Source organism: Lepidochelys kempii, chromosome 5 (genome assembly GCF_965140285.1).
Source record: "Lepidochelys kempii isolate rLepKem1 chromosome 5, rLepKem1.hap1, whole genome shotgun sequence".
Taxonomy (NCBI): domain Eukaryota; kingdom Metazoa; phylum Chordata; order Testudines; family Cheloniidae; genus Lepidochelys; species Lepidochelys kempii.
The window spans coordinates 15,206,742-15,272,072 of NC_136384.1; the positions used below are offsets into that span (position 1 = coordinate 15,206,742).

Here is a 65,331-nt window from a genome sequence, read left to right on the forward strand (position 1 = left end):
CCAACCCCATTCCTGGCAGAAGCCCCCAGGTGGAGGAAAGCCCACCCAACGACCAACCCCGTCCCTCCTGGCAGAAGCCATGGGATGGGGGAAAGCCCCCATGACCCCCCAGCAGCCACCGACCTCATCCCGGCAGAGGAAGCCCCCAGTGGCCCCACCCTGTCCCTGGCAGAGGCTGCGGGGTCGCAGGGGAAGCCCTCGCGCCCGACCCCACTCTCCGGCAGAAGCACCAGAGGAGCCCCAGCACCCCGAAGCGCGGAGGATGGCGGGGGAAGCCCCAACACCCAGACCCCCACTGCAGCTCTGGGAGACTGGAGGAGCACTCCCCATTGTGGCCCCAAGGCCGTGGTGTGGAGACAGCTTCTCCAGTCTTGGGGGCCGCAGATGGCGGGGGGGGGGCAAAAAGGAGCAAAGGGGTTGAGGGGTGGGTGGAATGGTGGGGACCCTGGGTGGGTGGGACCTCGGGGAAGGGGTAGAAAGGGGTGGGGCTATGAGCAGGGCTGAAGGCAGAATGGGCATAAGAGGGCGGGACCTCAGGGGTGGGGAGGGACCCCCCCCCACTTGCTCTGGCCCAGGGCCCCAGGAAACCTTAATCTGCCTCTGAGTCTACAACACAGCCTCAGCCTGGCCCTGTAACATAGGCCCCTGAGCTGTCCCGTCCCTTCCTCAAGCAGATCTGCTGCTGCTGTCCCTGCTCCTTGTACTGACTGAATGCTCTTTGCACTCCCTCCTTGCCTTAAGTTCACACCCCTATGACTGTCCTGCAGGTTAGACCCGCCCTTCCTCTATATTTGTATAGCTCATACTAGGGAGCGAACAGGTCAGACGATAGGATTTCCTTCCCTAGTTGAAGGTCTGATTCAATCAGTTCCCTTAGGGGGTGTTTTTTTAACCCCTTAGGTGTATTTTTTTCCACACACATTCCAGGCTGTAAAGGAAGTGAGAACATTCTCCCCCAGTCAAGCAAATCATCTGCTAAGAAATGAGAGGAATGAGGCGAAAGGCATGACACAGAAGAGCTATTTGCACCACAGCCCTGGTAGCAGGCTCAGCGGAGAGTCAGGCTTCTGTAATCTTTCAAAGAAATAAAAAAAAGACAACAAAAAACTGATGCCACTAACCACACTGTGGTAACCTCTAAATGCCTAATCTTGGTGCGTAAACTGCGACTGAGCTTGCACCACTGAAATCTGGGCGGCTCTGAGAGAAACTGGTTTGTTGGAATAAACTTGGGCCACATTTATTTTAAATGATGCCAACTATTATTCATTGGTGTTATGAGGGTGTATTTGTTAAGACCTGACAATGTGATCAGTGCTATCGATACAAGGCACAAAAGGCAGTTACCCCACGCCCCAAAAAGCTAGGGCACTGGGCTGGAAATCAGGAGGCCCTGGATATTATTCCCGGCTCAGCCACTGAACAACCACGTGCTCTTGGGCAAGTCAAATTTTTTTTCTATTCTACATAGAGTCTTATACTACGCGCATTACTGTGGTAGCTGAGGGCCTCGCAGTCGTGCACTGAGCACAGTGGCTCCACATCTGTCACGTGTTGTTTGGGCTCCCTTCCCCTTCGCAGGGGGAGATGCGTGTGCAGTGGAGTGGCTTGTGGGTGGTAGGGTGTGGTGGGGTTTTTTTGGTTCATTTTTAAATGTAAGAATACCGGTGGCTATGTGTTTATGTAAGAGGAGACAAGGTCAAAGAAACACACCTTGCACCTGGAGCAGAAAATGGTGAGGTGTGTGATGGTCCTTAGTGCCTGGGGGAGTTCATTGCACAGTCTCAGACCGCCCCTGGAGACGGTTCGGTCTCCCCCACGGACAAGCTTTACTATTACAGTTGCTTTCCATTGTTCCAAAGGAGCATAGTTATTGAACATGAGCATCATTTCAGCGATTAGGTGGTCTTTTCGATACCATGGCCTCAGGCCAGGGAGCGCTTTGAAGATAAGGAGTGAGACCTTGACCGTGATAGGAAGCCGGTGGAGGACAGCATGGGCGGTGGGTATAATAGGCCAGGGGAGGCACTGCCTCCCCAGGCACTGCCGCTGCCACCAGACCCACCGGTTGTGGAGTTTTGGGGGACGTTTTTGTTTTATTATGCCTCATGCAGGTTCCGGGGTGGCTGAGGATATGGTATGTGCTATTCAGCTTCCTGGGTTCATCAGGGACTCCAGGGAGATTACTGATGAACCCAGGAAGCTGTGTAGCAAATACTGCCTCCTCAGCTGCCCCAGAACCTGCATGGGACATAGCAAAAGTGTCTTCGGACAAGAGTGAGAGGCTTTTCCCCGCAGCAGCTTAGGGTCTGGGGAGGGGCTGCATGGCTGCGGATGGCCCAGGCTCCTATGGGCAGGTGGGAGGGAGAGGGTTCAGGGCACCTCCTGGCAGGTGCGGGGTGGGCCTCAGGGCACATCCGGGTAGTTGCGGGGGGAGGTTCAGGGCTTCGGCCAGCCCAGGGCTCCTTCGGCTGTGGGGAGGGAGGTGCTCGGGGTTCCTCTGGCCATAGGGGAGGGGCAGGGTGTGTCGGGTTTGTCAGTTGCTGGGGTTGGGGCGGAAGAGGCAGAGCTGGGGGCTAGCCTCCCCTAAGTAGGGGACAGATATGATACATTTACAGTAGCCTGTGTTGTTGAGGAGCATAGTCTGAACCTCTAGCATTTCCTACGTGCTGAAGATTTCATGCCCAGGTAGAACACATTGTTGTAATGCAGGTGAGCTGCCAAGTCTTCATCCCCAGGAAGGGATGGAGTCTCCTAGCCAAGCAGACATGATAAAGTGTTACTTGTGAATTCTGCTACGTGCGCATTCAGCGTCAGCGAGGAATTGAAGAGTGTGCCTAGCCGTAGCCTGATTGTGGATGTGTATCTTCAGCCAATGGCCCCTGCCCCTGGGCTGCAAGCTTGTCAGACTATTTTCCTCTGCTCACCAGCATCACCTCTTTCTTGCTGGGGTTCAACTTCAGCCAGTTGTTCTTCATCCACGAGCTGACCTCATCCAAGCACTTCCCTGCTCTGTGATGCTGTTTCCCCATCCCTCCCTTGCTCTGTCTTTCCCTCAGTAGACAGTAAGAGGCAGTCCCTACCCTGATGAGCTTACAATGTGTATAAACAGCCCCGAGCACAACTGGGGCCCGATCATGGTTGGGGCCTCCAGGCACTACCATACTATAAATAAATAGTGATACTAATACATTTTCTGAAGTGACTAGTAATTTTAGGTACCCTTCCTGAGACACCTTACAGGCCCCTGGTTTTCAGAGGTTGTTTGCTCAGCACTTTCTGATCATCACGAGTCACTTTCAAAAAGGTAGGCTGGCAATCTAAGCAAGATAGAGATGGAGTAGTCATGGATGCACTGAGAAGCCCAGCGCAGTAATGCCGACTCATTTCTTGTGGGCTTCACAGACGTAGGGAGACTGCAGGAAAAGGAATCAGAAAAGGGTAGTGCTGTGGTGGGCTGGACCTGAATGGGCGTTGCATGTGGAAATAAGCACAGAGGTGGTTGTGGGAGAAATGGACAAAAAGGGTGGTCCACCACCAGTGAAGAAGAGGTGATGATGTGGTAAGAGACTATGCTGGAAGTGTAGGCCAGGGAGGAGTTAGGTGAGGCCTCCAAGGGAGAGACACACATATCTGTCAGTCAATCTGCCCTGACCTGGCATGAGGAACTGACCTGCTTCTTGGCCTGCAAAGAAGGTTGCACTCTATAGGACCCTGATCTTGTAAATGCTCAGCACAGGTAGACCCTTATGCCCATGCAGAATCTCACTGAAATCAGTGGGGGTTCCATGTGGGGTACAGGGGCCTGCCCACCCTGAGTACCATTGGCTAGGCAGTGTGAGGAGACCCGCAAGCAGCATGGCCAAAAGCAGCAGCAGCAGGTTTGTGCCAGGCTATTCTGAAATAATTAGAATAGGTGGCAAATCGCTTCTCAGATGCCGTGGATGCTTTCACTTCTGCACCACAGGATGGGCCGATCTAGAACTTGCCAGCAGGTATCCGGCTTGAGAATCAGCTTTGACTTCCAGCCATTGCGCTGTGTTATGTAACATGATGCCATCCAGGCAGAAGCATAGTCTAAATCAGGAAATGGGGTGGATTATGCACAGTTTGGAGGTAATTTAGTCTGACGTGCTCTTGGATGACATCTGGACCCTATTAAAGCCTGATCCAGCCAGCCTTGCTCAGGTAACACTCCATTTGGCTTCAGAGGGAGATTTGCCTGGGTTAGCCGGGCCCTCTCCAGAATTCTGGACTCAGTGTGCCCTTCAGATCACTGCCTGCCTCAAGGAGTCTGCTGTATACTGGCACATTTGAGATCAGAGATAAGCCCCTGTCAGATGTCTGTATCCATGTGGCCCTTGTCTTATACCTCAATTGTAAGGTCTTTGGGGCTTTTTGTTATATTTGTCTACATCACTTAGCACAATGGGACCCTGATTTCTGTTGTGTTCAGTGATAACACAATGGGCACGCATAACAACAACATGGCCTTTTACTGCAGTGCCCAGCCCAGACTCTATCTGGAAAGCTCAGCCCTTAAAGCAGGGGTGGGCAAACTACAGCCCGCGGGCCAGATCCTGCCCATGAGCCGTTTTAAGCCAGCCCACAAGCCGCACCACACGGCTTGGCCCTGCTCCGGCTCTCCGGCAGGGGTGCTGGGTCAGGGCCACACCACATGTCTCGCCCCGCTCCAGCACTCCAGCTAGGGAGCTGGGTCGGGGCTGCACCACGCAGCTTGGTCCTGCTCCGTCCAGGGCGCTGGGTCGGGGGGGGGCCTCACCACACGGCTACTAGAAGCCGTGGCATGGTCCCACTCCTGCTCCTACGCACTCCAGTGGGAGCTGCAGGGGTGGCACCTGCAGATGAAGCAGCGTGGAGAGCTGTCTGGCAGCGCCTCCGCATAGGAGCCAGAGAAGGGACATGTCACTGGTTCCGGGAGCCACTTGAGGTAAGCACCGCTTGGAGCCTGCACCCCCTGAGCCTCTCCCCATGCCCCAACCCTCTACCCCAGCCCCGGTCCTCTTTCTGCTCTCCAAACCCCTCAATCCCAGCCCAGAGCACCCTCTTGCACCTCAAACCTCTCATCCCCAGCCCTATCGCAGAGCCTGCACCCCCAGGTGGAACCCACATCTCTTCCTGCACCCCTTCCCCAGCCCTGATCCCCATCCTGCTCTCTGAACCCCTCAGTCTCAGCCCAGAGAACCCTCCTACACCCCAAACTCCTCATCCCCACCCCAGAGCCCGCACCCTCTCCCACACCCCAACCCCAATTTTGTGAGCATTCATGGCCCGCCATACAATTTCTATTCGCTGATGTGCCCCTCTGGCAAAAAGTTTGTCCATCCCTGCCTTAAAGTCTCAGTCTCCAATACCACAATCCCTGGCTGGTCCCTCTAGCCGCTACTGCAGTACGAATAAATACATATAATAAATTGGCGTAGTTGCGTTGATTTCATTGGCACTATCCTGATTTACAACTTATACTAAACTGCAAGAAACCACTCGTAAACTGAGATCAGTGTGTCTACACAGGGCTTTGCACTGATTTAACTAAATTGGTTTTAAAATTGATTTAAATTAAACTGGTGGAAATTTATTGTGTAGTTAAGCCATTAGCAAACAATTAATCATGTAAAGCAATTATTATTCTTTATTGTTTGTATTACCGTAGCGCTTAGGAGTGCTAGTCATGCAACAAGATCCCACCTTACGAGGTGCTGTACAAACAGTGCGCAATGCCTGCCCCAATGAGCATACAATGAAAGTACAGGGCAAGAGAGAATAGGTGAAGACAGATAGACCAGCTCCAGAAACAATAAGACAATATTGAATGTTGATTCATATAGGGTCTGGATTCACTATTTCTCTGCACTTTTTGGCATCATTTACTCCAGAGCACAATGAGTTTTAAATGTTTCCATGCCAAGCTGGTAGTCTTCTGCACTCACTTATGAACCAGGGTCAATATTGTCATTAAGGAGCTGTCTGATGGCCACACATAATTAGAGCTGTGGACAGAGCTTTGATAGTTAACCACGAGTAGTTAGGGCCTTAGTTTCATGTCTCACAGACTTTAAGGCCAGAAGGGGAACCATCATGATCATCTAGTCTGACCTTCACATTGCAGGCCACAGAACCTCACCCAACAACTCCTCTAATAGACCCCCTAACCTCTGGCTGAATTACTGAAGTCCTCAGTGTGACGTTGCACTCTCTATGATTTTATGAAAATATGCTAATGAGTGTATATACAATATAACTGCCATATGCTTCATGCAAAAGGTCTCTTGTAAGGTAGCATTACAAACCTTATAATCTACTGAGTGTGGTCATCCTGTTTGTATGTATGTATCATTCTTTTGTCTGAAACTAGAAATATGAAATATAACTCTGAGGGCCTACTGTAATTATGCAAAGTGTGGGCCATTAATGGCGGTTTGGAATCTTGATGGCTCCCATTGACCAGGACAACTGACTGTGGATGGCTCTGTTTGCAGGCAGGCCTTCCTGTGAGTCAGGCTGGGAGGAATGAGGGCTTGGGGGGTCTCACAGGACATGTGACCATGTCACCTGGTACTGAAAGCCATCTTAAACCTGGTGTTTTTCCATTTAGAAGGAGGGGTGGGGACCCAGAAAGACAAAAGATTCCCGCCTTCTGCCAAAGCTATATAAGGGGGCGGAACAGAACAAAGGGGGGCTACCATCATGAGAAATCCCCTAGCTACCACCTGAGCTGGAACCAGGGCTGTACCAGGGGAAAGGATTGTGCCCAGACTAGGAAGGCATCCAGTCTGTGATAGAAGCTTATTGAAACATCTGAGGGTGAGGTTTTATCTGTATTCAGTTTTCTTACTGTATTAGGCGTAGACTTGCGTGTTTTATTTTGTTTTGCTTGGTAATTCACTTTTTTCTGCCTGTTATTACTCGGAACCACTTAAATCCTTCCTTTTGTATTCAATAAGCTCACTTTTTACTTATTCATTAACCCAGAGTATGTATTAATACCTGAGGGGGCAAACAGCTGTGCATATCTCTCTATCAGTGTCATAGAGGGCAAACAATTTATGAGTTTACCCTATATAATCTTCATACAGGGTAAAACGGATTTATTTGGGGTTTAGACCCCATTGGGAGCTGGACATCTGAGTGTTGGAGACAGGAACACTTCTTAAGCTGTTTTCAGTTAAGCCTGCAGCTTGTAGGGGGAAGTAGTTCAGACCTGGGTCTGTGGTTGTAGCTGGCAAGCATGTCTGGCACAACCGGGCAGGGCACTGAAGTCCCAAGCTGGCAGGGAAAACGGGCTTAGAGGTAGTCCCAGCACATCAGGTGGCAGTTCACAAGGGGTTTTCCAACCCGTCACACTCTGATCATGATTTAAAGACTTCAAGTTACTGAGAATTCACCATTTACACTAATTTAAACCTGCAAGTGCCTCGTGCCCCATGCAGCAGAGGACGCAAAATTCGCCCAGGGTCTCTGCCAATCTGACCCCAGAGGGAAATTCCTTCCTGATCCAAATATGGCTATCAGTTAGACCCTGAGCATGTTGGCAAGGAGGCTGAAAGGAGGCTCCTTGAGTGCACAATACCCCTTAGTTCTGTGGTGGACCATAAATTCGGTATTTGGCTCAGAAGAAGACACCGCCTAATGAACCACCGCCACCACTTCCTGCAGCTTCTGGCAGGAATATGGCAGACTCCCATCCCGTACCCAAACCTATTTAGCCTGAGGGAATCTGCTGGGAATTCAGCACTGGGCTTAAAACAAAGTTAAATAACAAACACTTTTTCTTCAGCCTAGCGCTACTCCTTGTGGTACATGAAACATTATTGACCCTATTCTAGTCTCAGCAGCTTGACGATGCAAGCATTTTTCACATGTGATTGGTCAGCAAAAAGTTTGATGGTTTGTACCTACTTTATTGCGCTCTGTAATTACTGTCAGCACGCCTGAGATCTAATGTTGACTCTGACACGGAAGCCATCTGCGGCCTTGAGCGAGTTGCTTAACTTCTCTGTTTCATTTCCCCCATCTATAAAAATGGAACAGGTATCATCTACCCCACAGGCTTGTTGTGAGGCTGATTTAGTTAAAGTTCATAAAGTTTCTATAATTCTTTGCACACCTCATCCAAGGTGCTCAGGCTGCTGTACAAACATGAATAAATCAACCCGTAGCAGTGGGCGGCTTTGGTAATCCTCATTTTGCAGAAGGGAAAACTGAGGTACAGATTTTTTTTTTTAAAAAGTAGCTTGTCCAAGGTCCCACAGAGCGAGAGAGTGCGTCCTCTGCTTTAATCACTGGAAGAAGCGGCTTCTCTTTTTAAAAATAAAAGTATCACATAAGTGCTAAATATTCACACTGGTTGGAAATTTTCTGCTCAGCTCTGCTTCGTAGCTTTCCAGTCTCATTCAGCCTCTCCCATTGACGCTGATCCACTATGTATAAATGAAATATTCATTGGGCCAGAGACAGCATCAGAAAGACTCCATCGCCCAGTGGTTAGGACAGTCAAGTGGGAGACATGAGATCAAATATGATGCTGTGGCCAAAAGAGCTAATGTGCTCCTCCGCAGCACAGACGGGGGACTCTCAAGTAGGAGTAGAGAGGCTATTTTGGCTGTATTTGGCACTGGTGCAACTGCTGCTGGAATATGGTGTCCAGTTCGGGTGCCCACAATTCAAGCAGGATGTTGATACTCTGGAGGGGTACAGAGCTGCACCGCAAGAATGCGTAAAGGATAGAAAACATGTCTTATAATGATAGCCTCATGGTGCTCAGTCTATGTAGCTTAACAAAGAGAAGGTTAAGGGGTGATTTGATTACAGTCTATAAGTAGCTACATGATTGTAGAGCAATGTATAAAGTGATGCCAGGGCTGGAAGTTGAAGCTTGACAAATTCAGTGGAAATAAAGCATAAAATGTTAATTGGGAGAAGTAATTAATCCTTGGAACAATTTACCAAGGTTTCGTGGTGGATTCACCATCACTGACGATTTTAAAATCAAGATTGCATGTTTTGCCAAAAGATCTGCCCTAGGAATTATTTTGAGGCAGTTCTGTGGCCTGTGTATACAGGTCAGCCTTGATGAGCACAGGTGTCCCCTCTGCCCTTGGAATCCGTGAATATATGAATCACTGCTCCATGTCAGGCAGGGAGAGGATTTAGACATGGGTCGCCCACATCCTGTCTGTTTGCTCTGTGTGTGTGTGTGTTGCTCACCTCCTTCTGCAGCAGTGGTTTGTGTGAGGCTCGTTCTTTTAGCAAGACAGGTGAACACCAAGCTTGACACGTAGGCCATGGGCGCACTGCGACGACTTTCAGTTGCACGGCAAAGGCTAAATCTACACTACTGCTTATATCGGCACATGTTGTGTCACTCAGGGGTGTAACTAAGGCCCCTCCCCCGCACCGAGTGACGTAAGTTACACCAAACGAAACACTGGTGTGGACAGTGCTATGTTGGTGGGAGAGCGTCTCCCGCTGACATCGCTACCGCCGCTCGCAATTGAGTCGCCGGGCGAGCCCGCGGCACTAACAATGCTACAGCGGAGGCTCTGCGTGGGTAGAGTGGCCCTGGTGTACGCTCTGCAGCGTAGCCATAGCCTCAGGTGTGATCTAGGCACTGAACACTGGGACTGACACGTCTGTTCACATGCTCACTGGCAGATTTTTGGGGGGGAGGTGGGGAGGGCCTTTATCAGTGGAGACTTAGTTGCTGAGGGATTTTAAGCCCCTATGGGCTTAGGCAGCAGCTGAGCACAGTTTCTGAGGAGACAAATGTTGGACTTGCCTAAAGTGGCAGTTAGGAGCCTAAATACCTTTGTGGATCTAGCCCCATATGAATTTCTTAGGCAGATACGTTTGAACCTCAAGCAAAAACCAGCATTCTCAGCTAGACTGGCCATGCAAAAGCTGTGACATGACAATTGAATATTTCACATCGGCTGGCAGAGAATACTAAGAAAACCAACTGAATTATGGTCTCGATGAAGTTTCCACAACATTTGACCTCTAAGGGCTTGTCTACACTACCAGCTGGATCGGCGGGCAGCAATCGATCGGGGTGGGGGGGGAATGGAAGTCAATTTATCACGTCTAGTATAGACGCAATAAATAGACTGCTGGGCGCTCTCCCATCGACTCTGGTACTCCAGCAGAACGAGGAGCGCAAGTGGAGTTGATGGGAGAGCATCAGCTGTCAACTTACCGCAGTGAAGACACCGCTGTGAGTAGATCTAAGTACGTCGACTTCAGCTACGCTATTCACGTAGCTGAAGTTGTGCATTTTAGAGCGACCTGCGCAGTAGTGTAGACTACTTACCTACATGCTTCCAGCTTCCATCCAGGACACATTACACGAACCATTGTCTACAGCCAAGCCCTAAGATACAACCGAATTTGCTCCAATCCCTCAGACAGAGCCAAACACCTACAAGATCTTTATCAAGCATGCTTAACACTACACTATCCACCTGGGGAAGTGAGGAAACAGATTGACAGAGCGAGACAGGTACCCAGAAATCACCTACTATAGGCCAGGCACACAAAGAAAATGACAGACCACCACTGGCCATCATGTACAGCCCCCAGCTAAAACCTCTCCAACACATCAGCAACGATCTACAACCTATCCTGGAAAATGATCCCTCACTATCCCAGACCTTGGGAGGCAGGCCAGTCCTTGCTTACAGACAGCCCACCAACCTGAAGCAAATACTCACCAGCAACTACACACCACACCACAGAAACACTAACCCAGGAACCAATCCTTGTAGCAAACCTTGTTGCCTCCTCTGTCCTCATATCTACTCTAGCGACACCGTCAGAGGACCCAACCACATCATCAGAGGCTCATTCACCTGCACGTCTACTAATGTTATACATGCCATCATGTGCCAGCAATGCCCCTCTGCCATGTACATTGGCCAAAATGGACAGTCCCTACATAAAAGAATAAATGCCCACAAATTGACCATCAGGAATGGTAACATACAAAAGCCAGTAGGAGAACCCTTCAATCTTCCTGGACATTCTATAACAGATTTGAAAGTAGCTATACTTAAACAGAAAAACTTCAGAAACAGACTTCAAAGAGAAACAGCAGAACTAAAATTCATTTGCAAATTTAACACCATTAATTTGGGCTTGAATAGGGACTGGGAGTGGCTTGCTCATTAAAGAAGCAGCTTTGCCTCTCCTGGAATTGACACTTCCTCATCTAGTATTGGGAGTGGACTATACCACCCTGATCGAATTGGCCCTGTCAACACTGGGTCTCCACTTGCGAGGCAACTCCCGTCTCTTCATGTGTCACTATATTTCTGTCTGCATCTGTAATTTTCACTCCATGAAGAAGTGGGGTTTTTACCCATGAAAGCTTATGCTCAAATAAATCTGTTAGTCTGCATCCACAAAAACAACAAGGAGTCCAGTGGCACCTTAAAGACTAACACGGCTACCCCCGATACATGACACTAACACCCTGTTTAAAGAGGAAAGGCTGGAGGCTGGTAATGGGATGCTGAGCCTTTTACCTTTTGGTCTCCAGTTCAAATCTAACTCCTGACAGAAAGTTGACGGTCTGATGGCCAGGGTGAAATGTGCCCAAGTGAGGTCGTGGTCCGTGCCTAGTGAAATAATTATTTGGTTTGTATTCCCCAGCGGGTTCAGTCATGAGCAGTTTCCCCATCATGCTGGATGCTGTTCAAACATAGGAAAACACAGTCCCTGGCTTAAAGCACTTCTCCTAGCCTAGGCATTTATAAACTGTATCACCAAAAACACCATCACAACCGGCATCCCTGTCCAGGGCTGAGTCATTGAAAAGGCTGGGAACGGAAAGGGCCTGGAGACTGAGTATCGCCTCACCCAGGGATGGTGGCAAGGAGCAAGCCACCCTGCGACCTTTAGCACAGTCCATACAGTGCCTTCAATTTAACCCCCAGCTTGTCCTCCCTTCTCTTCCCACACCCAAGTGACATAACATCCCCTCCCCCCCCTCAAATGATTCAATACCCTCTCAGTACGCCTGTCCTCTTGTTGAACGCCTGAAAGTGCCCTAATGCCGGACCCAATACCCCATCTCCGTTGGCAATTCTGTCCAGGCCTACTCCCATTCCATTAGCCTGAATGCCCTCTGAGCCACGGGCTGAGTTGGGAACTGGCAGAAAGAGATTAGTCAGTATATAGCTAAGGGTAGCAGAGACGGTTTCTAGCAGCAGGGAGATGGGTGAGTCACCCACCAGCCAAGGAGCTCAATGTGTTTCCCATTTGCCCTAAACCCATCTTGGTGACAAGATATGGTTCACCTGCCTCCCAAGTTCTTAGAACATGCAGTGTCCAGCTGCCATTCACTGGAAACTGGCCAGTATCCCAAGGTTTGCCTCAGTTTTGTCAACCTCACTGCCCTGGCACATCCCAGTCAAACGCAACTCAGCCCTTCCTCCCGGAGGTACTCAGGCTGAGTTATTATGCAAGCTATTGTATGTGGCTCTCTCAGCAGACCCCTTAAAAAGGGAACGGCCTGCCTGCTTAACGTGACACTTTAACATTGTCCACGATAGTAGCCAGCATTCCAGTATCTTTGACTAAAATTTCCCATCCCCTTTGCGGTCCAGTGTTCTCTGTGCTAGCTGGTGACTGCCCTCCATCCCAGAGGGGGATGCATTGTCATGGTACCATAGCTAGCTAGTGTGAAAGACTTCATGATAAAAGGTGTATTTACTAAACAAGTGGCCCTGGAATTTTTGTCTCCACTTTTACACTTAAAAGTTTGTAATCTCCCCCTTCCCCCGGCACGAATTTCTTCCCTGCACTCCTGTTGTAAAGCTTATAGCTTGTCTCATTGCTAAAACCTAGGGCCTGGATACAATAATCTAGTTACTGAACACTAGCCTTATGTACATGCAATACGAAGCACTCTGACACCTACTGTAACGCCATGCTTCAAGCGGTATCCCTTTGCTCCTTAGTTAACTGGCTAATCGTACAGCATACCGGTCCGCCTGATTTTCAGTGGGCATTGCACCATGCAATGGAGGGCAGACTGGGGCATGTTTTTTCTCCCAGTAATGGCTGACATTTCCAAGTTGTGACCACTGCGAGAAGCGCATGGGGCAGTGCTTATGGCACTTGGGAGACCAGATTCAAGACCCTTGCTCTGCTATAGCCTTCCTGGGTGTCTGAGGACATGTCCTCTGGGCCTCAGGTCCCCCTTTGTAAACTGGGGATGACAGCATCGTCTACCTCACACTGGTGTTTTGAGGATAAATATATGAACGAGCATGAGGTGCTCAGAAACTACAGTAATTGGGGATGGGCACATATGCCCACTGTGGTGGGAAAGAGGCAGAGTTCCTGAGCTCTGCAAGGCTGGACTTGGGGTGGAGCCAGTTGTCCCCTAGCCTTGCCCTACTCCCCTCTTCTCCCCAGCCGGGTCATGGGCTTTGCCTCCCATTCTGTCCAGATTCTGCTCCCACTCACTGGGAAGCAGAATGGGGGAGTAGCAACAACCTGCAGCAGCTGAGGCCAGCGTTGGAAGAAATCCAGCATGTGCTGGCATCACTGAAGGTCGGATTAAGTGACTTGTACAAAATCACACACAAAGTTTTCAGATGAGCCAGGAATTGATGTCACATCTCCTGAGTCCCAACCTCCTGCCGACCCTCCTTCCAAAACCTGACTTGAGCAGCGCCCATATTGTGAGAGTTGTCTCCCTTAGTTAAATAGCAATGTCTGCTAGATCCCATAGCTGGGTACTTAGACTCAGCTCCAGGTAGGCTGTTTTCCCCCCCATCTACCCCACCCCCACCCATAAAAGAGTCACTCTGCACAATGTCAGCTCAAGTGTACATTTTTATTTTTTAATGGAACATAAACTCCTTTAGAAAAAACATTCATCTGGATGATAACACCCATAGAAAAAAACACCAATCTCGTGTTTTTTTTTTAAATTTGGCATTTGTTATTTGCATTTATATTAAAGCAAAGTGCATCTTTCTTATTTTTCTCGTTTATACACATTGCACAATACATAAATAATGATGCTTATAAAACGTCTTTATATTTACAAGTAATAATATATTTATATATAACATAAAATACATTTTTTCTTTAATAAATCTCAAGGTTTTTTTTTTAAGGAGTCCTTTTTTTTTCCATTTTCTTTTGTTTTATTTCCAAAGCACTACAATGCTAAAGTTCCAATGAGAATGCTTCTCTTGTTCATTTAAACCTTTATATTTAGAAAAATAGCTTATGTTAAGGTCTAAACATGCTCATTGAGCTAAGAACAGTGTAAAAGTATCATACTAGTGTATGAATTCAAGAAGAAATGAAAGAGCGACTGCATTTCCGGATACAACTGCTATCGCTCTAACCTGATCAAGGCAGGTTATGATGGACCAAAGATCATGAATACATTTTCCCCCCAGTTTTTGTTGTTGTTTGTTTGCTTGCTTTTTGTAGGTTTCTGTTTTCTCACCAAGGTTGCATCTCAGCTCAAATTGAAAAGCATGGGCCATGCATGTTTTTTTTTCCTCATAGTATCAATAAAACAATAAAAGCACTCAAAGTGTGGGCATGCGTCTTCCAAAACCCATGCGTCCACCATGGACTGTTGGCATAACAGTGACAAGACGTGATCTTTAAATAAAGCAACAAGCATACATGAAAAAAGATGAAAAAAACAAACAAAGAGGAGCAAGGAACTGAACGATAGAGTTTCACTTTGCTGCATTGGCTCCTGATGCCTCCTGGGTGCACCGGCACATACATTTGTTCTGTGTCAGGGACAATGCAGGGTGGTCGCCACTGGGGGGGAACTTGGTTTACCATCACAGGAGTGAAGATGCTGCACTTTGACAAGTAGCAGCGGGAATGTGCCACCGCTGTAGGCAGAAGCTACAGCAAGATGGCCCTGTGTGTGCGAGCACTCCGCATGACAAGGGGGACGACGAGACATCTGGCAGCAGAAGACCTCCGGTGTGCCAAAAACACGTATAAACCCTTTTTATGAGGGAGCTGTAACAAACAGCATGTGACTGAATTCCACCAATCGCTGAGGGTAACAATTTCAGTGGCATTAAATGATTATTTTATGTAATCCCCTCCCACTTCTCTTCCCCCTTCTGAGTTATTGGTCATTCACACATTAAAAATATATATATATATATATATATTTATCAAAATACCAAGGCAAAAATCTTTCCATAAGCTATTTCTCAAAACAGGGGAGGGGAAAAAAACAACACAAAACACCAAACAAACAAACAAACAAACAAAAAAGTTTGCATGAAAAGCAAGCACTCAGAAGGAAATATTAGCAGCAAAGTAGTTATAATGTCATGAGTCCACTCTGTCTCAAGTCATCGGTTATTAAAAATAACCTCCAACCAGCATGGGCAACTGCTGATAAACTGTCTTGTGTAGCACTGGCCCCAGCCTTTCACAAAGCTGATCTGAACAGTAAATCCGGTCCATGGCTGCTGCATGAACTCATGGTCGTTAGGTCTCTGTAAGCTGTATGCCTTCTCATAGTCAAAAGCCTTGATGGAAAATCCTGGGAAAACTTTGTGAACCAGCAACGTCCTGGAGTCGGGGTTGTCCAGTGTGGCCGACTTGATAAAGATAGGGTAACTACTGCGGTTGTATACCCAAACGCCGTCCACTTCCTTAGTCAGCTGGATGCCATAGCCAATTTTGCTGCGGACTTTCTGCACCAGCTGGCTTTTGTTGTCTGAATTGAGCTGTCCGAGGCAGAAGCCGTTCCCCTGAGGTAGATCATAGAAGATATCCAGGGAGGGCTCTTGGACAGAATACAGCCGGCCCACACGCGTTTTCTCTTCCCAGTATGCCACCACGCACCAGTGTGACCGATCCCCCGGCCCCTGAAGAACTTGGGAATCTACAGCGAGAAAGAGGGGAAAAAAAGAGAGAGATTTATTACAACAGAGATAAATAACATAACCTTATAAATCCTGAGCTCTGAAAGATCACCCTCTTCCCATAGTTCTGACAGTGCATTTCAAAGACCTGTGATTATTATCGTTATCCCTAGGCAAGACCAGAGCCTAAGTCCCATTGTCAAAAGGATGTAGGCCCAGATTCTCAGAGCTATTTAGGCACCAGAGAAGTGAGGCACCTAAATACCTTTGAGGATTTTTCCTTAGGATCCTATATCATAGGACTATTAGGCTCCTAAGTCACTCAGGTGCTTTTGAAAATTGTATTCTAAATGATTTTGCCTCAAAGTTACACAGTGAACTTTTGGGAAAGCCAGGAACAGAACCTGACTCCCAGCTCTACTCTCAAGTCTCTTTGGGGCAGATTTTCAAAGGGATTTAGGCACTTTGTGCAGATGAAAAACTGGCCTTTTGACCATAAAAAGAGATCGAGAGCTACACCCAGATTTTGTACCAATATGACTATCTTTGGTGCAATTTTTTACTGAAACAGTTATAACAGTAGAAATTGGACACAGTTATAACACTATGAAGGTTCCTTACACTGATATACCTTATTCCACTTTCTGAACAGGAATAAACTACATTGGTATTAAGTCCCTTTATATCAGTGTTACTGCATCTACATGAGTGGACTGTATCTCTTCAACTATGCTGATATAGTTTAAAGTGGCACAACTTTCGTGTGTAGACAGGCCCGTGGAAAGAGAGGCCTAACTTAGTGGTTTAAGTACAGGGATGGGAGCCAATTAACTCTTGCCTTTCTAATCTGTGCTCCAATTCCCATGTCCTCTGCAGCCTTGTTAGTAGCTGGTCTTTTCTGCCTCCGTTTCCTCAGCTCTAAAACAAGGGTGAGAATATTTGAATATTCTGGGGTGTTGTAAGCAGTTGTTAGCTGATGTCCATGGGTCTGTCTTCACTGCAGCTACCCCAGACTCTTACTAAGGTGCTGCCCCATATCCCCTGCCGTTCCGTCCACACACACAAAAATCTCTCACCCAAGTGCAGTGCTACCTTATACTACCCCGGCTAATGCTAGAATGAGGCTTTCACTTGGGCTGATAACTCGCCCACTTTGCAGTGAGGACACAGGCTAAACCTCTCAAGTGCTGACAGTCCTCCAATGCCTTCCCACAATTCCCCCCATGAGCTCAGAAGGTCAGACAACTTCTCCCACAGCTCACTGGGAAAGAATCACAGAGCGTCTCGATTAACTGCGGCACAGAGAAGCATGGGATGTTCCCCCAGATGTCCTAGCGAGACGTGCCGGTGAGTGCAGCACCAGTGAGGACACGGTAACTCGGGGATGACACTGCAGGCATCTAGGCCAGGCTACCCGGAGTGCTCAGATCCCACTGCCTATTACCTGAGTTAACTCTGCAGTGAAGACATACCCTGTGAAATGCTCTGGAAGATGAAAACTGATAAGCACTGTACCTATAGTAATTGATTTCTTCCCCACCCTCAAACCCTCGTTGCAGCTAATCAATTTAAGCAACAGTAAATCAATGTGGATAACATCATGCTGGAGCTGCTCACCAGCCGCAGAGATTTTTTTCTATGTGAAGTGTGGGTAAGCCAGGATGAGGGCTAAGGTACCCACAGCCTGACAGACTCCATAGATCACTTCGCTTTCAAAGGCTGTAAGCCTAGACAAGCTTTGTTCATATATAATTTTTCTCCCCAAAAGGGGAGCCATAAAAGGCAAGTTAAACATTGCTCAACAGGAATGGAGGGCACAACAGATCATCTGCTATAATTTACAGAGCCTATTTACGCCTATAGCTGGAACCCTGGTAATAAATGCTACGATTCAGACGTCAGATGAACTATAAATCTGACTGAACTGCAGTTAGACTGTGGTTTGTGGTGGCAGGGTGGAGACCGGAAGTCTTGCATTTGTTAACAAAAAAGAAAAAAAGAAAAGAAAAAAAGAAAAAAAAAGTCAGTTCTTTTAGCCCTTCCCTCCTCTTTCAGTTGTATCTATCCCTCCTGCTAGCCGCTAAGCCACAGTTGCTGCTACTGGGGTTGAGATGGGATGAGAGGACCGAAAAGGAAGGGGAAATGGGGGGTATCTTATGACACTCATAACAGCACTAGCTATGTCCATCAGCTCTGTGCTTCTTCACTAATATCTTTCCAGCTTTTATAGACATGTTAAGAGCTGGGACCTATTAATCTCTAATATTTTGTTTAAACAAAAACAAACAAACAAAAACCAAGTTCAGAGCTGAAAGTTAGAAAGTAATATCCCTTTCCCAAAATAAATCTACACACACACACATACACAAATGAGCAGGTAAAGATCTCTTACAAACAAACAACATAAGAATGGCCATACGGGTCTAACCAAAGGTCCATCTAGCCCAGTAACCTGTCTACCAACAGTGGCCAATGCCAGCTGCCCCAGAGGGAATGAACAGAACAGGTAATTATCAAGTGATCCATCCCCTGTCACCCATTCCCGGCTTCTGGCAAACAGAGGCTAGGGACACCATCCCTGCCCACCCTGGCTGAGACATTGATGGACCTATCCTCCATGAATTTATCTAGTTCTTTTCTGAACTCTCTTACAATCTTGGACTTCACAACATCCTCTGGCAAAGAGTTCCACAGGTTGACTGCGCATTGTGTGAAGAAATACTTCCTTTTGGTTTGTTTTAAACCCGCTGCCCATGAATTTCATTTGGTGACCCCTAGTTCTTGTGTTATGAGGAATAAATACCACTTCCTTATTTATTCTCTTAAAACTACATCTCCTAAACCCATTCCACTGCTAGCGATACAATGCCTGATAGTTCTTCCCAATAAACCTGCGTAGCACCTTAATATAGCACAATAAAATCCTGAAGAAAGAATGACAGAAGGAGAGTATAGTGGCTAAATTAGCCCGTCCAACTGCTGTATTTTCTCTGCTTTTTACTGACTATTAATATGCCTGTTTCCCCAACAGAGGCATTTTCAAGTCTTTGGATTCCGTTTAGAGTACAGTACTGTGCTTTTAAAAAATAAATCCAGCCACACACTTTTAATTTCCTCACTTCTATGCCAGCGAGGAAAATATTTCTCCAGTTGCTGGAAGCAGCTACTAAAAATGGGCCCAACTGCACATGTTTGGAAACTAGAAAGGTAAGGTGTTGTCAACCTACTCACCAAAAACATGACTGGGGGGAGGACTGGCACTGTTGGTGCAATGCACTTATGGGGCTATGTAAAAGGGAAACAGCCTTGCAAGTCTGCAGGCTTCACTCTGCCTACTTTTAGGTGTGCCCCGATGGGTCTTTCAACCTCCCCCCTTTGGTGCCTCACAATACTTTGTTTCATATAACTCTATCCACTGAAACCTGGCACCAAATAAGCAGCAAGCAGGGGGGAAAAGAGCTGAGTGAAAGAAGGGGCGGGGGAAGAGGAGGTCGTAGTGGGGTTGGGAAGAACTGAGCCTGGTATCAAATTACCTTTACCCTAACCTTCTGCAACTACCTCAGCGTATGCACTTGGGGGAAGGGGGCTAATGAGTCTGTGAAAGTCACACTCGACTACTGTCCTGTGTGAAGAGACAGGAAAAGCAGTCGCTCCCCACGAAGACAAAATTAAAGGGGGGAACAGGAAATTGCGAGGGAGAAGTAAAAAGAACCAGGAAACGTATCTGGGTAGAAGGCCCTTACACCCTATTGCGTGAAAGAAAATCCCTCAGCCTGCGTTCTTCCCTTTCATCTTCCCAGCCTGCCAGTCCACCCAGCAATTTTCAGACAGACGTCAGTGAAAGAAGTTTTCAGATTATGTTAATTGCCTAGCCCAGATAAATTGCAAGCTGTGTGTGTGTCTCTCTCTCCCTCCCCTCTGCACAGCCCTTAAAGCTAAATCTCATTGCACAGACAGGATGTAGAGTTCTCTTTCCACAGACTCCCTAGATCCTGCTCTTCTTTTTACAACAACACCTTGCAGTGTGCCTTAAGGGCCAGATCCTACCATCCCTACCCAGGCTGCAGGAATTTCGCCTGAGTAAAGACAGTAGATTAGGGTAATCACAGAACAGTTCACGGAATTTGCGCATATCTGAAAGTAACTTGGTTTAAGAGCAGATTCTGATCACTGAAACTGATTCTGTTGTAAAACCATGTTAGATCAGAATTAGATCCCATGGATTTAACTCCAGATTTATACTGGTGTAACAGAGATGAGAATCCAGCCTAATACACACTTCAGAGCACTTTTTTTTAAAATTATTATTTTTGTGTGTGTATACTTTTTTAAAAAAAAAAAGATATTTTAACTGTTTTTTTTAAAGAGTCAGGAAAGCAAAGCTATGTTGTAAAAAAAAACCCCAAACCTTAACTTGCCAGATACATGGAGCTCACAATTTTTGTTTTACTCCAGTTAAGGAGATTTTGGAACAATAAGCATTGAACATGCTGAATCTCACTGAAATTCCTTTACGTTTTTATTTTCTTTAACATAAAAAAATCATCCCTTTCAGGAAGAGGGGGGAAAAAAGGGCTATTTCACCTCATGTTTGCACTTGCATTAGTGAAGACCACTTAACAAGTAGCTCATTGCCGCTTACAAAGAGTTATTTAATTGCCAGCGCATAAAAAAAGAGCTGCCCTGGTTATGAATGAACAGCCCTTTATAGAAGACTGGAAGTTCATGAATGAATACCACTAGGCTTTTCAATGACATGGGGTGACCAGACCTCAAGGACAAGCTTTCGGTAATCAGGATTTTTTTTTTTTAATGAGTTAGTGCCAAAACACAGTATAAACATGTCAAAGTGTCTTCCGTTTGAGGGACTACACTGTTGACGGGATGTCTATCCCTGAAGCTATGAGAATATATAGGTAGTGCTCAGATAAACAGGATGAGTCCTTGCTGCTGGGCAAGTTACCAAATCACCAAAGATGCTCTTTCACAATTACGCTGTATGTAGCCGTGGGCTGATTTTTCGTCCCTTCCCCAAACTCTCTTGGGACTGCTGCTAAAAGGTAGTGTTTCTTGTTAGAAACCTAGGTATGTCCTTTGGGTGGTGTGGCCAACAAACGAGTGCGAAGGGGAGGGGGGAGAAAAGAGCAGATTATGTGGAGAAGCTCACCAAAGGTTTTCACAGAAAGCTTCATTTATTCTTTGCATTGTGGCAGTGCCCAGGGGCCCCCCTGTGGAAGGTGCTGTACAAAGATATAATGAAGAGATGGTCCCTTCCCCAAAGTGCCTGCAATCTATTACTGGGCACTTACCCGCTAAGGATCTCAAAGGCAGGTCAGTATAATTATCTCCATTATTACAGATGGGAAAACAGAGGCACAGGTTTGCCCCAGGCCGTGCATAAACAGAATCCAGATCTGCTGTGACCCACAGTCCAGAGTTCTATCTGCTAGACCGTGCAGCCTCACTACAGACGGCCCTGACAAAACCTTAGAACTGAACCTCCCAAATGGCCCATAGGGGGCCAGGTATGCAAAGGGCTCCGCTTCGCTTCCCCTGAAGCATCAAAATAAGTGCCAGTTTTCACAAGGAAGTACAGTAGGCTGGGAGCTGAGTTCTTTTGAAACATTCCCACCTCTATGATGGGCCAAAGCAAAGCCCTGGTACCCAAACACTCCCCGCTTCCCACAACCTGTTGGAATCTAGAACCGGGCCTTCCAGCTGTTACAGACTTGGCAAGCATTGTTACACCACGCAACCAATTAACTTCCCCCCCTCCCCTCAAGTGTGCTCTGTGCATCAACTGATTACCGGGAGTTAGCTCCATTTGAGTGGTGCCATACACAATGGCTGAGAGATACTTTGGGGTCCTTGTTCAGAGTTAAAAGCTCTAGATTGCAAGCTCCTCAGAGCTGGTAACATCCCTTCCTGAATGTCAGGGGAGCTACCAGCACATTGTGGATGTTACCATAATCCAATAATTAATAATGGAAACACAACATTATTATTTTGGTATTAAGCACCCTTCAATTTTCTGCTGTCACTGATTACTATGATCTGTATCACAGCGTGCCCAGGGGCCCTATCAGGATCCAGGGCAACAGAGTACAAAACACAGTCTCTGCCCAGAGGTGCTTACTCCCTACCCTTATGTATATTAATCATTATTACTAGCTTTTACATAGCAGCTTTCAGCGTAGGATCTCCCCAACCATGTCCCATCTTTACAGATGGGGAAACCGAGGCACAGAATAATTAGGGCCACATTCTTCAACAGTGGCCACTGATTTTGTGCTGAGGTTCCCAGAGAAAAGATACTCACAGCTAAAGGCAAGTGGCCACTCTTGAAAATGTAGGACTCTGTGAGTTACCTAAGGCTGCCTGATGAATTTCAATGGCAGAGTTGAGAACAGAAGCTAACCCTGAGGATATCCAGTCCAGCTCGCAATCCCTGGTTAACCACAACTAATACTGACACTGTATTTTCTAAAAACCGCACACACGTTATTAGCCACCGTGTGACTTCAATAATGTTCCATAAAGATTTTGTGTTTTAAAAAACGTTCTTCAACTTTACACCAGAACAGATTTACACGTTGCTTATTTCTGAGCTTTCAGAGGGGATGTCCCTTAAATGCAAGCAAAAGGAATGGGGAAGACAACTCTAGACAAATACATTGCTTCAGCCAAACCTGGGACACAGAGCAGAGCTAAAATTTACAAGGTTTTTTACCTCCTTGTATTCCCCCTCACAATCCCTGTTGTCTGTCCTTGCACATACTCAAATCCATGGCTTCTTTAGCCACCACTATAAAAGCTATGCTTGAGAATATCCATAGGCCCAGATCCACAAAGGTATTTAGGCTCCTAATTTCCATAAGTTAGGGGCATAAATATCTTTGTGGCATATGGGCCTTAGTGGTACACAAGGTTTATAAAAGTTCAATTTGACTCTCCTTTTGGAAGGGGGAATTCAACTCACTTTCTGTGAAGGTATTGGATCTAGAGAGGAAAGCCAAAAGATCTGAAAAGAAAACCAGGAATGACAGTCAAGAGAAATTAAAAGCTGTTGAAACCCAAGGAGGTTGGTGTGAAGATGCAAGTGGGAGTCTTAAATCAAGACATATGCGCCATACATGTGAGTTCATGCCGTATGGAGGATTTTTCTCTATAGAATGGTGTCCTCTGCACACTATCAATGCAAGTGGGGCCTGAAGATATTTGGGATTGCTGTGACCCCAGCCACTGATGGTGTGACCCCAACTGCCCGTAGTTTGGGCACTGCTTCACTAGAACGTCGTTCTAAGATCAATAACATGCTTGTGTTGGGTTTTCCCAGGATTCTAAAGGGGAGGACTGACATAAAAATCACTGATTTTATAACTGATGGGGAAATCTGGAGGGTTTCCCCCCTTAAAAAACCAAGAAAAACGAAGAGCTTCCATTTAAATTTTTCTCCAAATTTGGGGGTTTTGTTGAAAAACAGGGTTTTGAATTTTTTTTTTGACTAAAGTGTACTAACATTTGCTTTTTTTTTTTTTTTTTTTTTTTTTTAAATTTCTGGGGATTGTAATCCCGCCCATATATAGCTAAACCTTGTCGTATCCTAATAAGAAAATTGCATCTGTGCTCTCAACAAGGGCTAGAACATTGTCTATAGCAGTGGCAGCGAGCCTCTGAGCACAGGTCAACAGACTTGGTCTTGTGCTAGAGCCTTAAAAATAGCTGTGTGGACATTGCTGCTCAGGCTAGAGCTCAGGGTCTGGAGCCCCCCCCTCCCCCCCCCCCTAAGCTTTCGTGCCCAAGCTACAACTGAAAAGCACCGTCCACACAACTATTATAAGCCCAGTAGCACAAGCTCTGCAAACCCATGTCTGTGGATCCAGGCTCAGAGGCTGGCTGTGCAGACATAACCACGCACAATCCTTTTTCTTTGGGTAAGTAACTGGGTTTGGATTCAGAAAAGTTCAGTTCAGTTCCCAGCTCTGACACAGACTTCCTGTGTGACCATGGGCAAGTCATTTATTCTTTCTGTGCCTCAGTGTAAAATGTGGAGAATGCTATTTCCTTCCCCACGCCTGAGTTTGACTTTAAACTCTTCAGTTCAGGAATCAGGACTTGCCAGTGCTAGGCTCCTGGGCACTCTAGGCAATGCAAACAAACTAATAGTTTATTTTTCTTAACATATTTTGTTTGCAGGGAAACACAGAGGTAACCTCTCTTTGTTTGGACACAAGGTTGATATATTTCCTCATACACAGGAATGAAATAGGAAATGTATACTCTCTCTGAGTGGAAATTCTGTCTTTAGATTTTAAGGCCTCATTTTTGTTACCATGCAAAGTTCACAAAGATGGTGGGAAAATACCTATTTTTTTAATTATTACTTTGACAAGGGTAACGTTTCTCGCTAGTCAATTCACTTATGTAGAAAACAGTGAGTCTCGCAGAGGACCCGCTCTCTTAGCTCCCTACTCCCTTTATTTGATTGCCTGAATTTATTTTAAAATTGTAAGATTTTTTGTAATAATACCTCCTGCCAGAAATTAGCAGTTTGAATTTGTTTGTGATCAAGTTTTAAATTGACCTTAGTTGGCTCTTTTCACTGGGCTGTTTGCATTAAATTCTTTATTATATTTCCAGTTATAGAACCATTTTTCACAATATTTAGATTTCTTAGTTTTTTAACAATCGATATGTGACCCTAAAGTTTTCCTTGAAGCCCTTCTAGATTTTCAAGGCTTCAGGTGCTTTTATTCCTTCCCCTCTCCATGATACCGTGGTTGGATTTTATACTAAATGTGTGCCAAATTTAATACACTTTATTGAACAATGTACCCTGAAATGATAAATAAAAAGTTGATGAGGAAGAGCTGCTAGTTTCCCAGTGCCTTGATCAGAGTCACTGGTGCTGAGTTTACTGGCCATCACATATACACTGATGCTACCCCCGTACTTAAGAAACGGAAAGGTTAACTTATCTGCTACAGACTTTAAATCAGTAGCAAATTTGGGCCAAGAACCCAGAAGTCCTGACTCCCAGCCCCCACCTATAAACACTATATCAGGGGTCTTTAACCTGGGAGTCACAAACAAGTTTCAGGGGCCTTGCCTTTCTTTCTGGCTATATGGGAGCCAGCCCCAAGACTTTCCGTTGTAACACATTAAACAATGCTCCCTCCCATATCTGTCTTTCTCCCTTCCAGCACACGGAGAGCGAATACAAGGTTAAAAAAAATTGTCTGGACTAGTGTAAGCACAATGTGTTGCCCTGCCAGGGGGTCCAAGATTAAGATGAAGCTCAGTCTGCTCCTCCCCAGGCTGGAAGCATCTTGTCATTCTCAAGTAATCCCCTTCAGCTGACCCTGGAGTAGCATTCATGAACTCTACACCATGACCAGCTTTTCCTGGCCAGACAGACAGACCAGCTCAACAGACAGCCGTGAAGGGCAGCATAAAAAAGGATGAGTTCCCAGCAGATCTCTCCCCACCCAAAGAAGAGTGCCCAGTGCGACGTCAATCTTTCTGAAAGTGCTCCATGTTCTCAGGGACGCGCCGGTTCAGCTTTCACAAGACAGTCCATGCTGCAGTCATGTCAAAGGGAGGGTCGCTCCAATTCACTGAAATCAGCCTATTCTAAAGTATCCCACTTTCTCATAGAGAGACTTTTAAATAGAATGTCCCCAAGGTTTGATTTTTAAACCATTATAAGGTTTGCTCTTAATGGTCAACAGCCTTTCGCACAACCCAGGGAAAAGAGTGTGCTTGTGTGCTCCAAGAGAAGTGCATGGCAGTGATGGAACATGCAGCAGAAAGCGCAAATAACCATAAACAAACCAGTGAAGCTGCCTATACACACAGTGCTGTATACCTTGGGTAAAAAAAGAGCATTTCTGTTCCTTTCTGATCTTTCTAGTAATTTTGGGGGTGGAGGGATGAGTTACTTGTAAAAACAGGAGGCAGAAAATGTTCCCATGTAAATGATTTTCAGGTTAACCGTGTTGGTATTAAGCATCTGATTCGTACAGCAATGGCAAAATCAAAGAATCCAAATTCTGCCTTTTGAATGGTGCATTGGTGCCCCCCCCCCCAATGACTTTAGTGGAGGCTCCAAGAGAAGAGTTTACTCTCAAAGGCTTCCTACCCCCATGCACTGTACACCCAATTATACCCAAGGGCAGTGTGGACAGCTGTAACTCTTGATGGCACAGGTCATTTCTGAAAGGCTAATTTAGGAGAGTATGACATGTTAAACTCCTGTTGTTGTTGCTGCCGTGGTTTTCACAGACAATAATAAACCCAACCCAATCTTGATATGTACATAAGCTCCCAAACTGTAGTGATCGCCAGCCCCCAATAGGGCAGCATCATGGAAACTGAATCACTTAAACAATAGACTCTAAAGGGGCTGCTACAGTCTGTCGTGTCAACACGTATTTAGGGAGCCCTTAATCTGTGGATTATTGACACGATAGACCATAACATCTCTTTAGGAGCCATTACAATCTATTGTGTCAATAAATACTTATGGAGTCCTTAATCCGCGGATTGACAGGCTAGACCGTAAATGTGTGTCTATGTCTAATTAGGCAGCTCTTATTACTCAGCATATACAGTAACTCTGCAAGCTAAAGAGCCTCAGGAATTTCTTCTTATTTAACAAGATGCCCATCTGCCCAGACAAATATATCTCTGCTCCCTTTCATACTCAGGGAAAATAAAATGGAAATCCCTCCCACCCCAATCTATGTGGTTTTTTTTAACTTAAAATCTTTTAGTGTGTAAAAAACCTTTTGTTCTCCTATTAAAACACTAAGCCTGAAATTCCTACTCAAGCAAAACTCCCATTTTGATTTCAGTCAGAGTTTTGTCTTAGGAAGGACTACAGGATTTTGCCCTCAGGATGTGAAGCTTTTATGACAGTTTGTTTCCAGAGACGGGGCCAAGCTGTTAAGTCTAGATTCAGCTCTGAACTTTTAAAGTTTAATGAGGATGTTCAGATTAAGATTTTGGGTCAAGCCATTATGGAGTAAGGGGTCAGGCACCAAGTGCAGATCTGGAGACAAACTTCCCAAATCAGAGCTATGATCCTGGTTCATGCCCTGGATAATCATTACCAGGTCTGTGCAAAACTTCCACAACAAAACTAAGTGAAATTTGCCTGGTGTAGAAGATGCAAACCTGAAACTTGCCCAAACGCTGTTCTAATGGTCACCAAGGCTGGCAAACCTTATGGTGAAACCTCAACCAAGTTTTGGTAGGAGCCAGTGTGACCTGTGACTTCTGAGATATGATTACAGGTGGAAGATATCTGAAACTCTGTGGTGTCCCCCAGCGTTTCACCCTCAAACATAGTGGTTTAGGCTGAGTTTCCCTCTTTGAGTCTTTGGCTTTCATTCAAATGCAAAAACTCAATGGGTTAATTCAAGTGTGGGGCTGGGTGGACACTGATCCAAACAAACAAACAAACAAACAAACAAAATCCCAAAAGGATCCTGTAAGCCCCTAGGGCTGAGGTCATTGAGTTCCTCAGAGTTTTAGCTAAAGGCCCCAGACAGCAGACACTCAGACTGGAAACACTGAGACATCCTGAACTGTAACAGTGTCACCACATGGGCCAGCTCTCTTTAAATGCTTCAACAGCGGAACTGGGCCCCAGAAGTGTGTCTTCAACACAGGAAATTAAAGCCTGAAAAATGTAGGACGATTAAAAAAGCCGAACACACACACTATGGGTCAAACGCTGCCCTACATTCTCAATGCCAGCCTTTTAATATACTTTTTAAATATACAAATTAAAGAGAGGGGAGGGAAGTGGCAGGGGACAAGAAGAGACAAGAGCAGAACTGAAACTGAAATCTGCAGGGTTCTCTCACTCTGCCAGACAAAAAATTTGATTCATAAATGTACAACTAGTCTTTGCTACTGTCTGATGATGATGATTAATCAATTACTAGTGCTAAAAATTACCCAAGAAGAGAAGAACTCTTTTATGCCCAGTTAAATTTTCTTTAAAAGCCAGCAAGGCAGCAGCCACCAGTCCTTGTAAGTGTGTGTTTGGAGCTAGAAGAAAAACACACACCCACCAAAAATGCCTGTCTGCCTGTCTCCAGTGGTTAGAAAGGAGCCAGCTGACTCCAGCTTCCTCTGTCCCAGGCTTTGGGCCTCATCAGCCATGTAAATTATAGAGTACTGTGCTGTCTGAAGGCCGAATTTCGACTTAACTCAGAGAAAAGCCTTAGAGGAAGGGTGGGGATCCTGGAGTCAGCCAAATCCATTCATAATATTTACAGTAAATGGGCCTCTTTGCTGTTGTTTAGCATATACCATCAGCTTAATTATTTTTTAAGTTTTAATTTCAAGAACTTTCTTTACTTGTCTCTTTTTTCTAACCCCTAAAGATGCAGGAAACTTTTTCTTTCCAAATGTTTTATTTTAACTCCAGAGGGAAGCAAGGGTGGGAATCTTACTCCCCCCCCCCCAAAACAGGAATGAACCCTGTGTTTGGAAAAGAAAAACAAACGTGGAGGGGGCTGTCAGTGGTGGTGAGAGAGAGAACTCCTTTAATAAAGGCTTTTAAAAATATCTGATAGGATTTCAGACAACAGAAAAGAAGCTCCTACCATACACTTTGCTTCTGTCCTGTATCGCAGTGGTTTTCAAACTGTGGTCCGCCTACGGCTGGGGGCTTGCAAACTACGTCTAAATTTCCAAAGGGGTCCACAAATGCAAAAAAAGCTGAAAACCACCACTGCATAGGCTTTTACGTCACACTGTTGACTAGCTGAGCGGACAAACAATAAGGGCTAGAGGGGATGCGCACACCAAGGTCCTGTTAGTATCATTCTGCTACATCTGAATGGGAAAGCCATGCAGCAAAAACTATTTTAGCTGTAGCAAATTTTCTTACTTCATACCGTCAAAGAAATAGTATAAATGACACGCTCGCTTTTCTCCAGTGTCATTGGTTCAACTTTCCATGAAGTGCTCTTGCTCCAAACTATTTGATCCATATCTTTGTAAAGTGACACACTTATCAACTTCAGGATATATATATATGCATCCGATGAAGTGAGCTGTAGCTCACGAAAGCTTATGCTCTAATAAATTGGTTAGTCTCTAAGGTGCCACAAGTCCTCCTTTTCTTTTTGCGAATACAGACTAACATGGCTGTTACTCTGAAACCTGTCATAATGCGTATGTAGCACCAGATTCTGCCACCCTTTCTCACAGCGAGTGGGTACCTTGCACTATAAGGAGCCTCATGCAAGGAAAGGAGACTTGACTTAGGGCCACGGTCTTTTTGCTGGCATTGCTATGTTGGTCAGTGGTGTGATGAGGTGTGTCCTGTGACGGTTTTTGGGGATGGGGGCACGGGGAGGGGCACTAGAATAAGCCTGGAAAAGCTCAGTTTTGCTGGTATAAGCTGCATACACACTAAGGGTATGTCTACACTACCTGCCGGATTGGTGGACAATGACCCATCGAGTGGGGGCGGGGGGGGGTTGATTTATTGCGTCTAGTCTACACGCGATAAATCGATCCCCGAGCGCTCTCCCATCGACTCCTGTGCTCCACCGCTGCGAGACGCGCAGGCAGAGTCGACGGGGGAGTGGCAGCAGTCGACTCACTGTAGTGAAGACACCGCGGTGAGTAGATCTAAGTACGTCGACTTCAGCTACGTTATTCACGTAGCTGAAGTTGCGTAACTTAGATTGATATCCCCCCCCCAGGGTAGACCAGGGCTAGAAGCGCTTTGCTGGTACAATGCTCCAGTTTTGCCGTCCAAGCAAAGTACTCCTAGGGTAGACCTGGCTTGAGTAAGTGGCAGCGCTTAATCTTGGACTGCAATAACAAAACCCTCCCAAGTTATTCTGAAGACCGGTTCTCTCATCTCCAGCCCCATCTCTCTTAGTCTCTGCTTCTCCCCACAAGATCTTTCTGTTTCTCCCACATAAGTCAACCCCTCTCTCTCCCCTCTCCATGTCCCTCAAATTTTGCATTTACACTGCTCCCATGTGGTGTCTTTTCATGTAATTCACTATAAATCCTTCAAAACTTGTTTTGGACATGTGATTTTATTCTGGTAAGAACAATAATCTTCCTGCCCACAGATCCCATCCCACACTGTGTAGCCTGAAACCCTCACCCCTGCCCCTCTTGCCCCTGCCACAGGGTTTTCAGATACCATGTACAACCTGGGATTGTCTTGTTTTAAGGAGAATTAGCAAGATTTCAGTGGTTTCCTTTGACAAGCCGGGAACCTGAGCCAGCACGAGAGTGCTGCTGTTGCACGGCCAAGCTAGTCACTCAGTTCCATGGCCCAAGAGGGGAAAGCACAGGTTAGCACAGGGGTCGGCAACCTTTGAGAAGTGGCGTGCCAAGTCTTCATTAATTTAAGGTTTTGCGTGCCAGGAATAAATTTTACATTTACAGGGGCCCCCTGACGGAACCCCAGACCGACAGCAGGCTGAGCAGTGCCGGCAGCCAGGACCCCGGCTGATGGAACCCCAGACCGGCAACGTGGGTGGCAGACGGAACCCCAGACTGGCAGCGCGCTGAGTCGCTCAACTCATCCTACCCATGGATAGGTTCCATCCATCCAGGCCGGCAGCAGGCTGAGCAGGGCCAGCAGCCAGGACCCCGGCTGGCAGCAGAGTGCCACTAAAATCAGCTTGCATGCCACCTTTGGCACGCGTGCCGCAGGTTGCCGACCCCTGGGTTAGCGACTCATTTGCATGGTCAGTCCATGTCTCTTGAAACACATCCTTTTTCTACCTATCTCCAACCCCTACTTGAGCCTAAGCTATTAAGAGCACGGAGCAGGCATAGATGGGACTGGGGACTTCCTATCATTCACCAAAGAGAACCACGCCTGCAACTGATCTTGCCAAAACATATTTCCCTGTGTATACTTACTCCCGAGTGTATTCCCATTGATGTCAATAGGTTTTATCTTCCTTTTCAATCATACCTATGTAATTCAAGAATAACCCCATCAAAGCCAATGGAGGTAGCCTGGCATAAAACCAGGGTAAGCAAACTTTATGCCTAAGGACTTCCAGAATGAAAGTCTTCCTGGAGTAGGACTTGCAGGATGAAGACTGTAAACCTTTTCCAGCAAATAAAAATCAAATCAAATCCAAGAAAGAGTCCAACAATAAAACCCAGGTCACACCGCTGTAGCCCGGTCACCTACTCATTCTGCAGGAAGTTTGCTCTCCTATTGCACCATGGAGAAAGGAGAGACAGGGGCTCAGCAAAAGTTGTAGCTTTGAACATTTTTTTTCTTTCCAGTGACAACATGCAGCTATGTGGGTTACACATTAACAGGCTCATAAAGGACTTAATAAAAAAAATCAATGCATAGGAGGAGCCTAGTATTTCCAAATTGATATTTAATACACAGATGTGTATTACAGTTTTTTCCTAAATGCTAAATGCATTCCATACACACACACAATTGCTGAGTCGAATTTTAATAATGAAAAAAAATTTAAAAACCCACTCTCTGCAGCACACTGACCTACAGTTCTCCCCAAAGTTATTACAAGACCAAAAACAGGCATTTACCAAAAAAAAAAAAAAAAAGGTCCACCCTTGCTTAAAACACTATTTTTCTAGAGAGTAAGGAAATGTTTCTCATATGGATATAAGATGTGGAAAAATACAGTTAGAAACAAAAGTTCTTTTCATTCCCTCATGCCCTAATCCCCCCACCCCTTCCATAACAATTATGAAAACTGTTTAGATGGGATGGCATTTTGAACATTTACTGCATTCCAGCCAATAAATTCCATTCCCGGATCTGATGGAAAAATCACCCCCCTTCCCCACCCCTCCCCTCGCTTTCATTCTTTCTGTCTTTCTTTACAACCTAATACCCTGTCGACTCAGGGCCAGGGCCTACTTAGGGGGAAAAACAACACCAAGCGCCAGACTGGAGACAGCATGCAGACTGAAAAAGTTAATCATTACTTCTGTCTGCCTTCATAATCTAATCACTTCTATTCCAAAGCGCATGCAGCAAAGCTCTCTCTCACACACATCCACCCGCATTCAGGCCCACAAAATATGTTCGGGTGGTCTGTTCCACCCACACCACCCCCTCCTGTGTCGTCCTGTCCACCCCACTCTCCAAATGCAACCCTGGTAACTCCAGATTAAGAATGAAAGCTAATAGCCAAAAGCAACAGTGAAGCATATTTCAAAATGTTCAGACTAGAGTCACAAGCAAGAAGCTGCTTATCTGTCCCCTCCCCTCCACACCCCACTCCACCCCACCACTTCCCACCTTACTCTCTGGATTAATAGGACTTAACAATTATACAGTGCATTACATTAATTAACTAATTAATCCTCCGAACATTCCTGCGAAATGGGTAAGTGCTAGGATCCACATTTTACAGATGTGGGAACTGAGCCAGACAGTGCTTTAAGTGATTTGCCCTAGGCTACACAGTGAGTCAGTGGCAGCACCTGAGTCAGGACTCAGGAGTTCCTGGCTCTCAATCCTATTTAAACTTCATTTCTAATTCAGTTAGGGCACCCAGTTACAGCACGGTTGTCCCTGACCTAGTTACCACATGATTAAAAGTTGCAATTTAGACAAAACCTAACCGTGTCTCGACAACTAGGCTGAACCCAGAGGCACTCCAAGACTTCAGCCTGGTTCTGGGGACACAGCTGGGTGATACCTAGCTTATAACTTTTAACCATGCTGTAACTAGGTCAGAGGACAACAGGATTGTAACTGGGTCCCCTGGTTCCGCTGTAGCTGGGGGGTAGAGAGATGGGACCTGAATCTAGCAGACCATGCAGAGACCTTGCTTACCCATGCACCTCACAGAAACACAGGTGCTGACAGGACTTTATAGTTTAGGCTGCATCCACAATGTGCACAAAAGTAACACACCAAGAACAAACTTGTTCCAACTCCAGCTACTTTACATCTCCCGTCCCCAGCAGCAAAGCCACAGTGCAGAATTTGTATCTTCCAACTCATCTCAACATTATCTGTCTGTGACAAAGAAAGGAAAGGGATGGGGGGAAGGGTAGTCTCCTTTTTACCATCCAGTTATCAAGTGGTTGAGCTATAGTACCTTACACTGAATCCCCTGCCTTCCAGAGTCAATTAGGCACCAACGATCTTCCAGGGCATTTACACAGCCTGGCACTTCATTGTTTTATTGGTGTTTCCTTTCTATCTCCCTCCACATCCCCTGCAGCCCCCATTCCCACTGCACATTCCATTCCCCCCCAAAATGCACTGACTACACTATAAAAGAATGGAGGCATTATGGGTGTAACTCTATGGTTCTTGGGCCCCATTCCACAACAGTTACACAAGCCAGTGATCTTTACTCACCTGGGTAATCACTACAGACATGAGTAATGGTTCTAGGATTCAGCCCGGTGACATTAAAGGATACATTTTCCATACTTACCCTGCAAGCCAGTGGAAAAGAATAGAAAAACTACAGGCCACTTTGTATTGCATTAAGATTTATAAGTTTGTTCCTTATTGTGAGCTAAAAACCCTCAGCCTAGTTTACAAAGAAAATTAATTCACCAGTTCAAGCCTAGTGATGTAAACTTCAGGCTCTCAGCTAGTTTTCAAAACAAAACTTCTGCTATTTAATTCCTGCATCGCTGTTTGTAGTATGATTTTATGCATTTATTTACTCTGTCCAACACGGTATTGCACAAATGATATCCAATAGAATAGTATCGGATGGGCATTAAGTCCCCTACCAGTCGGGCAAAAATCTCTCTGGTTGTGTGGGGCTCTTATTTTGGGGGGGGGCTCTGATTTTAGTTAGTGTTCTCCAGATCTTCAAAATGCAGTCCTATCATGTTCTTCAAACATGCAGATAACCACTACACCTGCCTGGAATGTAAAACCTGGTTACACATCAAAATGCAAATAGAAAAAATCACCCCGGTGTTGTCCATTAGACTACACCTTATGTTATCCAACTCGGGAAGACTCTCACCCTCAGCAGTAATGCTCTGAAATTTTAGTATCTATACATTAAAGGCATCAGTTTCATCACTTAAAGTCATTCGGTCCAGAGCCAACTTTACCAGTTACAAAGTGAAGACTGTTTGAAACATTCGCTACCTCCCCAGCACCTGGGTTTGTCAGGCATAAATAAGGTTGCTTCAGAAGCTAATTAACATTTCATTATGACACCATTGGTAACACCAGGTGTCTTTGTATGCTTTTAAAAGGTGGTAAGGGCCGACCAGATCCTGGGTGATGGGAGGTCTGCCCTAAAAAGGCATGATGAGAACCAAAGGTTCTGGATTATTTTACTCCGTTGAATGCTGGCATACTGCTCACTTCTAAAAGTTAGCTCTCATTTAACCTACTTTGGCAGCAACTCTCTACAAACACCATCTTTACCACCAAAAAAAGATTACTATTCTTAGTCCCATATTTGCTTATTATGTACACGTATGTACATACATATAATAACATTTTGAATGTTCAGCAATTTGAGCAGTTTGGGAGTATTAATTTAAGACAAAATATGCCCTCCCTCTTTATTAGCAAAAACCCTCGGAAAGATCAGCATTATTTTTCTGTGGGCCTGCAATTTTATCAACCAACCACGGAGACACAAAGGCTCCTGAGGACATACCTGAATAATCTCTATCTACCCAGCTCCCACACAGTGTTTAACATGCTGCTTTCTACATAGGCTTGATAGGAGTAATTGCATATATGGAGGACTATATTCACATACACCAGCTGAATTGAAAGAAGATGCCACGAGGGATCAAACTGAAGTCGGTGTTTCAAAATTGTGCCAACAGATTAAACAAAAAAAGAAGTGAACAAAGCTCTCCTGTAAAACCACTTCAGCCTGCATTCAACCTGCCTGCTTCACTCTGCTCTGGCGTCAGTGTTGTGTTTTGACAAGTCACCCTTGCTGAATTCTCAGCAATGCTTTACACACTGACAATTACAACCAGAGGCTCTCATTGTGTTATGAAAACAAAACTACACAAGAAGAAGCCGACAAATGAGAAGACAAATGAGCTTCTCGCTGTCTCCTGTAATAGCCTCTATTTGAATAACGATAAGATAACTCAGTGAACTAGTTAGGCTGCAGCTTTGTGCGTGCGCAATCAAGGCAAGTGATATCAGTCTAGCCAAAAGTCCTACTGATGCATATGAAATTGGGAGGTTAGTAAAATTAGACACAATGGCAGCCTCACACCCAGCGATGTGTCATCCCAACCGATTTACATTCATCGCTACCAGCATCTCACTCCTTGCGTGTATGTGTGGAGAGCTTGGTCCTGTATAGCACAGGTGCAGGGTGTGTGTGTGTGTGTAAGAACAAGGCCAAAAGAGTTCAGCAGGAGAGGGAGTACACAGGGAACCCAATTCTGCATTAGTGAGAGCACAGGGCAACCAAATTACTTCTGAAGTCAGAGCTAAGAGCCTAATTAGCATGGGGAAGGATGGCTTTTAAGAACCTATCTCCTCAGTGGTGCCCATTCTCTACCCATATCCCAACCCTTTCACCTTGAGGGCTTGCAAGTTAAGGAAGCAGGCATGCAGGGGGAACAGAGACAAACACTCAGTTTAGAGGACTATACCTAGCACTGAACCCTGTGCCTCCATTCACACTTGTGTCTGGAAGATGACAATCCAAGGACTTACAGGATCAAAGCCAGAATATCATCAGCTCCTTATGATCCACATTTTCTTTCTTTTTTTTTTTTTAAAGGAAGGCCTGACTTGTACTGGTTCTTCACAAACATGCGAACAGCTGAAGTCAGCTCCACCGAGCCAGCTCTAAAAGGCATTCACTGTTTTTGTCTTACTTAATGCACAAGGAAGATCTCAGAGAGGATTCCCAAGGAACTGTTCAAAAAGGAGGAGTGGCTTGATGTTATTTAAAATAAGGAAAACAGAGTGGACTTGAAGCTGCAAATGCTAAGGACACAGCATTTAGGAAGCTGAAGCTGCAATGCTTTTTGTGCAGCAAGATTAAAAGGGTAAGGAAGGGCTGTGCAAACTCTTATAAAGTTTCTCTCTCTCTCTTTTTTTTTTTTTTGCAAGTTAAAACCAAGATAATGACACTGGGTGGGGACCAATTCTGAGGGCTAAGCAGCCAAACCAAAATTAGCTTCCAAGCCAAGAGCTTCCTCGGCCTGGCAGTTTGGGGAAGGAAGCTGAGAAAAGTTATGAAAAGATTCTTCAGTAAATTGAGAAACGAGGCTGAGTTTAACGTTCAAGCAAAGGTGACCCTGCTATTAAAATATTTTTCAACATAATAAAAATAAAAAAGAGTACTCCAACAAGCCTCTCTCTGAAACTCGGGCACTGCGAGAACTTTCTGATCACTGTGGGGGAAAAGGTTCTTTTTGTTTTCCTTTCCCCCTCTTCTCTCCTTTCATTAATAACTATGTTTTCTTTTCTTTCTATTTTTTTCTTGGCACTTTCCTCATAAAAAATGATGCAATTTCCTGTCTTGTCCCAATGTTTCCTGTTAATTAACAGGGTGAAAGTTATCATCATATATTTAAACTCCTACCCAAAACAACTCTGCAGAAAATGGTTCTCCGGCAGGTCCAGCACTTTGAGGCAAAAGCAGTGCTTAATTTGTAGTGAAAGAAGTGCCGGGACCCAAGCAATTAAGTGCCGGGGCTCAAGTAATTTTTTTACTTCCATAACTGAAGTGGCAAGCCCAGAGATGCCGGGACTATGAACTACCAAGACTAGAGATGCCAGGGCTCAGTCCTGGCACAAATTAAGCACTGGGCAAAATACCCATAAGGCTAGACCAACCAAAGCTGGTATACGGAGGTATGAATTATGCTTCCCTTCATCAGTCTTTCCCTCCCAAGCCAAGATACACCCAGAGGGAGAGGTCTTCTGCTTCTTTATGGACATTTCACTTTGAGGTCCTTTGCTGGTGGAAGATGACCTGCACTCTGAGCTGAATCTGAATGAAACAGGAGTTTTGCCTGATGGATGACCCCCATCTCAACTTTAATTACTGTAGTGCTACCATCTTACTGTATCACACTGAACCGCAGGCCATCTAGGATACAAAACCAACAACCAACTGTTACACAGCACCACCCCAGGGTGGAATATGTATTTTGGTCAAGGACACAGGGGCATATCTTTCCAGTCTCATCCACAGGGAACTCTCCTTCAAAACTCTCTGAATGGAGCTTAGAAGAATGAAGAGCTGAGTCAACCCTGCCAGGATGTGAACCAGTGTTCCCAGGGAACCTAGATATTACAAACTTTGGGATAGATCAAACTCATGTAGAACTATTTTCCACACAGCTCTCTCCTGCATGTGGGAATGGAGAAGGGAAGCGGTCTGGCATCTCCATGCCACCATTCCCTGCCCTCCTCAGACCATGTGGAGAGCTCTCTGTGGTCTCCAGGGTCCCCATGGAGAAGAGGTTGGAGTCAGGGTAGGTGGGATGATCACTGGCTATCCCCCACTCCAGTGGTAGTTAGCTACACAAGATAATACAGCCCCAGGTTTATTAACTTTACCATAGATTTCTCCAGATGACCCTGGCATCCTGTAGATCCACAGGGATTTACGAGGTTGAGCAAGCAGGTGGACAAACCCTTCACCTCATCCTCCACTGGACAACGAGGGAGAATCTCTGCAATGAAATCCTTGTTTGGATTTTCTTGCAAACAGGCCTACTGTGGCAGGAGGAGACCACCTGGCTACTGGTAATGAGGTCACTCTGCCATCCCCTACAACTCAACAGCCAACAACATTTCAAGACTACACCCAAGACATTATCATTGATTTAAAAAGTCTAATCAAAAGCCAAAGGCAGGAAATCCTGCAAGGTGTCGATGCTCCTTTCCCACAGACCTCAGCACCACACAAGATTGGGCCATATTCTTGTTTACACTACATGATTCCTCAACAGCAGCCATGACATAACTTATTCCCCAGTTTCCATATTAAACAAGCCCAGGACAAACAGTCCATACACAAAGAGGAGGGAGACAGGGAGAGAAACAAAAGACATATAGGTAAAAAGTGAAGAAGGTAAACTTGAACTTTGCTTTCTTTGTGTGTTACAACTAAATCCAGACTGTGTATCAGGAGTTAATAATATCTTAGAGCTCAAAATAAACTGGAAAGGAAGCTACTTTGTGACAGTAGGCAGGCAGCCAGGCTGCTGCGCGGGTTATTCAATCCTGCTTAAGAAAGATGGTATGGCTGGCAGTGACCTCTGAGTGGCCCGTTACAGTATTCTTTTACACAGCTCACTCCGAGGTCATTACAAGAAGGCACCAGCAGGAATTCCACGTTCCTCTTGTGAAACCACCCTGTCACACTGCAGATAAGACTAACCAGCCCCCCATTTGGTCAAAGGGAGAGAGAGGTCAATATCAGTGTCTCTCCAAGCTTCCAGGAGTCAGAATGGCTGTGGAGCTGATAGGGACGGCTGATAACCTTAGTTAATAGTCAAGCGACAGGCTGTGAGGAGCTGGTCAGGCTGCACAGTTCAGTGTAATAGAACGAACATGTGACTGTCTGAAATACGTGTGGCAGATAGGATACGGTCAGGAGGAATTGTCTGTGGTAAGGAGTCTTCTTCAGGAACAGCTGATACAGGAAGTATGGCTTTTCGCTGTACTGATCACTCCTGAAGAAAGCCCTTAGGGCTGAAACACTGAATCCACAAAAAGAAAAGGAGTACTTGTGGCACCTTAGAGACTAACCAATTTATTTGAGCACAATCCACAAGCGCATTTTCCGAAGTGTCCACTAACTCCGGCTGCCTCAGTTTCAGAAACCGACTTGAGATACACATTGGGCCTGATGTTCAGAAGTGCTGAGGCCCCCGCAACTCCAAGTGAAATACTTGTGGCCAAATCTCACCTCCTTCACCATGGCACAGCTTGACCACGACCCACCAATTCTGCTCAGAGAAAAGGCAGGAAGCGGGACAGGATTTCTCAGACCCCACCCAAACAGAGTGGAGGTCCCCCCCAGCATGCAGGGGGATTTAGGGATGGGGAGTCTGTATCTACCACTATGCCACTCACTGGACTTTCTCCCCACCTACCCTTTCCTATGGCATGGATTTAAAATCACCCACTGGTTGCATTCGTAGCATCCACACACAGAAGCAACATCATTTCCTTTTTTTTTTTTTTTTTTTTTTTTTAAATCTCCCACTATTAGATAAATGCAAGTGGTCAATGCTCCGTGTTCCTGCAGTGTAACTGGTAAAGGATCACAGAAATCATAGATGGTAAAGCTTTAGTCCAGCTACCTGACAATGCAGGATTGCTCCCTATGGGGCATTTACTAGTCTTTTTATCCTGTCCAGTTTTAAAAGTCCCAAAGTATTGGGTTTCCCATCACATTCATGGGGTACATTTTATTTTGCAGGTAGATACCCTTCTGAGTTAATCGAAGGCAAACATACAGATGAACACACACTCACATCATTAGCGCTAAACTTCATAATGCATTTTTGTGCTTATTTTTCCCTAAATTGTACAGAAACAGAAACAATGGCTCAGAAAATCATTAGCCAGCAGCAGTGAAAACACTTACACACAATAGTCTTGCAAAAATAAAACTGCAGCTTGAAGCTGCATGCATTAGAAATAGCTGTGGCAGACAATAGTAATGTGTTCTCCTTTGCTGAAATTAAACAGATTTTGCTTAACAAGAGGGAAGTCTGACCTATGGGAATGTTTTTTCCCAAACACCTGAGAAAAACCCACTGTGACTGCATTTCATCTATTTTTTATTTTTAGTTGTTTTCAAGGCGCAATTTTAAATGGAGATTCCTTTGGAATACCCCTATAGAATTTAACTGAGATGAAACTGATAGCACATATAGTCCAGATTCATGAACGAGGGCCATGCACGCACGCATGTGCACACACAATTCCCCCCCCCACACACACAATTCCCCCATAACCTTTGCTACTCAGCTCTGTTCCCACTTCCTCTGTCTGTTGAGATTCCGCCTTAAAAAGCCCAGCCTGCTTATGGAAGAAAGGGTTTAACACAAGGAGGAGCTAGAATGGAGTGTCAGAGGCCAAAAGCTACATGGAGACCTTGCCAAGTCCCAGTCTCTCTCCACTTCACTGGACTGGCTACATTCTGCCACGGTCAGATGATGTGTGAGGCTGCAAGGCTCCTAGTCTGGCAGGCGGCCTGGTTTGCTCCAAAGACTTCAATGCTGTCATCTTAGCATTAACCCCTGATAACCTTGTCCTTTTGAGCACGGGAGTGAGTTTTTAGGTAAGCTATTTAATACACAAGTACAAGCTAATGTCGCCAGCAGTGCTAAGGGAAATTTGCAATGCATTGTGACATTTAAAACAACAGAAAGAGTGCATGTGCTCAAATAAACTGAGTACAAATGACTTTTTAAAAAAAAAATCAAAAGCTATTGTTTATCCCAGAGACAAATAAACAATCCCACTTACACAGGAAGATTTCTCAATTTCTGATTATAATAGGATGCCAATTTGTAAATAAAGGCATTTCACAGGCAGTTATAATCTGTGTGCTCGAGGGAACAGGAGGGGTGGGCAGGGGGAAAACAGAGTCAGGATTTCTCCAGAGAGAGCTTCAGAACCCTGCTACTCCCATCTAATTCGCAGGGGGGACAGGCGGGGATGGGACAAGACTGTAGATCCAGCCAAAGAATCATGCTTCTATTGTGAATAGTTCTAGATTTAAAAAAGGTGCTTCTCCCAGGCTGACACAGATACCAGAAGGGATCAAAGTCATAGTGAAACATTCCAGGCCCGTCCGCTATTTCATAATGAAATGTCAGTCAGCTGCACATTGGAGCTTTTGTAGTAAAGATGAATCAACCTTGAATTAAAGTGTTCCATTAAAATAAGATGAGGTTTTGAGGTGAAGGGTGAGGGAATGGGGATAAAAAGCATTGTCAATTTTCTCTACGTTGCTTCCTGTCACTTCAGCTTCTGTCTTAAACAAAAGTAAGCATTAATCCAGAACGAAAAGGGGTTACGCTTGTCTTAAGCCACAACAGTGTTATGTGTCTGCCTTTCAGAACAGCCTGATGGAAGGCCTCACTAGCATAACCTGAGGAGTTTTCACGCCTCAAGGGCCTGATCCCAAACCCAAAAAAGGCAACAAACCCCACTCCCCTTGACTTCCTCAGGCTCTAGATCCAGTCCAAAATTAGCATATGTCATCAAAGACACCTCCATTTGGGACTACAATCTGTGTAACCTATTGGATCTGATATTTTATTAATACTCCTTAATAAAAAGCAATGATGACCAGGACACAAGCCAGCTCATCGTATTTCACACATTAAGTGGCAGCTCTGAGGCCCTTTGAGGACTTCTGTTTTCGAGCAGACGCTGAGCTATCCAACATATGTGACCGCAGCTTGTTTGTTAGAAACTAAAGCACAATCACGAACTACACATCTCCTGAAGAGTCGGATATATTTGAAAAACAGCCTGGCCCTGCTATTTAAGGAAATTCTTTTCCTTTTTATATACAGTGTGTTTTTGTGAACTGGTTTAGTTTAAAAGAAAGAGGGTCCAGTTCAGTACTGCACAGACAAGAACATCTCTGAGTCTGGTGGAAGATTTCTTAAGCAACGAATACTGAACTGGGAGGGAGGGAGAGAGAGAGAAAGCAAAGGAAACAGACAAAAAAACAAAACAAAAAAAACCCCCCCAAAAACAACAACCCCAAAGCAAAACGAGAGACAGAGACTAAAAGGAGAGGGAAAAGAGAGTGACTGAGTGGGGAGAGAGAGAGAGAAGACTGGTGTGTTTTTCCTTGGGAATAATGGATTAACCAATATTGCACTAAAATTGAGCCAAGCCGCATGTAGACTCCATGGGCTTCTCTGTTCGGATTTTAACCTTTAGAAATATATTTTTTTCAAAACGAAGTTAACTAGGTCCCAGCGGTTTAGTGTGGCTGTGCTGTCAGGGTTCCCTCCTCCCCTTTCCCAAAGCTCGCCCCCACCCACTCTTAGGCTTGCTCCTTTTAAAGTGCCACATACAACATGAAAGGGCAGCACCAGTGAATTAAAGGTCACCTCTGTGCATTTCAGGAGGAACCAGTTCCTTTGTGAAGACCCCCATGGGATTACAGTTTTCACATTCAGCTCCTTTTTTTTTTTCTTCCCTTGCCAAAAGAATCAAGTCCCTGGCTCCAGGCTCCCGACCTTCCTCCCACCCTGAACTGAGCCCCATTCATTAAGCTGGCTCACTGCAGCACAGCCTAGGCCAGGAAGAAAAACAGAAAACAGAGCAAGTGAAAGAGAGGCTCAGATTGGTTATTTCAAGGGGGAAACACTTGTAGAAGCTCTTAGTATATTACCCTCATCGTTCCACACTGGTCACCCTCCCACATCCTCTCAGCTCTGCTATTCTGGTACCTCTGCCATTCATCCATGAAATTGCCCTCTGCCTCCTGAAGAAGAACAAAATATATATTTCGTAGCTGAAACTGAGACTCCTTGACAGAAAGGATCCAGCTCTCTGCATTCTTCGGGAGGACTGGATGAGCATTTTTTAATGTACTGCTTCCGTTTTATTATCGTTCTTGCAACATCCCACTCTCTAAAGATGCCATGGCACTGCCCACTCCCCAGGAATGTTAACCGCAGTGTCCTGGCCCAATTCTCAAATTTCATCTGTGGTGACTGCATTTCTGCCTTCCTGTATCCCACCTTTTTACCTTCAGCTGGTTCAGTTTTCATTTCCCTGCAACTGCTAGGTGTAGTGTGGCTGAACACTGTTTAACAGCTGCCAATTTCCACCCCAGAGGTGGCTGCTCCTCAGTGGTGGCCAGAGAGACTCCTTATATTAGGGCCTTTGGGGCCCAAGCACAATCATCCATTCAATCCCAATGCTGTGCAGTTGGACAGTCAGAACAATCTAATCAGATGCACAGCAATTTGGGGCTTTTTTAAATCCAGTGAAACATCCTTTTGGGATAAAGTCATAAAGCAACTCACCATATAACTCCCGAGTTCTAAAGAGTGAAAAGAAGATGAGAGGATATGCTTTATGTGTGGCATCTGTGATATCATTGTCTGTTTAAATGGAGATAAGATAGAGCTTTTCCCTTCAGACAGAAATAAAACACTCCAAGTGTACCTTGACAATAGCTCATTAAAGCCCTATTCAAATACACTGTTCTGCTACCAAAGTTTGTAGAAAAAGAAAAGAGAAAGTTAGCGTTAGAGAACTGCTGCAAAGTGTGGTTTATTTTCCTTGCTTGACTGGGGTCTCTCCAGTTGGGAATTTTCAGAGCTGCACTTCTGTGTGTGGAACTGAGTTGCCAGTAAATCAGAGCAAATTCAAAACAAATGCTCTTTCATGTAGAGGCATTCGGCTTTGTTTCATGGCTTGTGTAGCTAACCGTATCCCTTCATGAGTCAACACTCCTATCGGCTCCTCATTAAACTAAATGGTTACAATTACACTGGTGGGGGGAAAAGAGTGGTTAATGATCGTAAATGTTTCCTCTGTTTCTGGAGGGTTTGGAAAACTTTTGATAACTCAAGACCAAAACCCCCCACCCCAAAAAACCGCCCCAAAAGGAACAGTGCCTTCTTCTGGAGGCTGCGAATGAGAATATATTAATAAACCTTTCCCATGTAGAGTACCTTTGCCAGTTCTTGCTGTGCTATGAAATTAAACTTCCATAGCAAACTCCTTAAGAAGGCATTCATAGGCAAGTTATGTTATTTCCTGCAGCCCAAACCCCCACCTCCCCCATCTCCTCAGGAGCAGACTAGACAGACGAGATGTTATCAATAACACAAACCTTTCAGAAAGCCCCCTTTTAAAAGCTAGTACTTCCTTTACTTATTTCATGTGGTATCCTGTGGAACTCAATCCCTCCCCACCCACCCCACATATTTCACGAGGGGAAAAAAATGATCTAACATCCTTATTGTGTTGTTTTACTTCTTGTTTCGGTTCTCTTTCTAGTCTCTCCTCTCCAACCCCCCCACTTCTTCCCTAAAGTTACAGCCACCAATAGACACTGCCGCCCCCCCCCCCCCCGCCAAAAAAGAGACCAGCCACAAGTTGCCCTTCTCCCCCTTCCTTTGATTAATTCTCATTAGGGCCTTTGAACAAACAATATGCTTCCCTCTCAAATAACAGGCAGGGTATATATTACACTGAAAGAAAAAACAAACAAGGCTCACTTAAAGACATCCACACCAAATGCAATTCCTGGAGAGAAGACACACACACACAGCAGCAGCACCAACCAGCAACTTACATATTTCTAAAATTCCAGTCACAGCACAATGGAGTAAATGCTCCACAAATGATAAATCACTGAGACTCACTGACAGAGGAAAGTATCTTCCAACCTACACTAGACAACGCAGGTACATATTTTCAGACAAATTATGGCTGGTGATCATACATACAAGAGTAACTGCATTTAGGACTCAGCCATTCCTCTTCAAAGGCAACGCTCTAGTGGGGAAAGGAAGAAGGTGAATAAGCTATTATTGAAAGGCCTGATTTGCAGCTCTCGTTGAAGTCCCCAGCTGTGGAGATACAGCATCTCTGAAAATCAGGCCAAAAAGGTCTGCTGGATACTGAGAGCAGGGCACTGGGAAATGTCCTTTCATGCACCTGTACGAAAGGTGCAGTCAAATGTTCTCCCCTCAACACAGCAATCCTTGTGCAGAGACAGATGCTGTATCCACCCCAACAGATCTCCCCAGATCATGCCATGTTACTAGCCAACCACTCTACTGTTTTCCCCAGATCTGAGAGCCATACTGTACATACCTGCCCCTTGTGCATGGGCTCCCATGTGCCCTCTCTATCACCCTGCCAGTCCCATGCAGAAGGAAATACCATATAGGCCCCGATATATAAAATGCATATATGGTTACCCTAATATTTCTCAGCTGATTGCTAACCTATTATAGACAGTTTGCAGGCAACCATTGACTAGTATCATACAAGAACACAATGGCTGGAATGGAAAACACCTACATGATCAGTTGTCTTCATGTCAGGGTACTATATACTCCACTGATGCCATTATTGAATGTACTGTAGCCAGAAGGCTGTGCAGAAACTAGTTACACTAACCAAACAAAAACCCACAAAGATTCAAGACCACCAGTCAAATACTGCTCTCCTTATCTATACAATGAGCCCCACTGAACCCAAAGGTTCCACCTGTGTAAATAAGGCAAGGGCTGGGACTGACCTTGAATTTTTCTATAAGGATACAGCTGTAATTCACCTGCTCACTTCTCTATAAATAATCTACACCCTATAGTGAACCACCACCAAAAGTAAATTTTCCTCACAGGGTCCATCCATTCATCGCCAGGTGCCCAACTCCTGTTGAAAATGAGTCCCAGCATCATTCTTACTTCATTCACAGCCTAAAACCAACAGGAGTTTTAGGCGCACTAGGAGTAAAGAGTCCTGAGTGAGTAAAGCATACCACAGATAATGTGTCTTACCTGAAAGCCCCCCAGGGGCTAGACAATTAGTTCCCCCTGTTTCAGTGGAGGAAGGCACAGAGTCTGGACAATCTGCTGCAGCAGAGGAAAAAAATAAGAAATTAGTATATGTTAGTTTCTTAGCACGCTGTAAACAATGTCAAGAACAGAACACACATTCCAAAGTGTTCAACAGGAAGCTATTACTAATTGTCTGCACAGACATTGCCATTCATCATAATATATCCACCCTAAACTCATCATCCTTGTCTAAACTCTACACTACCACTTAATCATTACTCAATACATGCAAAAATTATATGAGGGCTGGAATCTTTTTGTCCAAGTCACAGGTTAATGAAATCAGGTCTGCCATCCTTTAAGTAACTAACAGAGTGCGGAAAGAGTTTGAACAGCTGCTTTGTACCTTGAATCTAGTACACAACTAGGTTGGCCAGGTGGAAATATTAAACTGAAAGAGAGAGAAAAAAATACACCACTTTTGTCACAAATAGTCCAATGTCAACTTTACTCCTTGTTCCTGTCTTTTTTGCTAATTTCATTAAGAACTCGTATACAGTTTCCCTTCCACTGACTCTACATTACTTTGCTTCCCAGCGAGTTGTGTATGCACCAAAGAGGCCTGACTGGACCAAATTCTCTCCATGCACCACCGAAGGGGCTTTTATGATGAAAGGAATCTGTCTCATTAGCTATTCCTCTTGACATTTAGAAGTGTTCAGTTCAGGGAGGAGCAAAGTTTGGCCCCCTGAAGTCCAAAAACTACAACTGCCCCCTTTCTGTAATTGCAGCATGAGGTCAAGGTTGATCAACCTTTTTACTGCAGATGAACCCATACAAGCAATTTTTAATCATCTATCAGGGAAGATGCAAGCATAAGGAAATACTGTGGTTAAAGGCATTCGCAGTCAAGAGAAAAATTGAAATGTACATTCAACCCTCAGGCTCCTGGCAAGTTGCCACAGTTGGTTATGCAAAATTAGGGCACCCTAAATTACATCATTTCAGCTACAAACCATCTCTTAAAGCAAGGGCCACAGCACCAATAGGATAGAGTCTTTTGTCCCCCACACTTTTTTTCAAGCACTCACTACTGAAAACCTAAGGAAAAAAACACGTGTGTATAATCTCATTTTATCAGAGTAAAGTATAATCCATAACAGGAATATACCGTTTAACAGGATACAGTTAATCAAACTGAAAACAATAGGAGAGACAGGAAACGGACTTATTTGTGAAATACTGTATATGATACACTTTCTAAATGTTTTGTAGTTTGTTTTCTATGTTCCAAGGAAATATGCTTTTTTAAAAACCTTGTCCACTTGTATATCTAAACAGATGACTCCCTTGTATCTTTCCCTTGAGATCACCCTCAAATGCTTTTGCTGATGCTTTCCCTCAATACACTCACAACCTGTCTGAATGCAGGTGTCAAAAATATGGTACTGGTTTGTACTACAGACTAGTGCTTCATATCCAGCTCTAATCTGCCTCTAGATGAACATGTTGCACTCCCACTTGGGAGTCAATGTGAGACCTGTGCTATACATCAAAAAGCCATAATTTGCCCCTTACATGTCATCCTGCTCTAGTCAAATATAACCAGATTCTTCTGCTAGCAATGCAGACAGACATTTTAAAGTAACTTGGGGGATCTATTCCTCAAGACTGCAGGAGACAGTCATAGCAGTATGTCCACTTCTTCTAACTTAAAAAACACAATCCTAACCATAACATTGCTGTGGAGATAAAGTAACCCTACAGTTTGAATTCAAACACAAAGAACAGCTCTCTGTTTCTTCATCAAGGCTGCACATTAGAAATAGGGCCTCATTCAGACCCTCCCTAAAGCCTGGACCTTTCCCTGAGCATAGCTCTGCCCACTGATGAAGTACCACAGTACAGTTTCATTTGGTCCTCTTCAGACTTCAGTTGAACCCACTCCCTAATATGCAATAGCAAATTCCCTTTATCAATTCATTTAAACTGAGAACAGCGCTGGGTCATGGGCCTCACTTTAGAATAAGCCATTACTGGATCCACTGTTGATGTTCCCTCTTACACCCCAGCAGGCACAGGCTATGCAAAAGGCATGATGATCCTTTCCTGTTCCTTGTGTTAACCCGTGGCTAGTTGAGCCTTGCATGCTTAGCATCATCCAGGCCTCATCCAAGCACTCTAGCTGATACAGAGCACTGTCATTTTTTACTTATTTTTTTTGGTATCAGTGAAACACTCCAAGGTTGAGTGGTTCATCTGAAGTTCCTATATGTTAACCCTTTCACCCCAGATTTCTTTGTAAAGTAAGCTGTTTCCAAAGGACATGAAATCACGTTCTTCACATCAACAGGGTAATGACTAGGGGCCTGGCCCTGAGGGGTGCGCAGTGTCTCCTGCTACACCTTCAATTCTCATTAAAATCAACAACACTTGAAGACCACGAGCAATCCACAGGCCTCATGCTTAGCCTGAGTCGTTTTTTGCATTCTAATACCCAGGTGACAGACACAGGAGAGATCCTAACTCTCCCCTGCAAACAGAAGTCAGTGGTCGACCATCCCGTCTAGTGCCCACACTATATATATACTCTCTCATGCATGTATGTGTGTGTGTGATGTGTAGAGTTTGAGACAGAGTTAAGTTACCCCGGAATTCGGTCATGCTCAGACCCTAGGGGAAGTGGGGGGAAAGGACCTCATATTACACTTGGGAGACCTCTGTGACTGCCTCCAGAGGGAACATGTCCAGCCAGCCTCACCCAGTAAAGACAGGTCAGCCTGATAAATAGCCTTTGTGGGGGTGAGAGGGAATTAAGAGAAAAGGGATAGGATCTTTAATACACACTGTTAAATCGCGGGCCCAGACACCTTCACAAACTTAAACACCAGAACTAGTATAAATTAGCTGTGAGACAGGAGAGCATTCTGAGTAGTGTCATGCACGCAAGGCCACCAATATCTCTCTGGCACAGGAAATCCTTTCCTCCAGCACAGGTGGTAGCTTTTGGAAATGAGTCATGGTTACCCAGCTCATGGATGCAAACCATGGACATGTGTTTCACTCTGCTGAAGCTCATCAGCATGGAACAGCAACGGGGTTTTTTTTTAGATAAACAGTACGTCGGCCTCTCTACTTTAGAGTTCATTGTACTGAACCCCCATTACATTGCCTCTAAAATTCCACACATCTGACCAGTCAAGGACATCTCCGACAACCTCCCATCCCCAGTGAGCCTTTTCATTTGGGGTCCAAATCTGCAGTCCTAACATGGATAACACTACCACTGAAGCTAATGGGAAAGAATGAAGGACTGCAGATTCAGGCTCTTAATAAGGACAATACAGTTCACTGTACTGTCTAAGAGAACTAGTGAAAATCATTTAAGTCACAGCAAATTTGCACGTCATTTAGGGCACTGGAGTCATGCCTCTTGGAGTCTGTTCCCAGATTTGCTAGAGACTTGCTGTGTGGCCTTGGCCAAGTCACCTAACGTTCCTGGCTCTTAGCTGACCCATCTGTACAGTTCCTGTATTAATATGTAGCTAACTTACAGGGGGGCTAGGAGGCTTCATTCATGTTTATAAAAGCTTTGATACTTGTGTGAGTGGTGCTAGGTAAAGACCTGATCCTGAAAGCCCTCCTCATGCATTAGTCCCCCTCACTTGCGTTGGAGTTGTGTACTATCACACTTCATACCAATGTGAGATGTCCAGGTTACAGTTAGGTACACTTCTCCTTAGCAGTATCTGCAGATAGTTCTTCTAGACTGTCAAGGTGTAAATGGAAAGATCTTTGGTAACTGTTTTAACTGTGCTAGTAAAATGGCTTCGCCATGCCTGGACAGTCTACCACATTCTCTTCCTATTTTCCCAAAGGTGGAACACTGGTGAATAATGAGGACAGGACTGCTCCTTGCTTAAAATGGTTCAGATTTGAACACCTGTCCATTGTAATATTCTAATATTCCTCTTTCTCACTTAACCAACCTAAGGCAAATAATATTCGACACAATGCTTAGAAATGTAGGAATGTGGGACACCTAGGATCCCAGCACGGTTCTGTCTGCCACAGGAGATAGCAATGATACACAGACATTAAGTTCTCTATCTCATTCTGTCTACAACCGCTTTGATGAAAGAGGAAGCAAAAAAAAAAAAAAAAGAAGCCAGCAGTTGTAACAACCACCTGCAATGACAGACTTATAGACTTCTGTTTGTCTCTGTCATTGTTCCATGTCTTACATTATTCAGCGTTCAACTGCCAAACGGATTTTTTTTTTTAAATTAAACTTTTTGGTGAGTAACCAGTTGTTTTTGAGTTTCCGATTGGCAGCATTAATCACTTCCTATTGGCTGATCCGAAGAACTTTTCCTTTCGAAATGGCACATTCATGTTCTGCGGCTTTTCTGTTTACACACATTTTGTTACCTTATGTCAACACTTGCTAATGAATAAATATATCACTCCACTAACTGAAAATGAGGTCCTGGCAAAGGTAGATTGGATGTTTAAACCCTGCTAACAGATTTATCCTAACGTCTTTCCAGGAAACTGAAGGCAATCATTAACACTTCTTTCCTATAGCTTTATGTTGGCTGCTATCCTCCTGAACACTTTACAAATTAGTTTATGCCCTATGCAAAAAGCCATTATTGGGGGAAATTACATATGCAAATCTAAGCATGTGAAGTTTCTATGGGACCATTCTGTTATCCATTCGAGAATTTGTCTAAATTATAACTCTCTTTCTCTAATAACAAAATTCTTTACTACTCAGTAGACTCTTTGCCTGTGTAAAGAAACAATCCTTGAAAATCAAAGCAACTACTAAATGTAAAAAGAAAAGGAGGACTTGTGGCACCTTAGAGACTCACAGCTACAGCTCACGGAAGTTTATGCTCAAATAAATGTGTTAGTCTCTAAGGTGCCACAAGTCCTCCTTTTCTTTTTGCGGATACAGACTAACACGGCTGCTACTCTGAAACCTACTAAATGTAAGTAGCACTTGTAAGGGATGTAGGATATAATCACACTGATATATCCTCATTAATTAGTGAACATTTGTCTAGTGTTCTTTAATGCTCAGGCAAAATATTATATGCTTTGTGACCCATTCATTTATTAAGCAGCTGTGCCTGTTTCCACATGGCATAGAGAAAACTCCTTATGTTAATCAGAGTTTACAGTGGAGAAAATGAACCTAGTTAAAAGGGTCCAGTACTGAAGGCACCAAGTACTTTCCTATGAGGTGCTAAGCACCTTAACTTCAATGGGAGTTGACATCACAAGAGACACTCAACATCTGGATAGGGCCCTAGGCCCATTTCCCAGTTTTCTGAAATATCCTCATAACTTGCAACCCCCCCCCCCTTTTTTTTTTTTAAAGAGCATTTACTGAAAGACACTTTACAATGAAAAGAGAAACCTATCAGGCAAGGGCCTCGGGGTTTTAACAGTTTTTGAACTCCGGAAACTAGCCAACTCCAACAAACTGAATAGCAGTAATTTTAGAAAATCAACTATTTTAGAAAAACAGCCCTGAAATTGGAACAAAAACAGGAACAAAGCTATTTTAGTACTTTACTTTTAAAAAGGGAGTTTAAGTTTACATATGGGTGCTGCGTGACTTTAGGACACAACCAGAAAGATAACTGTGCTATAATCAATATTTTAGATCCATTCATCTTCAGAGAGATATGAAGGGGCTTGGTGGAGTTCTGCACCTCCCTGATTTCATCCCCACTTCCGGATTTTCACTAAACCTGTCTCCTTCCACAGTGCCAGTCCTATTTATCTAACACAGAGCGAGCTTGCTGCCAACCAGAAGTTTATGCAGACAACCGCAACAGAGCTTGGTGCCAGCCTCAAATGGGCTTCTGCCCTGGCACGGTGCCATTCAATTACAAGCAACAGGCATTAAAAGCTGTGTTAGAAACTTTTAGCTCCCCTCCATATTTTTTTAATTTGGTAATGCTTAATTACAGATGATTTTTTTTTAAAACAGAAGATTTGTACAACCACTTTTGCCAACACTTATTTGTATCAATAAAAATTAATGTTCCTAGAATCCTCTGCTGTACCTTGTACCAATCTAAGTTCATTAGAATTCAAATACAGTGAGTTGACAAGTCATGAATTTCCATTTACTACTTAGAATTGTAAACTATATTAGGAAGACTTCATACTTCTTGCAGATGTTCATTAAGCAAAGTTGGCAAAACCTACTGACTCACACTATTTTATGTGCATACCCATTCTGAGTTTTCAAGTTACTTGGTACATCTAGAAAAGGCAACAATGTAAATGGACTACCTACAATAGTTTCTGGGTTTTAAAACTAGAGGTTTTCTTAGCCAAATCTTATACTAAATCATTGGGGTGGCAAAGGGGCAAAAATCCCACAGAAACAGCCAAAAAGTGAAAGGCATAAGAAGTATAACAAAGGAAGGAGACATTCCCCCCTGAGAAAGGCATGTTTTCCCTTTTTATCTGAAGACGGTAGCCTACTTTTAAAAGGTCTACTTACCAGTTGGTTTGAGAAAATCCATTGGATATCTGGAGTAGGGTGGAGGGGGAGACTCTGGAATTAGAAAATCACAGAGAAAATAAAGGCAGAGCCATGAGAAAAAAAGATAGGAACTTATGATAACAGTGGCATTCTTTTAGCAAAACTGTTTGTCTTAGCTCTGGGGGTTGGAGGCAGGGCAGCTAGGCGGTGATTGCCTTGATATTTAGCTGTCAGATAAACAAAAGGGGCCGCCTGGCGCCAGTCTCCCTGCTATCTGCTACTCTGGCTGTCTGATCAGGGCCTCCTTGGCTCGGCTAAAACACTCCAGCATTGGAAATCACCAACTGATCCAGACTGCCAGATAATCCTTGCTAGCTGCACACACATTTAACATTTCACAGAAAAGGGAAAAAAGAAACAGCAAGAAAAAAAAAAAGTCAAGTGCTGACGTTTACCTCTCTCTCCCCCCTCCCACAACTCTACCCACTACTCAGAACTGGATCATTTCCATTCTACACCAACTAAGCAAAGTTTACAAGTAATTGCAATGTTTAAACAGGGGCAGGGGGTGGAATGCAAGTCAGGGATCGCTCCTTTAGGCCATTGGGTAGGTAACATGGGAGTTAAACGTGCCAAAAAAAAAAAAAACACAACCAAACCCATTGCCATCAACAAAAGAAAATGGCATTTGAAAACTTTCCGTCTTTTTCTTTTTTTGCCACTAGCGGATCAAACGCTGTGAAACTTTTCTGAGTCTTATTTGGAAAGCGAAGTCTGCTGACTGCAGGAGAGGGAAGCATGCTTGCAAGCATCGGACAAACTGGAACCCATAAATTATGCGTTCTCTAGTTAAGGGGTGGTGGAGGATTTGTGAACCACCAACTTGCAATGTTGGGTTGCTTTGTAAATCCCAGGCTGGCTGGGAATGCTGTTAAACATCAGATCAAGGGATTCATTTTCTAAAGCAAAGCAGTCTAGATTATGACTGTTCATTGGGACCTCTCTGCAAAACATCAGCCCTACATAAGGCAAACTTATCTTCTGAACATCATTTGAAGGGTTCCAGGCACCTACACGTTTCCCTTTTTGTACACAGCCTTCTCCACAAATACAGTAGTGAACCACATCCTTGTTTTACTGCTGGTATGAATTCACACCCGGCGTTGACCGAAAGAAAACCCGCCGTGCAAGAAGAGCATTGCAAGGAAAGAGAGGCAGGCAAAAAACGGCAACCCTCACTCGGACAACACTTCCATAGGATTAAAGTACGTGGGAATGTTGCCGGAGTCAAACTGGAAGCCTCGACCATTATATGTGTCACAAACACGAACAATACAGTTGCATCCTAAGAACCAGTTTTGTGCTACCCCTCCCCGGCTTTCTGTCCATACAACCGTCTCCCCCCGCTCGCCTCCCTTACCACCCACAGCAGCTCAGGAGTGTCCCACCGGGGCACATGCCTGCCCGTGCGCCTTCAGCCATACCTAGTTCACAGAGCCTGCTGAGGTGGTGGGGATTGCAGCAGACCAGCTCCGGGTGAGTTTTTCCATAAGATTCACAGCAACATAACCTCTTCACTTCCGAGCAATGCCTGAGATCCGGCCACCGGAATACTTTACACAGCAGCAAAGGGAGAGAGTACCAATGCTGACCCAGTCTGGAGTCCACCTTGCCCGGCAGGAGGAGGCAGGAGGTCCGCGCGCCCCCTTTGGACTCCACCGCTTGCAAGAGCACCTCCAGCGGTTTCTCCTTCAGCCTCTTCAGGACCGCGTGGGTCAGCGCTTTCAATTCCGCCTCCGAGCCGAGGTGAGCCTTGGTGATGATCTTCCCCGACTTGCCCATGCAGCAGCCCCGGCCGCCTCCAGCCCCATGCGCCCGGCTGTCCGCGGCTGTTTCGCCGGGCTCACCTTCCTCCTCCTCCCCGCCGCCGGGCGCACGGCTCCGCCAGAGTCGCCGGACGAGCACCGATCGTTTGGTCCTGAACATGCGGGACGAGAAGAAGGTTCCCCGGCTAAAAAACGAGCATGTCGTCCGCAAATCATGAAGAATCCGGGATCCGAGTCCAGGCAGCAAACACAAGCAGCCTGAAATGATAGGGATACAGTGGGGAGGAGGGCTGGTGGTTGCGGCAGAGCCGAAACAATCTGTAACATATGCCAGTCTCTTAAAGGGTTGGGGGGTTTCCTCTGTCTCTCTTAAATCCTTCAAAAATCCACTGAAAATCCTACAAGTTATAAATTTATATTTAGAATTTGCCACCTCTATATAAGAAATGGAAAAAATATAAACTAAAAGAGATGGGGGGGGGATCAATGTTCAGTGTAAGAGAAGAATTGCAGAAAACATGCCCCCCCAAACAGACGAGGGAATAACAGATCTTCTCCCGTCGCCGGTCTGTCAAAGCGATTGCAAAACATTTAGATCACATTTGGTTTCAGACGAGGGTGGCTGTTTTAAAGAAAAAAGAAAAAGAAATAATAAAGGTCTTCCCCACCCCTCCCAAAAAAATTTGTGGCAAAACCAAGGCACAAGATTTAAAAAAAACCAACCTCTATTTCCTTAGTAATAACATATCCACAGATTCCATCAAAAGAGGAGGGTTGGGGGGGAGGTTGGGAAAAAAGGAATTTCTATAACATAGGGTGGATGGATTCTTTTCAAAAAGAGCCAAAATAACGTCGCATTTTTTAAAAAAAAACCCTAAAATTTGGACGTTTGAATGAATAATCAAAATGTTTTAAAAAATAAAAATGCATCCAAGCGTGTTACATCCTTAAAAAAAAAAAGCCCAACTCGTCCTTATGCTTTTTTTCTTTCTTCTTATCGAAAGAGTTTAATCCACACACACACACAAAAAAAATCCTCGACGCGGCTGCTCACCCAGATCTGTGTATTTTTAAAAAGTGGGGAGCCTGTGTCTTTCCTCCCGAAAGGCTTGATCCGCTCCCTCTCTGTGTGCCTGTCTTTCAGAAAGACCAGGAGGCAGGGACAGTTTAAAAAATAAAAAATAAAAAACCACAGTTGCCCCCAGCTCTCCTCCCACCCAGCCCTGACAAAATACAAGCGACGGATGGGTGAGAAGTGACAGGGGATGATCCTATAATGACAGGAGCTGAAATGATCACCAGCCCCCCCCAGTCTCTCTTCTGTCTCGCGCTCTCTCTCTAGTAAATGCTAATGCAGCCTTTAGCTCCTCTTCCTTCTCTTCTGGCTGCAGCTCCCCTCCTTCGAGGCAGCCTTTCCAGTCCTTGCATCGGCTACCAGCACACGCACCGAAAGCAGCTCCTTTCGCTTGGCTCGCCTGGTTTGCTTCGCTTTCCCCCCCCCTCCTCCTTTTTTCCACTCCCTTCTTCCTTCACAGGGATCTCAGTGCAGGAGAGCCTGTCTCCCCCGCGCACACCTTCTTGTTCTTCTTTCTTCCCTGCGGCGAGAGAGGGGGAGTTGCTTGTGCTTTGGAGGGGGTGGCCTGCGAAGAGGAGGGGGGGGGTTCCCAGTTGAGGTGGCTATTACCTAGCAGCGCCCATGGTCTCTCTGCCTCTGGGCTGCTGCCGTCCGCCAGCTCCCCTCTCCAGCCAGCAGCCTCCTCCTCCCTGCTTTGCCTCGGTGACTCGCAGTGCGCAGTATCGCTGCCCAGCCCCGGCCCCCAATCACGTGGGCGTCTAGACACCCAGTCGCTTTAAAAAAAAAAAAAGTGATTGTGTTGCGCAAACAACAGCTCGGGTTTCTAAAAGCTTCTTTCTTTTCTTTTCTTTTTTTTTTTTTTAATTTCTGAAGTCTGGAGAGAGAGGAGGCGAGCGGGCCGGGGCAGTGTAGCGAATGCACCTCCCATTCAACCAAGACATCAGTGATCTTTACAAAAAAAAAACAAAACCCACGATCAAGATACAGTGCCCCAAGGAAGTCATTGCTCCTGCAGGTTAACTCGGGAGGATATTTATCAGTGTGATGCTGCTGTTAGGGGTAGCCTCGTAGGCGATGCTGCTGTTAAGGGTAGCCCCATAGAATATTTTTTTGGGGGGGGGTGTTGACATGGTTGACATTCACATTCAAAAAGAGTTTGCCGTCTCATTCTTGACATTTGTTGTTTTTCTGAATGCTAGATTATTCCTGTTAGTTGTGGCTCCTTTTTGCATTGAAGTGCCTGGCAGATTTGTTTTGAGTAGGGTGTAGGTGGAGCAGGGAGTTGGGCCCTTCATAAAGAAAATGCACCATGAATACAAGAGGTTCTTGCATAAAAGATGCATTTCAGTTGGGTAATAAATGGGGGTTTGGAAAAATACCCAGAAAAAGTCAGACCTAAATCCTGGAATCAGATTGTTCAGTGTCGATCCTTGTGACTGTCCAGAGGCCCCGTATCTGACTGCAGGATGGAGGCCTAAGACCATGGTTGTGTAAAATAAAGAACTAAATTGCAAATATTTAAAAAAAAAATCTATGAATGAAACCAACGGTTAAAGTTAATTTGTATAGCCAAAGACATTATGTACAATGTAATAAAAAACACTTGGCACTTGCATAGCACTTGTCATCAGAGGCCAATGGTGGGTAAGTGTTATTACCCCTTTCTTAAAGGGGAGGAAAATCAGACACAGATATTAATAAAATATCATAACAACACTGTGCATTTTTAGTGCCATGCTTCAGAGGACCTTACATTTGTACTAAATTAAGCCTTTGAGCATCCCTGAGAAGTCAGCATTATTATGAAACACTGGAATGCGTTACCTAGGGAGGTGGTGGAATCTCCTTCCTTAGATATTTTTAAGATCAGGCTTGACAAAGCCCTGGCTGGGATAATTTAGTTGGGGATTGGTCCTGCTTTGAGCAGGAGGTTGGACTAGATGACCTTCTGGGGTCCCTTCCAACCCTGATATTTTATGATTCTATGATTCTATGCCAGTTTTGCAGAGGGGTAAACTGAGATACAGTAGTTAAGTGACTTGTATGTGTATGTGCTATGCTTTAATCCTGAGAACGACAATCCTGCACATACTGACACAGGTAAGTAGTCCTTTGGATTTAATGGGATTATTCATATGCATAAGTGTTGTCTGAGTCCAGACCAAGACCAACAAGTTGGTTGCTTAAGGTCATACATTAAGTCAGTTACAGAGTTGGAAATAGAACCAAGTTTTCAAAATCACATGCTCCAAACACTAGCTGCCATAAACAAACTTAATTCCAAAGTAATTGCAGTGAAATAAACAAGACAAAACCCATAAAACACAGACAGCCCAAGAGTTATTATTCTAAAAAGTCCTAGAATGTACATACTGTAGATGCACTGAATTCCTGGAATTGACTTCTCCAGGTGCTTTGGATGCACAAGGAATGCAAGATCAAATGTAGGCCCTATCCTGCAAATACACATGTCAGGACTCAATACTAACTACTCACGTGCATAAAAGTTGTTTGTGTTATTGACAGATCAAGGCCTATGGTAGTTAGAAGCCAGATCTTTAGGGCTGGCTTGCAAAATTTTAGGGAAAACATACCATCCTGGGAATAAAATCTACTCACCTATTCTTTATCCATATGATTGGTGATAATAAAAAGTATTTTATTTGCCCATTTTTTATTTGCTCAGGGTATGTGGGTGAAGAATTTATCAAGGCTGATCTAGGGCTTTATGGGGGAGGTAATGGGGGAGGTAATGGAGGCTAGACATCAGAAATTTCACCCGGAGCTCACACAGACTGTCTTTTTGTTCTGTGTTTCTACAGAGCCCAGCGGGTTCCATGACTAGGGCTCCCAGGTGCTACAGGAATACAAATAAATACATAAATGCGACTACTACTATATTCCAGGTATAAATGTAAACTTGCTTAACAACTGGGCCACTACACTCTGCAGTTTCTGAAAGATGCAGCCCCTTGGCGAGTGCATGCCAGTAATCTAACCTTAAAGTAACAAAGGATTAATGGCCAGGGCAAGGGCGACAGCTTTTCAGTTTGCTGATGCTCTAATACAGTGCAATCTTTTTTTTTTAATGATCACTTTGGAGACTTGAAAAATTGAAAATAAATTACATTTCTTTCTTTTAATATCTCTTTCACAAGCCTCAGAGGTGACCTTATTTTTTAAGGTCTCCTCTTTTTATTATAGCAATGAATAGAATCTCAAAACCTTTTCACTGTGGTAGAATCATAGAATATCAGGGTTGGAAGGGACCTCAGGAGGTCATCTAGTCCAACCCCCTGCTCAAAGCAGGACCAATCCCCAACTAAATCATCCCAGCCACGGCTTTGTCAAGCCTGACCTTAAAAATATCTAAGGAAGGAGATTCCACCACCTCCCTAGGTAACACATTCCAGTGCTTCACCACCCTCCTAGTTTTTTTCCTAATATCCAACCTAAACCTCCCCCATCGCAATTTGAGACCATTACTCCTCATTCTGTCATCTGCTATCACTGAGAACAGTCTAGATCCATCCTCTTTGGAACCCCCTTTCAGGTAGTTGAAAGTAGCTATCAAATCCCCCCTCATTCTTCTCTTCCGCAGACTAAACAATCCCAGTTCCCTCAGCCTCTCCTCATAAATCATGTGTTCCAGTCCTCTAATCATTTTTGTTGCCCTCTGCTGGACTCTTTCCAATTTGTCCACATCCTTCTTGTAGTGTGGGGCCCAAAACTGGACACAGTACTCCAGATGAGGCCTCACCAATGTCGAATAGAGGGGAACGATCACATCCCTCGATCTGCTGGCAATGCCCCTACTTATACAGCCCAAAATGCCATTGGCCTTCTTGGCAACGACAGCACACTGTTGACTCAAATCCAGCTTCTTGTCCACTGTAACCCCTAGGTCCTTTTCTGCAGAACTGCTGCCTAGCCATTCAGTCCCTAGTCTGTAGCAGTGCATGGGATTCTTCTGTCCTAAGTGCAGGACTCTGCACTTGTCCTTGTTGAACCTCATCAGATTTCTTTTGGCCCACTCCTCTAATTTGTCTAGGTCCCTCTGTATCCTATCCCTACCCTCCAGCATATCTACCTCTCCTCCCAGCTTAGTGTCATCTGCAAACTTGCTGAGGGTGCAATCCACACCATCCTCCAGATCATTAATGAAGATATTGAACAAAACCGGCCCGAGGACCGACCCTTGGGGCACTCCACTTGATACCGGCTGCCAACTAGACATGGAGTCATTGATCACTACCTGTTGAGCCCGACAATCTAGCCAGCTTTCTATCCACCTTATAGTCCATTCATCCAGCCCATACTTCTTTAACTTGCTGGCAAGAATACTGTGGGAGACCGTGTCAAAAGCTTCGCTAAAGTCAAGGAACAACACGTCCACTGCTTTCCCCTCATCCACAGAGCCAGTTATCTAGTCATAGAAGGCAATTAGATTAGTCAGGAATGACTTTCCCTTGGTGAATCCATGCTGACTGTTCCTGATCACTTTCCTCTCCTCGAAGTGTTTCAGAATTGATTCCTTGAGGACCTGCTCCATGATTTTTCCAGGGACTGAGGTGAGGCTGACTGGCCTGTAGTTCCCAGGATCCTCCTTCTTCCCTTTTTTAAAGGTGGGCACTACATTAGCCTTTTTTCAGTCGTCCGGGACTTCCCCCGATCGCCATGAGTTTTCAAAGATAATGGCCAATGGCTCTGCAATGACACCCGCCAACTCCTTTAGCACTCTCGGATGCAGCTCATCCGGCCCCATGGACTTGTGCTCGTCCAGCTTTTCTAAATAGTCCCGAACCACTTCTTTCTCAACAGAGGGCTGGTCACCTCCTCCCCATGCTGTGCTATCCAGTGCAGCAGTCTGGGAGCTGACTTTGTTCATGAAGACAGAGGCAAAAAAAGCATTGAGTACATTAGCTTTTTCCAAATCCTCTGTCACTAGGTTGCCTTCCTCATTCAGTAAGGGGCCCACACTTTCCTTGACTTTCTTCTTGTTGCTAACATACCTGAAGAAACCCTTCTTGTTACTCTTAACATCTCTTGCTAGCTGCAACTCCAAGTGTGATTTGGCCTTCCTGATTTCACTCCTGCATGCCCGAGCAATATTTTTATACTCTTCCCTGGTCATTTGTCCAATCTTCCACTTCTTGTAAGCTTCTTTTTTGTGTTTAAGATCAGCAAGGATTTCACTGTTAAGCCAAGCTGGTCGCCTGCCATATTTACTATTCTTTCTACACATCAGGATGGTTTGTCCCTGTAACCTCAATAAGGATTCTTTGAAATACAGCCAGCTCTCCTGGACTCCTTTCCCCCTCATGTTATTCTCCCAGGGGATCCTGCCCATCAGTTCCCTGAGGGAGTCAAAGTCTGCTTTTCTGAAGTCCAGGGTCCATATTCTGCTGCTCTCCTTTCTTCCCTGTGTCAGGATCCTGAACTCAGCCATCTCATGGTCACTGCCTCCCAGGTTCCCATCCACTTTTGCTTCCCCTACTAATTCTTCCTGGTTTGTGAGCAGCAGGTCAAGAAGAGCTCTGCCCCTAGTTGGTTCCTCCAGCACTTGCACCAGGAAATTGTCCCCTACTTCCAAAAACTTCCTGGATTGTCTGTGCACCACTGTATTGCTCTCCCAGAAGATATCAGGGTGATTGAAGTCTCCCATGAGAACCAGGGCTTGCGATCTAGTAACTTCCGTGAGTTGCCGGAAGAAAGCCTTGTCCACCTCATCCCTCTGGTCCGGTGGTCTATAGCAGACTCCCACCACGACATCACCCTTGTTGCTCACGCTTCTAAACTTAATCCAGAGACACTCAGGTTTTTCTGCAGTTTCATACTTGAGCTCTGAGCAATCATACTGCTCCCTTACATACAATGCTACTCACCCACCTTTTCTGCCCTGCCTGTCCTTCCTGAACAGTTTATATCCATCCATGACAGTACTCCAGTCATGTGAGTTATCCCACCAAGTGTCTGTTATTCCAATCACATCATAATTCCTTGACTGTGCCAGGACTTCCAGTTCTCCCTGCTTGTTTCCCAGGCTTCTTGCATTTGTGTTTAGGCACTTGAGATAACTCGCTGATCGTCCCTATGATAACCTGAAAAAGAGATACTTGGCCTCTCTTCTGGTGTTATTGATAGACCAGATTAGATTAGACACACCTGTTACCAGAAGCATTACACTCTTCTTTTATGTCAAAAGCTGCCCAAACTATTATAAATGAGGCGGATTCAAATAATTTGTTCACAGTGAATAAGGTGTATAATCTTTCCTTTGTAATCATCACATTTTCTATTATGACTTATGTTTGCATTATTAGTTACTTCGGTGATAGTAATCCAGAGATTACTATATATACAAATCACAGTGACAAGAATAGTAACTAGCAATATGCCAGGACAGGACAGTGTGGTCTGATGGACAGAGCACAAGACTGGAACTCAGGTGACTTGGGTACTTCTTCCGGCTCTGCTACTGATTCACTATGTGACCTAGGACAAATCACTTTGCTGCTAGCTTCAGTAGGAACCTCAACTTTTCTGTACCTCAATTTCCCCATCTGTGAAATGGGGATACAAATATTTGTCCTCCTTTATAAAGTACCTTGAGCTCTGCAAGTGAAAATTATTCTACTATTTGGAACAAATTGACCATTTAATTATCCCTGTATAGCTTAATTAAATGTTACAAAGAAAATTTTTAAATCCATAACCTGTTAAAATTTGCAAATATTCTGTGTTTTTTAACTTAATTTTCTCACTATTTATCTTAAAAACAGCATTCCCCCTCCCCCCTATATTATACTTCTTCCAATCATTAGTTCTATGTTTTATTTTTCTTGAAACCTAGATTTATGAGTCCTTATGGAAGTGGACACGTGTCTAAAATGGAAGGAATAAAAAAAGTATGTGTTCTCTTTTTTTGGAATGGTTACTGTATGAAATCTGATTTGTTAGGCCAAACCAGTTTATTTAAATCACACAAATAGGCCCATGAAAGCCACAGTATATGTTAATATCGACTATGCCCAGGTTTTATTGTATTTGTTCATTGGCAAGTAGAGGTGAACCAAATATCTCCTCTTCTGCAAGATGGGTAATCAGGAAGCAAGAAAACACATGTGGGGAAATGACAAGTGTCATTCAGATAATGGTAGTAGTGGGGGTCATTAGTCTGTTTGCTCAATTTACTCTTGGGAGTGGCCCCATCATGTGAAACTCAGTTGTGATGTAACACCAGGGAATGAGATAAATTTATCCCATGGACTTTAAAGGGCCTGTTTGTCTGAATTAAATAAACTGGGTTTCGCCTAACAAACAGACAAAAATTTCTCAACTATGTAATCGTAGGTGAGTTTTAATCTGCTGTCCCAACTTGATTTTTTTTTTAACAAGAGGAAGAAAAAGTAATTTGAACATATGAATTAAATCCATCATCAAGAATAGGGATACATACATTTGATAATGCAAGTGAAATCAAATACAATTAAAAACTGTACCCTTTTTTCCAGACACCATTCATCTGGAGGTTTCTGAAGACCTTTCTGTTACCCAATTGTCTTTGAAAAGTTAAAGGTGAGTGATAAACGGGAGTTAATTTGCATTGCAATTCAGCATTTGACAGACAGTTGGAGCCAGGGCACTATTAACCTAATTACTTTTCTAACAGCACCAGGGTGTGAGACGCAGCAAAGACACACACACAAAAGATAAAATGAGGAAGTAAAATCTTTTCCTGACATCATTACCAGACATATACAAAGATGATCCCTCTTCATGCACTTTCTGGGCTAGGATTGGATCGATAACAAATATGTGTTATTTTTTCTCTTTTGGGAATAGCTCTTGGTGACAATATTTACAAATAATTAACAATATTTAGGCAGGAACAAGTCTGTCTGATGAGAGGACAGCAAGAAGGAAAATGATGGAGATTTAATGTACTCTGGTGGCACTCCATGCAGATTAACAGTAGTTAAGCTTGTGTCCTTTGCTACTGTTATAAACTTTTATTTTCAGGAGCTTGCAAGCAAGGTTCAGAGTGAACTTGGGTGGGCTAGAATGCCATTTTTGGCACTTTTCTGGTTACTCCTCAGTCTTTGAAGCTCTCATTTAAATAGCAAATAGACCTTATGGCTGCAAAGAAAACTTCTGAATGTGACTTGATGCAAAGTTGTCTTCCTTAGGCTGCAAGAAAGACAAACAATAGGTATAAGAGAAGTTTCAGAGTAGCAGCCTTGTTAGTCTGTATTTGCAAAAAGAAAAGGAGGACTTGAGACACCTTAGAGACTAACAAATTTATTTGAGCATAAGCTTTCGTGAGCTACAGCTCACTTCATCGGATTCCACTGAATGCATCCGATGAAGTGAGCTGTAGCTCACGAAAGCTTATGCTCAAATAAATTTGTTAGTCTCTAAGGTGCCACAAGTCCTCCTTTTCTTTTTATAAGAGAAGTGTGAACCTGCCCTCACTGGGTGTTAAATCTGTAGGCTAATATGATAATTTAAATGTTGATGCTGGAAACTAGTTGGGGGCTTTGCATTTTGAGCTAAAGTACTTATCCAGTGTGATTGGACACCACAGAAGTTAGAGATGGAAAAGGCCTATTAGGACACTTTATCCATCCACTCAGACAAATACAAACCTATCCCATACAGCACATTTGCCAGTATTTTGTCCAGTCTAGCTGCAATTGGCCCAAGTGACAGTTTCACTTGTGAGACTATTCTACATCGTGCTATACCTCATCACTGGGATATTTTTTTCTGATTGCTCCCCCCTGCTCCTCCTGGCCAGGGTAAATTTTCCTTTCCTTAATTTAATCTCATTGATTCTAATTTTACCCTAGAGCTCCTAGCCTCCAATCCAGCACAGCATTTAAGCATATGTTTAAAGTCAAACACATGCTTAAGTCCTTTAGGGACCTTCTTCAGGTTTGTCTACACAGTTTTTGTACTGCTTTCACTAAATCAGTGTAGAACCAGATAAATGGTTAAAGCAGTACAGTCCCCCAGTGTGGATACAGGTAGATGGGTATAAAAGTACTTATATCTATACAGCTATTCACCTTAATGTGTTTAATTTAAATCTATGGGAGTTAGCCATACCAATATAAGTACCTTTATACTGGTATAGCTGGGCACACAACTAGGAGGTTGTACTAAACACAAAAACTGTGTGTAGACCAGCAGCACGGCTAAGGGACAGAGAAGGCATGAGCTATTCACCAAGGGAAAGAGAAAGAGCTGGTGCAGCAGCAGCCTCCATGGCAAAAGCAGAATGGGAGAGCCTGCCCAAAGCAGAATGAAGAGAGTTCCACCACCCTTTTATTCCCAACGTTGATCCCTGCTTACAAGGTAAAGGACAACTGTATTTAGTAGAGAGCCTTTCATGCAAAATGTATTCCAAAACACTTACAAAAATTAAATAGCAAATGATAGCACGGAGAGAGAGAAATGAAGAGGGACAGACAGAAGAGAGAGTTGATGTGCTGATACCAGAGAGGACTGATAGAAGAATAGATATTTGCAGTGTTGTTGTAGCCGTGTTGGTCCCAAGATATTAGAGACAAGGTGGGTGAAGTAACGTCTTTTATTGGGCCAACTTCTGTTGATAAACCTGAAGAAGAACTCTGTGTAAGCTTGAAATATTCTCTCTTTCACCAACAGAAGTTGGTCCAATAAAAGATATTATCTCTGATAAATAGATAGTCTAAATTCTTCCCTCATGTACATCAACTGGAATGCAACTTCAGAGAAGAATTTTGCTCCATACCCATTTTCAGATTAGATGGGTAGTCACTGATGCAGAGATACACCAGAGGGTAGTTCCAGGTGACAGGTGCTGCTCTTGTACCAACAATGGCAAGAAGAGATAGAGAAAAGGCCAGGTCTAGATGAGTGGAGGAGGTTGGGAAAGGTGCAAAGAAAGAGAGAGAGAGAGAAGTTTCTAGATGGATATTGATAGACTGGAGAGGGTTCAGAGAAGAGCCACAAGAACAATTGCCTTGTGGTGCTCGCCTCAAGGAGCTCAAACAATCTGGTTAGTTTAACAAAAAGAAGGGTAAAGGATGACTTGATCACAATCTGTAAATCCCTACAAAAGGAACAGAAATTTGAAAATGTGTTCTTTAGTCTATTGGACAAAGGTAGAACAATATTCAGTGGTTGTAAGTTGAAGCTTGACAAATTCAGAGCTTGTCTACACTTATGCCTGGGCTACACTACACAGTTAGGTCAACGTAAGCTGCCTTGTGTCAACCTAGCTCTGGAAGAGTCTTCATTTAAATTTGGCTTCGGCCAATGTAAGTGCCTCTCTATGACGATTTAGTAACACCATCTCCCCGAGCAGCATAAAGTCAAGGTCAACGTAATTAAGTCAACTCAGTGTCAGTGTAGAAGCTGCTGTGCTTACACTGACTGTTACTGGCTTTCAGGAGCCATCCCACAATTCCTCATGCTGACAATACAGTCGATACAAGGGCTCCTGGTGAGGACACGCTCCGCTGACAGAAGAAGCCAAGTGTGCACACA

The 65,331-nt window shown here is 44.6% G+C and overlaps 1 protein-coding gene across 4 annotated transcripts; it reads right to left on the minus strand.

Moving 5' to 3' along the window:
- Nucleotides 1-13,906: 13,906 nt before the first annotated feature.
- On the minus strand, nucleotides 13,907-55,490 carry SMAD7 (SMAD family member 7). 4 transcript variants are annotated; one of them, XM_073343507.2, is made up of 5 exons: nucleotides 54,444-55,490; nucleotides 53,379-53,978; nucleotides 51,913-51,966; nucleotides 45,384-45,458; nucleotides 13,907-15,913 (listed from the first exon to the last, which is right to left on the minus strand). In XM_073343507.2, the coding sequence occupies exons 2-5, from the start codon at nucleotides 53,878-53,880 to the stop codon at nucleotides 15,375-15,377; spliced, it is 1,170 nt and encodes a 389-aa protein (XP_073199608.1). In that variant the 5' UTR covers nucleotides 53,881-53,978; nucleotides 54,444-55,490; the 3' UTR covers nucleotides 13,907-15,374. The 4 variants fall into 4 exon arrangements, with proteins under 4 accessions (XP_073199608.1, XP_073199609.1, XP_073199610.1 ...); XM_073343508.1 differs by having other exon boundaries at nucleotides 55,405-55,455; XM_073343509.2 differs by having other exon boundaries at nucleotides 45,384-45,455; nucleotides 53,379-55,490.
- Nucleotides 55,491-65,331: the final 9,841 nt, after the last annotated feature.

What these genes read in the sequence shown, in the direction of transcription:
- SMAD7 (XM_073343507.2), bottom strand. Translation starts at nt 53,880, where the DNA reads ATGTTCAGGACCAAACGATCGGTGCTCGTCCGGCGACTCTGGCGGAGC. An exon ending in CAGCAGGCTCTGTGAACTAG is followed by an intron (nt 51,967 to 53,378) that starts GTATGGCTGAAG and finishes TTCTAATTCCAG; the next exon opens with AGTCTCCCCCTCCACCCTAC. An exon ending in AGCCCCTGGGGGGCTTTCAG is followed by an intron (nt 15,914 to 45,383) that starts GTAAGACACATT and finishes TTCTCGCTGTAG; the next exon opens with ATTCCCAAGTTCTTCAGGGG.